The 72,089-nt window shown below is 44.5% G+C and overlaps 1 protein-coding gene across 1 annotated transcript; it reads left to right on the forward strand.

Annotated features, from left to right (window-relative positions):
- The first annotated feature begins 650 nt into the window (after positions 1-650).
- Positions 651-40,943, forward strand: LOC139826324 (syncytin-A-like). Its single transcript, XM_071801621.1, is given in 6 exon segments — positions 651-709; positions 22,096-22,102; positions 22,706-22,802; positions 23,068-23,699; positions 38,369-38,646; positions 40,751-40,943. Coding segments are annotated over 6 exon segments (1,266 nt in total).
- The last annotated feature ends 31,146 nt before the right edge of the window (positions 40,944-72,089 follow it).

Genomic DNA, 72,089 nt, shown 5'->3' on the forward strand with positions numbered 1-72,089 from the left:
TGGGAGCGTTCAATCAGGGATTGACCTGTAGGGGAATGAGGGATGCCATTAGTGTGGGTCACACCCCAGGAATCAAGAAAGGTTTTTATAGTGGCTGAGACATATGCAGGGCCATTGTCTGTTTTTATTTGAGAGGGTATACCCAAGGTGGCAAAAGCACGCATCAAATGTTTTTGAACATCACATGTCTTCTCCCCTGTGTGACAAGAAGCGAACAAAGCACCTGAAAAGGTGTCAATAGAGAAATGGACATATTTCAATTTACCAAACTCCGGATAATGCATAACGTCCATTTGCCATAACTGTAAGCTCTGCAGTCCTCTGGGATTAACTCCTCCTACTATTGACGGAAAAGAGTGTTTCTGACAGTCGGGGCATACAGCGATAATATTAGCCGCTTGTTGGGAAGTAAGGCCAAACTATCGTTTGAGACCTCCAGCATGCTGGTGAAAAAAGGAATGGCTAAGCTTAGCCTGTGCTACGTGATCCGGTAATACTTGCACTGGTAATGTCAGCAAATCAGCTCGTCGGTTCCCTTCTGCAATAAAGCCAGGTAGAGAAGTATGTGATCTGACATGCATAACAAAGTAAGGATGAGGACGTGAGTCTAAGAGAAAAATAAGCTCCTGCAATAAAACAAATAAGTCAGAATGCATTACATCACGTACTACAGATGCTTCAGCTCGTTCAACAATTCCTGCAACATAAGGTGAATCAGTGATACTATTAAGTGGTGCAGACCACCTCCAAAAGGCTCGAACAACTGCGGTCAACTCTACTATCTGGGGAGAGCCAGGAACGGTTTGTTCGTCTGAGTCCCATCGCCCTTGCTGATCATCCCACCACAGGATGACCGATTTATGTGATTTCCCAGATCCATCTGTAAACACAGTAAGGGCTTGTAACGGCTGGTAGCTTCTTTTTGGTATAGAGATGAGGTGGAAGTCAACATTAAACAGTTTATGTGAAGGTGGGTGGGACGTGAGTTAACCCGTGTAATTAGCTAACGGCAGTGCAAAAGGCATCTGACTGTCGATAAAGCCACTGCAAATATAAAGTGGTTACAGGTAAGCAGATACAAGCAAAATCTGTTCCTGATAAAGTTAACAAATGTTGTCTGGCTCTAATTGTTAAAGAAGCAAACATCTCATGTTGTGTAAAAATAGTTTTTGTAGATTGATTTGGTAGAAAAACCCATTCAATGATTAATAAGGGATCTAATTTCTGTGAGTCCCATTGGAATATCAGTGTGTGGAGTTGTCGGGTACACGGCTGTCTAGCAGGATTCAGAATGATAAGATAAAAAGACAACTCAGGTGCCCAACGATGTACTTGCCTATGAGTGATTGCTGTGGCAACTTTCTGTAAGGAGTCAATAGCTTCTGGTCCAAGGCTACAAGGGGCACACAAGTCGGTGCTTCCTTTTAGCAGTTCAAATAAAGGCTTTAAGTCTGTATTAGTAATTCCTAACAGCGGTCGGACCCAATTAATTGTTCCCAACAATCTCTGTACATCATGTAAGTTTCTTATGTCTGTCTGTATTTGTAAGGGCTGAGGAACTATAGTTTGAGCCCTTATGTGTCAGCCTAGGTACTTCCATGGCAGTATTTTTTGAATTTTCTCTGGCGTAATACAGAGGCCTGCTGAGTTAACAGCAGCCGTGACAAGGGCCACAGCTTTCTCCATGACCTCGTGATGTTGTGCGGCCACTAGGATATCATCCATATAATGATACAATAAGACACCAGGCATTGCGATCCTAACCGGACTAAGTACTTTAGCTACATACCACTGACATATCGTGGGGCTATTCTTCATTCCTTGTGGCAGCACAACCCACTGGTATCTTTGCAACGGAGCTTGCATGTTGACGCTTGGAACCAAAAAGGCGAATTTAGGGGCATCGTCTGGGTGCAGCGGGATATTAAAAAAACAGTCTTTAAGGTCAATAACCATGAGCCAGCACTGTGCCCTTGTGGCCAGGAAGGCTAATGGCATCCTTGGGTGTATTACAAGGGGGTGGTCAGTAGATCGAGAGAGGTCCTCCTTCCCCTCTACTCCGCTCTGGTGAGACCCCATCTGGAATATTGTGTCCAGTTCTGGGCCCCTCAGTTCAAGAAGGACAGGGAACTGCTGGAGAGGGTCCAGCGTAGGGCAACAAAGATGATTAAGGGAGTGGAGCATCTCCCTTATGAAGAAAGGCTGAGGGAGCTGGGGCTCTTTAGTTTGGAGAAGAGGAGACTGAGGGGTGGCCTTATTAATGTTTATAAATATATAAAGGGTGAGTGCCACGAGGATGGAGTCAGGCTCTTCTCAGTGGCAAACTTGCAGACCACTCTGCTAGATACTTTTCCTTATTAACCTGTTTTCTTTTTAGGCATCTGTTTAAGCATACTACAGTTTAATAAGTCTTTGCCTGTTATATGGTACAGTAAGTTCACAGACTGCTAAATCATGAGAATCCGTTGACTCAAAATGTACATTTTCTGATTATACAGAAGACCGTAATTCAGTTCTTTATTGTGTGAATGTGATGATAAGATTTTGTGTCTAACAGCTGTTACTTTTCTTTCTAGCATGCTAGCTTTATTCCAACATTCAGACTTGCGCTACTCTGTGATAGGCTGTGTCTCATCTCGGTGTACTAAATTTGACTCTTTTGTATGCACACCAAGTAAAGAATCCTGGTTTTGGGATAACAGTTATAGCACCCCAGATGAGATGCTAATAAAAGCCTTGCCCAGTCCAGCTTGCTAGGGCAATGGGGGTGCCGATTGGGCTCCAGTGCACACTGACCTGTTTTGTCAGGGAGACCCAGCGGCACCTCCACTTAGCTGAGCAGTAAGTGGTTCAAAAGTGCAATGCTAAAATCGAGATATTGTCTTGAATTAGTGTAATTGTGATCCATCTGCATATTTGAACTTGGTGTTTGGTTTTCATATCTGAGCTCAGTATTTTAGTTTGCATATTTATATTCGGTACCAAAAGAATTTTGTTTGGGGAGATAATTACAAAATGGGAACTGGTTCCACTACTAACATACCACCTTGCTCCTCCTTAGGATGCATCCTTATACATTAGAGTAATTGCTCTTATTGTTATATAATAATTTTCAGACCAGAAAAGACTTGTTAAAAAAAGTTGTTAAACTCTGATTTGCTTTGAATTTATGTGCTAGCTGGAGCTATGGGAACTAGAACTAAATGCTATGATGTATGTGAACTTGGAAGAAGTTGTATTTCAAAGCTGGTAGAATGTGAACTGATTTGATCTAGGAAAATAAAAGTAATGAATTGGTGGTTAATATGATGGTTTTTGACATCTTTAAGAAATTGCAAAAGGTACATGGGGCTGAGGAATGTAACTATTGCTCAGCTAATTAGAATTGCATATAGAGTGTATTATGGCTGGAATGAAATGGGAAAATAAAAAAGCAAAATATCCCCTGCCTGTGCTGTTTGAACATAAATTCCAGGCCTGTATCAAGCTGCAAGATAAACTTAGCTCCCTGGCAGCTCCTAAGCAGCTCCCACTTAGCACCAGCAATTAATGCCACCTGCGTGGCCTTGCCTGGAACTAAACTGCAGTAAGAAGACAAACAAAAAAAAAAAAAACAAAAAACAAAAAACTGGATGCCTGCTTTTAAAGTGGTGAAAGGGGGGCTTTCTCCCCCCCCACTGCAGCAATGTTGTAATACTGAATGGAGAAGTCTGAGGGTGAAATTTAAAGGCATCCCCAGCAGATCCATCGTTCTAATGAAACTGGGAAATTAAACCAAAAATTTGTTAATAGACTTATTCTGTGGCAACTAGTTGTAAGAGACTTCTTAGTAAATTCACTGTGATAGTTTTTGAGATTGTGGGAAGGAAAAAACAGACCATTTTTTGAAACCAGTGGAATGCCAAATTTGGAAAAAAGTTTTAACCAATGAATTCTTGTGTTTGCCAGAAAGCCCTATACCTCTCTTGGGTCAAGATTTGTTAAGTAAATTGTAAGCTCAAATAACATTTTCTGAGAATTCTGTTCAGTTGCATGTCCCATAAGAAGATGCTTGGATGGTGCAGATCAGCTTGCTGCAAGCAAGAAATCTCCAAGGAAATTTTGGATGCTGTATTTCCACTAGTATGGGCAGCCAAAGTATCGGTAAAGCCAACAATACACTGATAGAACTGAAACAGGACTTAGATTTGGTAAGGAAAACCAATATCCAATAAATATGAAAACCAAAATGGAGTTAGAAACTTTGATGAACAACTCTATGACAACCTTACAGGCTGACTGTATTCAATTGGACTTGCATATTTGTCTATTTATAGTTACAACACAAAACCTGTGGCTATTGTAGGACAATATGATGAGAAAGCTAACAGACTAATATACTTGGAATGGATCATTTTCCCCAGTTTTTTCCATAAAACTATTACTCAGCTTCTAGAACTGATTGTTATTCTGATCTAAAAAACACAGAGAGTGGATTCAGGTCTTAATAGGCCATGACCCATCTTTTATATATGTGCCACAACAGATTAAAACTGACAACAGTCCTGGATACACTGCTAGATCCACGGAATATTTTTTATAGCAATGGAGTGGTTTGCATGTCACAGGTATTCCACATTCTCCCACTGGACAGGCTATCACTGATCGAGCACATTCCACACTGAAACAGATGTTATTAAAACAAAAAAGGGAGAATATGACGCCTCAAGAACAATTAGACAATGCAGCATATACTTTAAATTTTTTGAATTGTACCATGCCTCCCTCCTCTATCACAGCAGTGGAAAAACACTTCCGTGTTCCAGATTCACTACCTCAGAGACCAAAGGTTTTGAACCAGGATCTCCATCTCTGTCTGCGTCCCAGTGTGCATTGTTTCTAATCGCCACACTGGGGATCATCCTCCATAAGCGCTCCAACGACTGGATGCTCTTTCGTTTCTTATATTCACATAATTATTACATATGCATTACAATTTTTGAAAATTTTGACATACAGTACATCTATACCAAGAAATAATTGATGATGTTAGTAATAATTGTTTAGTTTCTTACTTACAATGCATCTATTAATTATGAGTTAAATATAAACCCTCTGCTTCTAAACAATGTATTACTCAATCTTCTGTCTCCTTCCTGAAGGATCTAAAACTTGAAAAATATCCCCTCATTTTGCGGGTGGTCAGAAAGCATTTATCTCATGTCAATTGGTTAATGATGAGTACATCTTTTATAACTTAATCATAGCATTTTTTACATGAGAGAGCAACTACAGTGTACTGAGTACTGTGCAGGGGCGGATGAGGAGCGAGTTGAGAGTCTGTGGGTGAGTCTTAAGGGGCAGGGGTGATACTGTTGTGGGTGTCTATTACAGGCCACCAGATCAGGATGCGGAAGTTGACAAGGCCTTTTACTGGCAGCTGAGAGCAACCTCGCAATTACAGGCCCTATTCGTCGTGGGGGATTTTAACTACCCTGATGTTTCCTGGAAGGACTACTCAGCCAGCCATCCACAGTCCAGGAGTGTTGGAATGAATAAAGGACCCTGCACTCCGATTCAATGTGAATCACTCTAGAGCCATTTATTACAGAAACAAGCCTCCCTATATATGCAACTATTTTCTGATCACACGTCCATGCTCCAAATATGCATTCACTGACTGGATATCATCTATGTTCATGAGCTGTCCACGCGCTGGAGTATCACTGCTGATAAGTCCGTCAATTTACATCATGTTGAGGCCCTGTTATTGTAGAACTGCCTCACCCACACAGCAGGTCCTGTTTTCAGCTTTCCGAGGTGGCCTTGAAATTCCTTTGGGCCTGGCTAGTTCAATAACAAATCTCCATCCAACAGAAACCCCTCTACACAGGAGGTTCCTCCAGTCCATTGATGATAACTTCGTGATGCAAATGGTGGATGAGACAACTAGGAGAGGAGTGCTGCTGCATGTCATTCTCACTAACAAGGAGGGTCTGGTTGAAGCCGTAAAGGTTGAGGACTGCCTTGGTTGCAGCGACCATGAGATGGTGGAGATCAGGATCTCACGTGGCAGGAACAAAACACGAAGTAGAATTGCAATCCTGGACTTCAGTAGGGTCAACTTTGGCTTTTTCAAACAACAGATAGGGGAAATCCCGTGGGACAGAGTACTTGAAGGAAAAGAGGCCAAAGATAGCTGGTTAGCATTCAGGGACTGCTTCTACCTAGCTCAAGATCAGAGCATCCCGACACGTAGGAAGTCAAGGAAGGGAACCAGGAGACAGGCTTGGTTAAACAGGTATCTGCTGGGCAAGCTCAAGTGGAAGAGGAGAGTGTACACTTCATGGAAAGAGGGGCTGGCCACTTGGGAAGACTGTAAGGCTGTTGTCAGAGGATGTAGGGAGGCAACTAGGAAAGCTAAGGCCTCCTTAGAATTAAACCTGGCGAGAGGGGTCAAGGACAACAGAAAGAGCTTCTTCAAATACATTGCAGATAAAACTAACACTAGAGGCAATGTAGGCCCACTAATGAACGAGGTGGGTGCCCTGGTGACAAAAGATACAGAGAATGCAGAGTAACTGAATGCCTTCTTTGTCTCTGTCTACACTGCAGGAGGCTGTCCTGAGGAGTCCCGTACCCCTGAGGCCCCAGAGGAAGGCAGGACAATGGAGGAGTTTGCCTTGTTTGATGAGGACTGGGTTAAGGACCAATTAAGCAATCTGGACATCTATAAATCTATGGGTCCAGATGGGATGCACCCGCAGGTGCTGAAGCAGCTGACTGAAGTCATTGCTAGGCCACTCTCCATCATCAGTCGTGGGAAACAGGAGAGGTGCCTGAGGACTGGAGGAAAGCAAATGTCACTCCAGTCTTCAAAAGAAGAGGAGAAGGAAAGCAAGGAGGAGAACTCGGGTAACTATAGACCAGTCAACCTCACCTCCATCCCTGGGAAGGTGATGGAACAACTTATCCTTGGTGCCATCTCAAGGCATATCAAGGATAAGAGGGTCATTAAGGGCAGTCAACATGGCTTCGCCAAGGAGAAGTCATGCTTAACCAGTGTCATAGCCTTTTATGAGGACATAAAGAGGTGGATAGATGATGGCAAAGCAGTGGATGTGATCCTTCTTGATTTCAGTAAAGCATTTGACACCGACTCCCACAGCATCCTTTCTGCTAAACTGAGGAAGTGTGGTCTGGACAATTGGGTAGTGAGGTGGACTGTGAATTGGCTGAAGGAAAGAAGACAGAGAGTTTTGGTCAATGGGATGCAGTCTAATTGGAGGCCTGTACCTAGTGGAGTCCCTAAAGGGTCGGTACTGGGACCAGTACTATTCAATATGTTCATCAATGACTTGGATGAGGGAATAGAGTGCACTGTCAGCAAGTTTGCTGATGACACCAAACTGGGAGGAGTGGCTGACACACCAGAAGGCTGTGCTGCCATCCAGCAAGACCTAGACAGACTGGAGAGTTGGGTGGGGAAAAATTTAATGAAATATAACAAGGGCAAGTGCAGAGTCTTACATCTGGGTAGGAACAACCCCAGGTTCCAGTATAAATTAGGGAATGACCTGTTAGATAGCAGTGTAGGGGAAAGGGACTTAGGGGTCCTGGTTGACAGCAGGATGACCATGAGCCGGCACAGTGCTCTTGTGGCCAAGAAGGCCAATGGCATCCTGGGGTGTATTAGAGGGGGTGTGGTTAGTAGGTCAGGAGAGGTTCTCCTCCCCCCCCACTCTTCTCTGATGAGACCACATCTGGAGTATTGCATCCAGTTCTGGACCCCTCAGTTCAAGAAGGACAGGGAACTGCTTGAGAGAGTCCAGCGCAGAGCCACAAAGATGATTAAGGGAGTGGAGCATCTCCCTTGTAAGGAAAGGCTGAGGGAGCTGGGTCTCTTTAGCTTGGAGGAGACTGAGGGGTGACCTCATTAATGTTTATAAATATGTAAACTGTGAGTGTTGCGAGGATGGAACCAGGCTCTTCTGAGTGACAACCAACAATAAAACAAGGGGCAATGGAACATAGGAGGTTCCACTTAAATATGAGAAGAAACTTCTTCTCAGTGAGGGTGACAGAACACTGGAACAGACTGCCCAGGGAGTTTGTGGATTCTCCTTCTCTGGAGACATTCAAAACCAGCCTCAGCATATTCCTGTGTAACCTCATCTAGGTGTTCCTGCTCCAGCAGGGGAATTGGACTAGATGATCTTTTGAGGTCCCTTCCAATCCCTAACATTCTGTGATTCTGTGATTCCATTTTAACTGGGGTCTAGGTTGGGATTCCTCACTCTTCCTAAGAAGCCCTTTGTCATGTCCCACACAGAGGTATGAGTGGGGGTGAGAAGAGACTCAGGTTCGTGGGTCCCCTTTGGTTGGAAAACAGTACACGCAGTACTTAAGGTCCACAGACAAAAGGCTTTTATTTTGCAGCTTGGTCCAAATGTCATATGATTTGGTGGCAGAAGGATTTACATTATTGTAGGTTCAATTGGTAAACATAAAAATTTTGTGGCATATGTGGGGCTGTAAATCTTATGTTACTGTGTTATTTATAAAAAGGAAAGCAAGAAAAGTAGAAGTATGGGAAAGAAAGAAAAGAGAGAAAAAGATTTCACCATTCTTATGGCTCCCCTTTATGTGTGATGGAGTTCGCAGTCTCGGATCCAGCGATGTGTGGCATCCTCCAGTGTCTTGTTCAATTCATGTGGTGAGACTGGTGAGCAGAGCGGTCCTCAGGATGGTGGGTGGGTGCTGCCAGTGCTTGCACAAGGTGGGTCTTTATATATTGTGAAAGACAGAAAACTCGGGGAGGGGTTTGGGGGGGGGGACTGCGAAAGATTTGCAAGTCCTGAAGGGTCTCAGTTTTTCCCTTTGTGCCATGCCATGCTGGGCGTATCAGAAGGTAGAGCTATATGCCCTCCAGCACATCCCTCACCACGTCAGCCAGCTGGCCTTGTCTGTGGCTCTTTATCTTGTCTTTGATATGTAAATCTCAATTCACCTTATACTGAATGTAACATCTCCTGTGGCTGGATGAACTGGTCTTGCCACAATGTTTGAGCCGTGTCATGGTTTTGTTAAAAACAAGTTTCTCTTTTAGTGAATTTGCCTGTCAGCTAAAGCCTTCTTATTAGCTTCTTTCTTGAAAGCCAGATACATGTTTTGCTAGACATAGCAATGGTATGCAAGGTTGCTGGACTAATAAGGATGGATGTACATCTCGCGAGAGGGGCAATGAGAAACAGGTGACAAAAAACTGACCAACTGAAGTATTCCATCCCATTCACATCTGTGAGAGTCAGTCCGAAGATGGAGCAGTATTTGCCTGAACATCGCCATCAAGAACTTAGAGAACTGAGGCCCTGACAGAAAGAACGCATGGACAATGACTTGGAGAGAAGCCCATTGTGTTGCACTGTTTCTCCAATTTGAGGGGGCTGCTACTAACAATGGCTGCTGTGTGGACTTCACCTGCTGCTTCAGCCAAATGAACCCCAGCCTCCTGAAAGCTATTGTTATGAGGGTTGTTGCTTTTCCATGCGAGAGATGGAACCTGACACACCAATGTGATGTTCACAGAGTTCACTTTATTGTGGGACCGGGCTAACTTTATACCAAAGCTGCCCTGTCCACGCACCTTGCAACAATGTGATTGGTTGTAACACGTGCTATACAATAACGTGATAGGCTGCATGTACTGTCCACGTGCTCTGCAATTGCTCATTCATTGCTACCTTTTAATAGGACTCCTTTCGTTTCTTTTGTCTCTGGCTTCACCTCTCAGCCAGGCTGGCGACAACCCATCCCCCCGGGGAGCGGGGGGGGGGGTCCTGCCGCTACATCTCCCCCTCTTTTATTTAATATAATATTAACAATACTCCATATCATGCTTTGAAGACAGTGCAAAATACGGGGTAAGAACATTAAGGCTAATACAATTACAATTAACACGAACAGACCTGTTTTCAATATTCCTTTTAACCAAACAAGGCATCCAACCCAAAAAACCCAACATCTTCTTGTTCTGCAAATCTTCTATCTTTTTATCTTTTAAGTTCAAACAACACATACAATCAAACTCTTCATAACTGTGACCATGGCCAATAACAAAAAATTAATCACTGCTCTGTTTTACAAAGTGGTATTCTCAACATTGGCTACATTCGTTGCTTAAAGCGATAACACCTCTGAGGTTAAGGGTTGTCATCATTGCAATCGGTTTCTTCTTCGTTAGCTAGCCAAGGTCTCACCCACTTTCCTGGGATCCATGAATTTTTATGGTTATCTGTAGAAACACAAGCATATCCCCTTTCCCAGGTTATTAATGACATAGAACCTTCCCATTGTTGTGTTGTCAGATTAAACACACTAACCTTAGGTATATTTTCAGAAAAATCTTTGACATTTTTGATATGGTGCATAACAACAGGTTCCATTTCAGTTTCACTTTTAGGATTAAGCCAGTTCAGCACATACAATGCCTTCATCAAAACCTCTTCCAGACTCACACCAATTCCTCCTTGTTTTTTCAAAACAGACAAAAGATTTTTCAATGTGCGGTGTGCACACTCAGTAATTGCCTGGCCAGTAGAATTATAAGGGACTCCAAACAGGTGTTGTACCTTCCACTGGACGAGGAAAGTTGCAAGTGTATCAGAACGGTATGCAGGACCATTATCTGTTTTGATCTGTGTAGGAACACCCATGACAGCAAAAGCTTGTAATAAATGACACTTTACTGCTTTTGCATTTGCTGAGGTCAAAGCTGTAGCCCACAGCAGTCCTGAACAGGTATCTACGGACACATGAATGTACTTTTGTCAGGCAAACGGTGCAAATTCAGTAATATCAGTTTGCCATAACTGACCTGGCTGCAAGCCCCGAGGATTTACTCCCTTTTGTTGCAGAGGCACTATGTGAGCACAATCAGGACAAGCTGTGATAATGGATCGAGCTTGTTCCTTGGTAAGTGCAAACTGTTTTTGGAGTGATGCTGAGGACTGATGGAAGAACTCGTGAGCTTGTCTGGCTTGTTCAAAAGGACATATATCTGTCACTGCCACAAGTTTGTCTATAATGTTGTTTCCCTCAACTAGACCACTTGGTAGGTTAGAGTGGCTTTTTATATGCATTATAAATACTGGCGCTGTCCTATAATCTAACATGTTCCACAAATCTAATAATGCTTCAAACAACAAGGAATTGGAAAATCGCTGCAAAAGTGCTCTATGTATTCTTTGTACAACTCCCACAACATAAAGAGAATCTGCTACCAGATTAATTGGGCAGTTATGCCATTTTTGTAATGCTGCTATCACCACTTGCAACTCTAAAATTTGAACCGATCCTTCAGCTACAACAATCTGTGAATGGCACTGACAATTCTCAAACCATACAAAACCTCCTTTGCGTGAGTGACTACTCGCATCTGTGAAAATGGTTATGGCATCTAATGGACGCTCACTAACAATTGGCATAGGCTCCAAGGGCAGGTTGGTTTTAAATATGGGATGTGGTGGATAATGATTGTCCACCTGCACCGGAATCCAGGCAAGAGCTAAGGCAAGATTGTCATGTTTGAGAAGGATCTGTTCAAACAAATTGAGAGAAATAGGGATCACAATTTTAGCAACATACAATCCAGACAAGGTCAGATATCGGCTTAGTCCTTTCACTATCGCTTGGGCAATGGCTTCCCACCTTTGAATGATGTTTTTTGGTTTTAACTGTTTAAAAATATCCATTCTAATACTATCAACGGATCCTTTTCTTCCTTGCTCCACTGGGCCAAAAGTCCTGCCACTTCCTTATTGGTATTATAGACATAAAGAGTAACAGGCAATTCTGATCTTATCCGCTGAGCAGTATTCTGTGAAATTTTCCTTGCAATCTGCTCAAGCGCTTTTTGTGCTTCTGGTATAAGGCACCGTGGTTCTTGGGGGTCTCGTCCCCCACGAAGGAGACTAAACAACGGTTGCAAATCTGTATTTGTAATTCCCACAACATTTCTTATCCACTGCAAGTCCCCTACCAACTTCATTGCATCGTAAAGGGTTGCTGCCTTTGCTTTCACAGTAAGCTTCTGAGGTCTAATCATGGCCTGGGTTAGTTCATATCCTAAATATTTCCATGGCGCAGTTTGCTGTACCTTTTCTGGTGCCACAACCAGACCCCACTGACCTAATTGCTTTGTCAACTGAATTATTGTATCCTCACTAATTTCCTTTTCATTGCACAAAAGGATATCATCCATATGATGATAGATGATCATCTGAGGGTGTTGTTGCCTAAATGACTTTAAAGCCAAATCTGCATACCATTGGCAAATAGTAGGAGAATTTTTCATTCCCTGAGGTAACACTATCCAATGATATCTTTTCATGGGAGCTTGATGATTAAGCACTGGAACAGTAAAGGCAAACTTTTCACAATCCTCTGGGTGTAATGGGAGCGTGAAAAAACAATCCTTCAAATCAATGACAATTATATCCCAATCTTTTGGAAGCATGGTTGGGGTAGGAAGACCTGGTTGCAGTGCCCCCATATCGTTCATTACTGCATTAATTGCATGAGGTCCTGTAACAAACGCCACTTCTCTGATTTCTTCTGGATAGTAAAAACAGGTGTATTCCACGGGCTGGTGGAAGGGATCAAATGTCCGAGACGGAGTTGCTCTTCAACCAACTACTCTAAATGCGTGAGCTTTTCTTTTGGTAATGGTCATTGATCCACCCAGACAGGATCATTTGTTTCCCAACTCAGCTTCATACACGGTCGGATGTTGCTCGCTGCAATGGCCATCATCAAAAAGGTGACTGCATGACTATTCCCCACTGAGACATCACATCCCTTCCTAATAATGCTATTGTCATGTTCAGAACATAAGGTCGTACCCATGCCTCTAAGCCCTCGACCTCTTCTCTTATCTTAACCATATGTGTGCTGATGTCGGTAGGAGTGGCCCCCCCAATCCCCACTACCATGGTGTTTACTGCTTCTAAAGGCCAACACAGAGGCCAATCAGTGCGAGGGATAATCATCACATCTGCGCCTGAATCTAAAAGCATTCTTTTTCTTCTAATCTCACTTCCAGGCCCATATATGGAAACTACCCTAGATGGTTTGTCCAAAGTCAGTTTTTCCCTGAAAGCAACCACAGGGGCTCCGGTAGGGCCAAAACCTTTCTGACCTCTTTCCGCATCTAAAGCCTTTGGGACACATGCTCTGAAGGGTACCAATTGCGCTATACGGGTTCCCTGTTTAATAGTCACAGGGGGTGTTAGGACTTGCAACATAATACCTATGGGTCCAACATGATCAGAGTCTATTAATCCTGGCAAAACAAACAATCCCTGTCTTGAAGCAGAAGAATGACCTATTAAAAGTGCACTCAATCCATACCCTAGGGGCCCCGTTACTGTAGATGGAACTACATGTGCAGACCGGTCTGTTATTGTGACGTCTGTTCCCATGGCCAGATCGATGCCTGCGCTTCCTGAGGTTGCTGCCCTGAGCTCGGACAAGCAACCATGGCTGTTCCCCCTCTCGGCTGGTATTGTGGTGTCATCGCGCCCCAGCCCCTGGCGCTGGCCCTCCCGTTTCCCGCTAGCGGTGTCCCATCTTTTTTAAATTTTGATCGACACTCCACTGCTCGGTGTCCATACTTATCACACCGACTGCACGTGCCATCGAAGCGCGAATAATTGAGGGAAGCTAGCGACTGACTAGTGCCATTACTAGGTCCCCCTCTCCGACTGTACTGAGGGCAATTTCTTTTAATATGTCCTGTCTGTCCACAAGTAAAACATGCTAGGCCGCGAGAAGAAGGGCTTCGGCCTTTCATTGCAGGCTTAAGTGCTGCAGCCAAGGCCGTGGCATAGGCTTGAGCATGTATTTTTGCCTTTTCTACCTCCTGTTGCATGATCGGTACCCGTGTACACGCTTCCATCGTCTCCGCCAGAGAAGCAGTTTTTCCCAAGCCGGCTAATATCTGTTGGCATTGGGTGTTTGCATTCATCATGGCCAAATCTTTCCCCACAGCAGCTTTTGCCTCTGGAGTCAGGTTAGGAGAAGCATCTATAGCTTCTTTTAAACGGTCCACAAACTTCATATATGGTTCCCCAGGATCCTGCTTTATTGTAGAATAGGGTGGCACAGGGTTACCTGTATTTGGCAATTCTTTCACTGCCGCCAGAGCAAGCCCTTGCGTTTGCTGCAAAATCCTTGGATGAAGCGCTGCCTGAGTGGCACCATCTGCATATTGCCCACGACCCAGTAACTGGTCCGTGCTAGCTAATCGCAATGGATCATCAGCTGGTAAATGAACATTTTCTAATACTGCCAATTCCACCTTCCCCTGCCACTTTTCCAAGAACAGCAAATACCCTGTTGGGGGAAGCAATAACTCCATCAATGCCTTAATATCTGTCGGAGTAGTACTTGCCCCTTGAAAAATGAATTGATTAGCTGCATCACGTGCTTATTATCCATACCATATTGCATAACTGCACTTTGCAATTGCTTGACCGTTTTCCAATCAAAGGGCGAGCACTGCCTTTGTCCTCTGTTATCTATGTGCACTGGCATTGCTGTAATACTATCAGGTAACATGATCCCTTCAATGGTTGCATCTCTGATTACCCCTTGCCAGCGTTGCCCTGCATTATAAGAATGATCTCGAGGAATATCTCTACCCTGATGCACAGGGGCAGCACCCAAATTATCATTACTGTCACTGCTATGCAATTCCCTTGTGTTTCCCTGTGGATCAGTGAGTCGACGCATATTTGCAAACCGATCTGCTGACCCAGTCTCCAGCCCTTTTCCATATCGCGCTCTCAAATAGCCAGCTAGTTTTAACAGCAGAACCTGTAGGCAGTTTCTACTTGGTACTGGCAGTTATGCCACCCGTGAGGCCTTGTCTTTATCTAGAAGTATCACAGTATGTTTGGGATTGGAAGGGACCTCAAAAGATCATCTAGTCCAATCTTCCTGCTGGAGCAGGAACGCCTAGGTGAGGTCGCACAGGAATGTGTCCAGGCAGGCTTTGAATGTCTCCAGGGAAGGAGACTCCACAACCTCCCTGGGCAGCCTGTTCCAGTGCTCTGTCACCCTCACTGAGAAAAAGTTTCTTCTCAAATTTAAGTGGAACCTCTTGTGTTCCAGCTTGATCCCATTACCCCTTGTCCTATCATTGTTTGCCACTGAGAAGAGCCTGGCTCCATCCTCGTGGCACTCACCCTTTATATATTTATAAACATTAATAAGGTCACCCCTCAGTCTCCTCTTCTCCAAACTAAAGAGACCCAGCTCCCTCAGCCTTTCTTCATAAGGGAGGTGTTCCACTCCCTTAATCATCTTTGTTGCCCTACGCTGGACCCTCTCCAGCAGTTCCCTGTCCTTCTTGAACTGAGGGACCCAGAACTGGACGCAATATTCTAGATGGGGTCTCACCAGGGGAGAGTAGAGGGGAAGGAGGACCTCTCTCAATCTACTAACCACCCCCCTTATAATACACTCGAGGATGCCATTGGCCTTCCTGGCCACAAGGGCACAGTGCTGGCTCATGGTCATCCTGTTGTCCACCAGGATCCCCAGGTCCCTTTCCCCTACACTGCTCTCTAATATGTAATTTCCCAACCTATAATGGAACCTGGGGTTGTTCCTGCCCAGATGCAGGACTGTACACTTTCCCTTGTTAAATTTCATCAGTACAGCAACAAGTACTCATGTGAGCATGAGAGAATCACAATGGATGGCTATAGGTTGTTTTGTAAGGACAGGCAGGGAAGAAGAGGAGGAGGAGTGATACAGGGAATTGACAATTAACTAATTAACACTTAAAGAACTAACACTTGACACTTAAAGAACTAACTCTACCTCACATCACTAAAGACACTTAGAGAGCTAACCCTTTAACCCACATAGCCTTGCTTAGCTTTGTGTAACTTATTGTACGAGAAACAGGACTTCACTGATGCCTTGCAAAGATAATAATCCTTGGGTGCATCCTTGGGTGAACTAGATAACAGAAACTTGGGCACAGGACAGGAGATATGCCAGTTTTAACCAACTTAGCAGTCTGAGTCCCAACAACTCATCACACTGGACCAAAGGTGACCGTGTACAGAGAAAGAGGACCTGGGTTCACGATCACTACGCAGCTGCAACCAGGAGGAACCGGAGGTGGAGACTATGTAAATGGTCTTTTGTAACTCATTGTAATAAGAACTGCCTTCTCGGGGACAGGTTATGAACATGTATAGGCTTCCTAAAACTTTAATGAATATCTAACCCTTTACTGCATTTAACCAAGCTCACAGCTACCGGAAATTTACACATGTGTTAGGTGAAATGATTCCCCGTGTGTCTGGCATTGTAAATAAATAGGTAAATATATACCTTCTTTACAATCTCAAGGGTTGTAAAGTCATTTCCGTTCCTCATTTTGGTGAGCCAGCCAGGAGGGCATTCTGTTTGGCTGCTTGAACAACTGAGGAGGACATCTTAGACGCACCCCGAAGTTTTTTTTTTTTTTGAAAGATCTCTATCTCCGTTGTTCATTGCAGGAGCAGACAAAAGATCTCCGGCCACGACAGCAGATAAGGTATGTTGTAATAAAATTGCATTTAATTGCAATTTGTGGGGAGCCAGTAAGCTGTGGAGAGACGTCTCACGCGTGGCCAGAGTTTCCGCAGTGGAAAAGGTACCTGGGAAGTGAGTGGGAGTTGCTGTCTATTTGTGGATCAGCCGCTAGTGATCTTGGGCGTAGATCGAGCAAGTCCGAGGTTTCTGTGTCTCAATTTCAAAAGCCAGGATGGACTTTTGCTAATGACTAATCTTAGCAAGAGTGAAGGGTAATGCATAAATCTCTCTTTTTGCAGCTTCTGAAAAAGGTAATAGTGAAAAAGGAATAATTGGTCTATAACTGCGTGTTATCTTTTGTAAGTGCCCGGGCATTCCATGCATTCCATTCTAAATCATAAAGTAACTTGTAAATTGTAAAACCAACCAGCCGCATCTGTGTGAGCTGTGTGAGTGTGTGCTAATTACAGTAATTACTGTTTATAGCGGTATGCTTTAGCCTGTGATCTGTATAAAGCAGAAGATGAGCTTAAACCACCTTGATTTAAGTCACATGACATATAAGTTAAAATTACGGTGCACGTGGTATAACTAAATATATGCTGATATGTTTTTCACCCTCTGAAATCAGGGACATAATAACAAAATGGGAACCGGTTCCATTAGAAAACTGAAGTACCATCTTGCTCTCCTTAGGATGCATCTTTACACATTAGAGTAAGGTTTGAAACAATATTGTATTCAGTTGTGGTTTGAATGTGGGGTTATATCAATTAGTGGAAATTAAATGTTGTTCTGCAGGACTTGGAAAATAGGATGAGATACAATACTTTAAGTTAATTTACTTTTATTATTATCTAATAATTTTGAGACCAGGAAAGGATTTAAGTTGTTAAACTCTGATCCATATTGAATTTAAGTGCTAGTTTGAGATATGGAAAAAGAACAAACTAAATGTTATGATGGATGTGAGCTTGGGAGATTGTATTTAAAAGTGGTTTCAAAGTGGCTAGAATATGAATTGAATTGGATCTAGGAAAATAGAAATAATGGGCTTATGTTTAATATGTTGTTTTTCTGACATCTGCAAAAGGTAAACGGGACTGAGTAATGTAACTATCGCTGAGCTAACTGGAATTGCATATTAAGTGTATTATGACTGGAATTAAATGGAAAAACAAGAAAGCAAAATATCCCAGGCCTGTGTTGTAATATAAATTACAGGCCTGTGCCAAGCTGTAAGATAAACTCAACCTCCCCTGTCCGCATGGCCTCGCCTGTGTCTAAACTGCAGCAAAGAGAGAAAGGAAAAAAAAATATAAAAACGCTGCTAGAAGTGGCAGAGGAGGAAGGAGGGAGGGGGAGAACAAGCCATATGCCTCTCAGGTTAGCCTGACACCCAAAATAGTGCGAGCTCCCCTAGAGAAGTTATAGAAACTGAGAGCAACAGAAAGTAGAAATTTGGAAATGCTGTTAGATGAAGCTTGGAGAGTATTCAGTAACAGGGAAAAGGAAGATTGTTGAAAGGATAAGAAAGTATGGAACTGAAGAGGTTGGAAGGCTTTGAAAGCCTTTAGAGAGAGATCAATTTATGTGAGGAAAATGAATGTTGGGGAAGGTACAGAAGAAGAAGGCAGAGAGAGAAATGGACAGTAGCAAGTTTTGAAAAAGACTGATGGGAACCTGGAATGAACAGAAACAAGTGGAATTTTTGGTGGATTGTCAATAAGTAACAATTACATAGTAGGTAAAGGGAGTCACTGGCCAAAGTGAAAGGGCGTATTTTTGTGAACCTTTGAAATACAAATTGGGTAAACAAGTAGGCATTGATAAATTTCTATATATGTCCCCAAAACCTTTTGGGAGAAATTTGTTGGAACAAACGGATGTAGTAATCATATTTTAAAAAGGAGAAATTACTCTGGAGGTAAATGATCAGCAATATAGGAAAATAATGGGCTTGCTTTTAGCAAATGTTCCTACAGAAGGCAAGATTAATGAAGAAGTTGTGAGTCAAGTGTATCCCAGGATACAGACTACTGATGTACCTGGAAGGGCAAAATGCTCCACCTGTCGAGGTAAAAATCAAAGAAGGAGAAAAGCCGGTAAGGATAAAACAATGCCCTTAGAAAAGGGAGGACAGGGAAGGAATTCGACCGGTAACAGAAAAATTCATACAAATCGGGTTATAAACAGAATAACAGAGGACCTCTACCCAGTGGTAGCAAACCCATACACCTTTCTGACTGTATTAACTCTAATTTGATTTGGTTTACTGTTTTAGATTTAAAAGATGCCTTTTTGCCTCTCTCTCCATGAAGCCAACCAGACAATATTTACGTAAAACCCAGCTCACATGGATGGTGTTGCCACAAGGATTTAAGAACAGCCCGACAATATTTGGAAATCAGCTTGCTAAAGATCTTGAATCTTGAGAAGCCCCATCTGATGAAGGACAGATGCAACAATATATGGATGACATTTTGATTGCTACCAGAATAAAGGAGACATGCATAACCTGAACTGTAAGTTTATTGAACTTTTTGGGGCTCCAAGGATACCGGGTATCCCAGAAGAAAGCCCAGATGATATATCAACAAGTAACTTATTTGGGCTATGAAATCAGTGCAGAGCAGAGGACTCTGGGACAGGCTCGAAAGGAGGTTATATGCCAAACTCCAAAGCCGCAAACTGCAAAAGAATTATGGACCCTTTTTGGGCATGACAGGGTGGTGCCGGCTGTGGATTTATAATTATGTATTGTTTGTCAAGCCATTTTATGTACTAGCAGCCACAGATCAGAAACACCTGCAATGGAATAAAGGAACTACATGAGCCTTTGAAGAACTTGGTAAGGCTTTGATGACAGCCTCTGCTTTAGGACTCCCAGATGTGAGTAAACCATATTTTCTATTCTCTCAGGAGAAGCAGGGAATAGCCTTGGGTATACTGGCACAGGATCTTGGCCCGTACCAATGAGCAGCAGCCTGTTTTATCAAGCAATTAGATGCAACTACAAAGGGGTGGCCTGGATGCCTGCGGGCAGTTGCAACAGTGGTACTGAACATACAGGAGGCCTGGAAATTTACCATGGGTCAGAAAATGACTGTGCTAGTATCCCACACGGTGATACAGGGAATTGACAATTAACTAATGAACACTTAAAGAACTAACAATTATCACTCACACTTAAAGAACTAACCCTACCCCACATCACTAAACCTAACCCTTTAACCCACATCACTATTGCCTAGCCTTGCTTAGTTCCGTGTAACTTCTTGTACGAGAAACAGGACTTCACTGATGCCTTGCAAAGATAATAATCCTTGGGTGAACTAGTTAACACAAATTTGGGCACAAGACAGGAGATACGCCAGTTTTAACCAACTCAGCAGTCTGAGACCTAACCAACTCATCACACTGGACCAAATGTGACTGTGTACAGAGAAGAGGACCCGGGTTCACGATCACTGCGCAGCTGCAACCAGGAGGAGCCAGAGGTGGAAACTATGGAAATGGTCTCCTGGAACTCATTGTAATAAGAACCACCTTCTCGGGGACAGGTTATGAATATGTATAGGCGTTCCTAAAACTTTCATGAATATCTAACCCTTTACTGCATTTAACCAAGCTCACAGCTACTGGAAATTTACACATGTATTAGGTGAAATGATTCCCCATGTGTCCGGTGTCGTAAATAAAAACGTACCTTCCTTATAACGTCAAGGGTTGTAAGGTCATTCTGTGCCTCAACGATGTCTACAGTTCTAGAAGAAAAAGGGGGACATTGGCTTTCCCCACAAAGATTTCTCAAATATCAGGCTAAATCATCGTCACTAACATTGTCAATCCAGCTTCTTTCCTCAGTGGTAACATTGGAAAAGCAGTTCATCATAATTGCCTGGAAACCATCGAAGCAACATACTCCAGCCGACCAGATCTAAAGGACAGTTCTATGGAGAACACTAACTGCTTTATGGACGAAAGCAGCAATATCCTGAATGGTGAAAGGCATGCTGGTTATGCTATAACTACTAGCCATGAAGTGATGGAATCTGGACCTCTGCCTAACAGTATTTCAGCACAAAAGGCAGAAATAATCACCCTTGTGCTCTGGAGCTAGCTGAAGGTAAAACTGTGAACTTTTATACAGACTCTAAGTATGCTTTCAGAGTCGCATGGAAAAATTTGGAAAGGAAAAGGACTCTTGAACTCTCAAGGCAAACATATCAAACATGCAGAAGAAATATTGGCAGCTCAGCTTCCTAAGAAGGTGGCAATCATGCATATCAAGGCACACCAGAAAGTGAACTCGGAATTGGAAAAAAGAAATGAGCTGGTGGACAGAGAGGCAAAACTGGTGCCTAAGCAAGAGGTAAAAGTAGAAAATGCCCTAGTCCCTGACGAGCAGGTTATTTTAGAAGGTAAGCCAGAATATACTAAGGTGTTGGAAAGTAAAATGTGGGAAAGCAAGATGTGCGGTTCCAGCCATCTGGATGATAAAGGAAGATCAATACTAACATGACCATCTGGATAGTCAAAGACATAATACTAACATAGTAATATATAAGGACCTTGGAGAGATTACTTTGAAGTACGTTTCTTGTAATTGTAAAAAGTTATAGTCCAGACTCGTGAGAATGGTATCTCGGGCCGGATAACCGCCCCCAAGTGCATGGGATGTGTGAATGTCCTTGGACCTGGTCTGTGAATGAGTGGAAAAACAAGTGAGACAAATATCACATGAGTTCAGTGTGTTCTTAACAACAATTAGTAGAAAAACACCTTTTTGTAAACATCTTAGTCCAGGCCTGTACCTGTAAATCCTATAAATTGTCAATGGTGAATAAAGAAGGCAGCCTAAGCCTAGGCCTAGGTCAGCTCTCGGCTTGGCCAGGCTCTGTGCTCCTTCCTGAACAAGATCTCTGCCTCTGCGTGAATTTCTGTCTGCGTCCTGGTATGCGTCATTCCTAATCGCTGCACTAAGGAAGACCGGAAACATTATAGATTTAGACGAATCATATAGTGAGGAAGGGTGGGCTCACACCCCACAAGGGAAAACCTGTTGTTACCTCCTATTTAGTTTGGCCTTTAGTAGCAGAAGCATTATATAAACATTTGATCAAAAAGAGTGGCTAGAAATTTGTATACTACTCTAAGACAGGTGACACAGCAATGCGATCTTTGCCTCCAGACTAATCCCAGGAATATACCTAAGCCAGAAATGGGTCATATTGGGAAAGGAAATGGACCTGGGCAATAATGGCAAAGAAAAGTGGGGTGCTGATATTTGTTGGTACTAACTGATACGTTTTCAGGTTGGGCAGAATCACTCCCTACCAGAACAACAAAAGCTCGGGAGGTGACTAAAACATTAGTACAAGAAATAATACCAAGGTTTGGAGTTCCAGCTGATATATCCTCTGATAAAGGACCACATTTTAAATCAAAAATTGTACAGCAAATCAGTCAGCACTTGGGAATAGACTGGCAACTACATACCCCTTATTGTTCTTAATCCAGTGGCAAGGTAGGAAAAAAAAAAAAGAAATGAATCATCTAATTAAAGAACAAATTGCAAAATTGGGGCAGGAGGCAAATTTGGCTTGGTCTCAATCTTTGCCTTTGGCCCTCTTGCATATGAACAAGACCAAGGGCAAAGGAAGGGTTAAATCCTTTTGAAATCCTGTATGGGAGACCCTATAGTGTACAGAAGGGGATGTCTGCACAAGAAGGGGATGAAATTATGACTTCTTATATAGTAGTATTGGGTAAGCAACAAAATTGGGAAACGTGTTTGGAACTTGGAGTAGGGGTTTGGATGGGCCAGTACATAACATCCAATTGGAAGATTATGTGTATGTGAAGTCTCTTGCAGAAAAGACTGGAACCACAATGGGAAGGTCCATTTCAAGTCCTCCTGACATACTTCGCTGCTATTAAGATTAAAGAACAGAACACCTGGATCCATCATTCTAGAGTGAAGAAAACCTGGAAAACACCATGGAGGGTAAGCCAGGTGCAGCCTGGAAAATTGTGTTTTTCACAATCATAGCTTTAGGACATGGTTGGCATGCAAAAAATTGGCATGTAAAGCTCACTCAAATGATTGGGAACAATTTGAACCTTTCAGACTGTTGGATATGCACGGTCCTCCCAAGAGGAATGGAATTTCCACTATTGGGAGTACCCCATCCAGACTGGAGTAGAGAAGGGGGTGGAGGGGGAAAGTTGGATGCAAACCAGAAGCAAACCTGTCTTTATGGGTAGGACCTGAGTAAAACAATAGGAAGACATTTCAAATTGGTACCTTGGAATCAAACTGAAATTACGATTTATTCTAGATGTATGAACTCCATAGATAAAAGTTTCAAAATGGCAGTGAATGTAGTCAGTCACAGGGTGTTGGAATCTTTGATATAACCAAGCTGAAAGAACTGGGGTTTAATTGCAGCATACAAAACATTGAAAACTTAAACTTCCCTTCCAACATAGCAACAAATTGTAATCTAGCTCCTGGGTGGTGGTGGCTTTGCAGAGACAGACAAGCCAGGAAAAGCCTACCTGAGAATTGGCAAGGTCGTTGTACAGGCAGATACATAGTACCTCAAGAAATGGTGTTTAACCATTCATACCCACTCACGGGTATTGTTAGGACATTATAGAGAAAAATGCATTCAGTGCCGAATAACCCTCTTGTAAAGAGACCTTCTGGATTTCATAGTTTTGCTAGATGGTTTATTCCTCAGCTAGGAGTTAGTGAGCCAGAAAAAGCCATAGTAAATATATCAGCCACAATCGAGAAAATAAAAAATGCCACTATGGATGCTTTTCAGGGGCTGCAGGAAGAGATACCATCACTAAGCAAGATAGTCCTACAAAATCGCATGGTCCTAGACCTCCTGACTGCAAAAGGAGGAGTGTGTGTGGTGATAAACCAAAGTTGTTGTTCATATATTAATCAAGAGAAATGGGTAGAAACAGATATTCAAAAGATATGGGAACAATCTCAGATCCTCCATCTAGTTACTAGAGACAATACATCATGGGGATTCTCTAATTTATGGGAAGGCCTCACTTCCTGGCTTCCCAACTTAACCTGGTTGCGATCCTTATTTGTAGCTTTAGTGGGAATATTAGCTTTAGGGATACTGGTCTGTATAATGACGAGGTGTTTCTTGTGGTGTTGCCAGAATACCGGAAATACTTATAGCAACTGGAAGAAACATCAACTAAGACAGGAGCTAGAATCTAATAGGTATTTTGTGAAGACATTAGATAAAGAATCATCATATTAGTAAAAGAATTTACTAACCTCTTAGAAAAGGGGGGAATGATACAGGGAATTGACAATTAACTAATTAACACTTAAAGAACTAACCCTACCCCACATCACTAAAGACACTTAGAGATCTAACCCTTTAACCCACATAGCCTTGCTTAGCTTTGTGTAACTTATTGTACGAGAAACAGGACTTCACTGATGCCTTGCAAAGATAATAATCCTTGGGTGCATCCTTGGGTGAACTAGATGACAGAAACTTGGGCACAGGACAGGAGATATGCCAGTATTAACCAACTCAGCAGTCTGAGTCCCAACAACTCATCACACTGGACCAAAGGTGACCGTGTACAGAGAAAGAGGACCTGGGTTCACGATCACTGCGCAACTGCAACCAGGAGGAGATGGAGGTGGAGACTATGGAAATGGTCTTCTGTAACTCACTGTAATAAGAACTGCCTTCTCGGGGACAGGTTATGAACATGTATAGGCGTTCCTAAAACTTTAATGAATATCTAACCCTTTACTGCATTTAACCAAGCTCACAGCTACTGGAAATTTACACATGTATTAGGTGAAATGATTCCCTGTGTGTGGGACAGGATTTGGCTGGCCTCAGCAAAACTCCCAGCACTTATCAATTGATAAAAGGAAACGTGCTGGAGCTTGTTGGTCACAGACCCTGGTGACGAAAATCAGAAACAGTACTTAAAGACAGGATGTGCTAAATCCTTTGTGTAGATAAGAATTACGAGTTACTAAGGTTGTCAAGAAGGAATTGCTGCTGCTGCTACACTAAGGAGAGTGCATTAATCAAGATAGCAACTGCCTAAACAAACAGCCAATCAGTAGGTATCTAGCAAGAATAACAAACCAATCAGCGTGTGATGTGGTGTTTAGGATAGGTATAAAATATGTTAGAAATTCCAATAAAGTTGACATTTTGCTTGCATCGAGCTGTGTCCCGTCTCTGCATCGCGGCAAATTGGTGACCCTGACGTGATCGCGTGACGTGATTCCAGGGCTGAAGAACCACCTATCTGCGTGGCGTGATGTGAGTCCCACAGAATGTTGAATGAGCTGCTGAAAGGAAGCAGGAGCCAGCCGGCCTGAAATCCCTCCGGAGTAGAGAGGTGAGCTGTGGGAAACATGGGAAATCAAGCGTCTTCCCCAGAGAGAGACGTATATGAGCTTACGAAAGCTCTCCTTCAAAAGCATGGAAAGAATGTTTCTGGGCACGATCTTAAAGCGATGCTTAAATGGATGCAAGCTAAAATACCCCGTGTAACTGCATCTACTATTTTTATGCGGGAACTTTGGGATGACGTGGGGGTGAAACTGTGGGATGTGGCAACAACAGGGAACACCAAAGCACAGCGCATGCTGCTGTGGTGGAGAAGTACTTTTTAAACTTTGAAAGCCCAGGAAAAGGGACCAAAAGACAAAAACGAGGGGGAAGGAGGTTCTTCCGTGGGACCCACTGCGCTGCCTCTGGAAGTGAGTGCTGCAGGGTACCCCCCTGAGGAGGACCCCTTTGACCTGAGACCGGTGGATCCTGAAAAAGAGCCAGACTTGTACCCTCCTGACCCGCATGATGTTTGGGCAAATATAAGGTGACAAACCTTGAAGGAGGGGGATTTGGACATTGCTAAGACTATTGTGGCCCCCATCATATATCAGGGCCGAGGAGGGCAGCAACCACAGTGGGAGGCTATATCTTTTCCGGTGGTTCAGGAATTGCGCCGTACTGTTACTGAGCATGGACTTTCTTCCCCGTATTTTGCAAGTTTATTATCCTCTGTTTTTGATACTTACGTTATGACTCTGCATGATTTAAAATCATTAGCACAACTCTTGTTGACCCCAACACCGTATACCTTATGGAAAACACACTGGAGGGGGGGGCTTCAAATGGTTCTTGGAGGTTATGCACACCACAATAATGTGGCTATAGCTGCGCTGACTATAGAACATCTCACAGGAACGGGTCATCACTCTGATCCAGTAGCCCAAGCCAGGCGCATTCCCTGGGAAGCTCTTGAGGCTACTCGTGAAGAAGCGAAAAAAAAGCTTTTTTTAAGGTTCCTGATTTACAAAAGCCGCAGAAAGACTTCACTACGATAACCCAGGAACCCCGTGTCGAGGGTTAAGATTGCGGGGTGACAATCAAACCCTGGCAGATGTATTGTTAACCTCCTCGCCACCCACTTCCCCCTTTTGCCCCTCCCTCTCCCCCCTTCCCACTCAGGACAGGTGATCGGGAGGGAAAGAAGGACAGAGAGAAGAGAGTTGGAAAAATTAAAGATGTTTTACTAATGCTACTAATAAGAATAGAGAAAATAATACAAAATATACAAAATCAACCTTGAAAGTCTCAGCAACTGCAGAGCCAGCACCCAAAGTCCTGGATTAGACTCTGCAGCCAACCGGAGCTGGATTCAGTCTGTCACTAGGCCTCAGTTCGCAGGGACGACTAGCAAGGTCCTCTCCTAATGTCGACCATAAGTAGAAGGGAAGGAAAAAGGGAAAAAAAGGGACAAGATCCTCGTGATCTCCCACTTTTATATGAAGTATTCATGTGAATGGAATGTTATACACCATTGGTCAGTCTCTCGGTCACCAGTCTCGTTGCCCCTCTCGTGAGATGTCCATCCATACTTATGAATAAGTTTGCGTTCCATTGCTAGATTTACCAAAACATGTATCTAGTTCTCCAGGAAAATGCAGCTAATATGAAGGCATTAGCTGACAGGCAAAATTCACTAAAAGAGAAACTTGTTTTTTAACAAAACCAGGACATTCCACCCCTTATAATATGACATTCACTGAATACTGAAACCTTATCAATACAATCTATTTATACAATCTAATTAATCACTATTACTATATATATATATACATATGTACATATATACACAGGAGTAATTAATCTTAATCAGTGGACCATCCTTTGAAAAGGTTCATTAAGTTCATTTTGTCACAACAGTCTCCCAGAGCAGGAAAAAATGGTACAAGTGCATCTCTTGACCAATGTTTGTGGGTTAAAGACATCAACTTCAAAGAAGTTGTCAGGCGCCACTCAAAGAAGCTAGCTCTGGTTTCATCATCACTGTCTTGATCTGAAAAACACTTATTAAACACCGTTAGTATGGCAATTCACATAATGCAGTTCAGTATTGCATATTTTCACCTACAATCAAATCCCCTTGAGGTACACACCGAACTTCTCCATCCTTAAGCATCACCAACCAGGTGCTGCCAGGTCCCTGAGCAAAAACAATCCCACGAATGGGCTTGCCTTTGCCTGTGGCAGGAGTAACCCAGACTGCCTTTCCTAACATATTTTTCATGTGTACTACAGGGACTTTATCTCCTTCTACAGTCCGTAGAATTTCTGATTGGGCAGGCCCGGCTCGATTGGTTGATCCCCTGGTGTTGGCCAACCAAGTGGCTTTTGCTAAATGTGAATCCCAGTTTTTAAAGGTTCCACCACCAAGTGCCTTTAGTGTAGTTTTTTAACAAACCATTGTACCTTTCAATTTTCCCAGAGGCTGGTGCATGATGTGGAATATGATATACCCACCCAATACCATGTTCTTTGGCCCAATTATCTATAAGACTGTTTTTGAAATGAGTACCATTGTCTGATTTAATTCTTTCTGGCGTACCGTGTCGCCAAAGGACTTGCTTTTCGAGGCCCAAGATGGTATTTCGGGCTGTACCATGAGATACGGCATATGTTTCCAAGCATCCAGTGGTTGCTTCCACCATTGTAAATACATAACGCTTACCTTGACGTGTTTGTGGAAGTGTAATATAATCAATCTGCCAAGCTTCTCCATACTTATACTTTAACCATCGCCCCCCATACCATACAGACTTTAACCGTTTCGCTTGTTTGATTTCGGCGCAAGTTTCACATTCATGAATATCCTGTGAAATAGTGTCCGTAGTTGAATCCACCCCTCGATCGTGAGCCCATTTATATGTTGCATCTCTACCTTGATGCCCTGAAGCATCATGGGCCCACCGAGCTAGGAAAAGTTCACCTTTATGTTGCCAGTCCAAGTCCACCTCAGCTACTTTAATCTTAGCAGCTTGATCTGCTTGTTGGTTGTTTAGATGTTCCTTGGTGGCTCGACTTTTAGGCACATGAGCATCTACATGACAAACTTTCACAGGCAGGCTCTCTAGCCGAGCAGCAATGTCTTGCCACAGTGTGGCAGCCCAAATGGGTTTACCTCTGCGCTGCCAGTTGCTTTTCTTCCACTGCTGTAGCCACCCCCACAAGGCATTTGCTACCATCCATGAGTCAGTATAGAGATAAAGTATTGGCCACTTTTCTCGTTCAGCAATGTCCAAAGCCAGCTGGATGGCTTTCACTTCTGCAAACTGACTGGATTCACCTTGTCCTTCAGTGGCTTCTGTAACTTGTCGTGTGGGACTCCACACAGCACCTTTCCACCTTCGATGTTTTCCTACAAGACGACAGGATCCATCTGTGAACAGTGCATACTGCTTATCAGTCTCTGAAAGCGTATTATATGGTGGTGCTTCTTCAGCACGTTTTACTTCCTCCTCATCTGGAGACATCCCAAAGTCTTTGCTTTCTGGCCAGTCTGTAATCACTTCTAAGATCCCTGGACGATTGGGACTTCCAATTCCAGCTCGTCACGTGATCAGTGCAATCCATTTACTCCATGTAACTTCGGTTGCATGATGTGGAGAGGGAACTGTCCCTTTGAACATCCAGCTCAGCACCGGCAGTCGAGGTGCCAGGAGGAACTGTGCTTCAGTGCCGATCACTTCTGAAGCAGCTCGAACTCCTTCATATGCTGCTAGTATCTCCTTTTCAGTTGGAGTATAGTTGGCCTCAGATCCTTTGTATCTTCGACTCCAAAAACCTAAGGGTCAACCTCCGGTTTCTCCTGGTGCTTTCTGCCAGAGGCTCCAGGTAAGTCCATTATCTCCGGCTGCAGTGTAGAGCACATTTTTAACATCTAGTCCGGTCCGAACTGGTCCAAGGGCCACCGCATGAGTTATCTCACGCTTAATTTGTTCAAAGGCTTGTCGATGTTCAGGGCCCCAGTCAAACTGGTTCTTTTTATGAGTCACTCGCTAGAGAGGGCTCACAATGTGGCTGTAGTCAGGAATGTGCATTCTCCAAAAACCTACAACGCCCAAGAAAGTCTGTGTCTCCTTTTTATTAGTAGGTGGAGACATTGCTGTAATTTTGTTGATCACATCCATTGGGATCTGACGACGGCCATCTTGCCATTTTATTCCTAAAAACTGGATCTCTCGTGCAGGTCCCTTGACCTTACTTCGTTTTATGGCAAAACTAGCATCCAAAAGAATCTGAATTATTTTCTCATCTTTCTTGAAGACTTCTTTCGCTGTGTCACCCCATACGATGATGTCGTCAATATATTGCAAGTGTTCTGGAGCTTCACCTTGCTCCAGCGTGGTCTGGATCAGTCCATGGCAGATGGTAGGACTGTGTTTCCACCCCTGGGGCAAGCGATTCCACGTGTACTGGATGCCCCTCCAGGTGAAAGCAAATTGCGGCCTGCACTCTGCTGCTACAGGAATAGAGAAAAATGCATTAGCAATGTCAGTTGTAGCATACTACTTGACTGCCTTTGACTCCAGTTCAAATTGCAGTTCTAGCATGTCAGGCACAGCAGCACTCAGTCTTTTCGCAGATCTCTCAACTCACCTGGAGAAAAGGACCGAGTGGTGGTCACTTCATCTCCTCCCTGTCCTGATGATGCGTCTTGGGTTGATGTTGGCCCTGTGCCATCACCTGCTGCACGGGTAGTCTTTCTAGTGACTTTCTTACAACCGGCAACTGATGCTGATATGGGTTCACCATAATTTGATTCATTTTCAGAGTCTGAATGACTGTCACAGTGATTGCTGTGGTTACAGCAGCAACAGTGAGCAGTGTATGAAGACGGGGGGGGCTGCCTTGTTAGCCTTTGAGGCTGGAGAAGTAACGTTATCTGCAGCGACCTTGGCAGAGGAGCTCAGCGTAGGAGCTGTAGCTTCAGCCTGTGAAGCCGCGGTTGGGGGGGCAGTGGCTGCAGCAGCAGCTTTGGCTGTTTTGCCTTTTCTCGAGCGGCTCGGAGTGCTTTTTGCTAAAGCTTCCGAAGACGCACTGCAAATCTTGGGACTAAAAAGAGACGCAAACCTCCTATTGAACCTCATTTCTCTTAACAGTAACACAAACTGACACACATTCAGCAAACCAGATAACACCATCACAGTTCTATCAAAGCTCCAAGGATATTCAAAGTTCTCTAAAACATTTGCAAACTGTCCTAGCGAAAACACAAAAGTATTGTTAGTCAGCCTTTCTAAAGATTCACTTGACCAGTTAGCAAATATAGAGCCATTCTGCTCTTTAATCTCTCCTGGAGGTTTTTCAAGGTAAAGCAAAAACGAGTAAAAATACATTAGCGGCTGCAGTATAATGAAATAACCCAGTGCCAAGCCACACAGGATCGTCATCACGACTAAATAATATCCGAATCAAACAGACGCGCAAGTATCACGACTCTATGAGTTGGCACCGTGCCAAGAAAATTGAAAGGTACGTCAGAGCAGTAGAAAAGCCAAAAATCTCCAAATTTACCCCTTTCTTTTGCCCCACGTTGGGCGCCAATTATCTGTCGAGGGTTAAGATTGCGGGGTGACAATCAAACCCTGGCAGATGTATTGTTAACCTTCTCTCCCCCCCCACTTCCCCCTTTTGCCCCTCCCTCTCCCCCCTTCCCACTCAGGACAGGCGATCGGGAGGGAAAGAAGGACAGAGAGAAGAGAGTTGGAAAAGTTAAAGATGTTTTACTAATGCTACTAATAAGAATAGAGAAAATAATACAAAATATACAAAACCAATCTTGTAAGTCTCAGCAACTGCAGAGCCAGCACCCAAAGTCCTGGATTAGACTCTGTAGCCAACCGGAGCTGGATTCAGTCTCTCACTAGGCCTCAGTTCGCAGGGATGACTAGCAAGGTCCTCTCCTAATGTCAGCCATGAGGAAGAAAAAGTGAAAAGGGCAAAGGGCCGAGATCCTCGTGATTTCCCACTTGTATATGAAGTATTCACGTGAATGGAATGTTATACACCATTGATCAGTCTCTCGGTCATCAGTTTCTTGTTGCCCCTCTCGCGAGATGTCCATCCGTGCTTATCAATAAGTTTGCATTCCATTGCTAGGTTTAACCAAAACATGTGTTGGGTTCTCCAGGAAAATGCAGCTAATATGAAGGCTTTAGCTGACAGGCAAAAATTCACTAAAAGAGAAACTTGTTTTTAACAAAACCAGGACACAGTGATAATATTAAGTGGTGCAGACCACCTCCGAAAGGCTCGAACAACTGTGGTCAACTCTGCTATCTGGGGAGAGCCAGGAACGGATTGTACGTCTGAGTCCCATCGCCCTTGCTGATCGTCCCACCACAGGATAACTGATTTGTGTGACTTCCCAGACCCCTCTGTAAACACAGTAAGGGCTTGTAACGGCTGGTAGCTTCTTTTCGGTATAGAGATGAGGTGGAAGTCAACATTAAACAGTTTATGTGAAGGTGGGTGAGACATGAGTCGACCCGTGTAATCAGCCAACGCAATGGAAAAGGCATCTGACTGTTGATAAAGCCATTGTAATTACTAAGTGTTTACAGGCAAGCAGATACAAGCAAAATCTGTTCCCGATAAGGTTAACAAACGTTGTCTAATTATTACAGAAGCAAACATCTCATGTTGTGTGAGGCTAGTTTTTGTAGATTGATTCGGTAGAAAAACCCATTCAATGATTAATAAGGGATCTGATTTCTGTGAGTCCCATTGGAATATCAGCGCGAAGGGTTGTCGGGTACACAGTTGTCTAGCAGGATTCAGAATGATAAGATAAAAAGACAACTCGGGTGCCCAACGATGTGCTTGCCTATGAGTAATTGCTGTAGCAACTTTCTGCAAGGAATCAATAGCTTCTGGTCCGAGGCTGCGAGGGGCACACAAGTCGGTGCTTCCTTTTGGCAGTTCAAATAGAGGCTTTAAGTCCATATTAGTAATCCCTAACAGCGGTCGGACCAAATTCATTGTTCCCAACAATTTCTGTACATCAGGCAAATTTCTTATATCTGTCTGTATCTGCAATGGTTGGGGAACTATGGTTTGAGCCCTTATGCACCAGCCTAGGTACTTCCATGGTGGCATTTTCTGAATTTTTTCTGGCGCAATACAGAGGCCTGCCGAATTAACAGCAGCCGTGACAAGGGCCACAGCTTTCTCCATGACCTCGTGATGTTGTGTGGCCCCTAGGATATCATCCATATAATGATACAATAAGACACCAGGCATTGCGGTCCTAACCGGACTAAGTACTTTACCTACATACCACTGACATACCGTGGACCTATTCTTCATTCCTTGTGGCAGCACAACTCATTGGTATCTTTGTAACGGAGCTTGCATGTTGACGCTTGGAACCGAAAAAGCGAATTTAGGGGCATCATCTGGGTGCAGCAGGATATTAAAAAAACAGTCTTTAAGGTCAATAACAGTTAAATGCCAGTTTCGAGGAATCATAGTAGGGGATGGGAGTCCAGGTGGGAGGGCTCCCATGTCTTCCATAGCGTCATTAATTTTCCTAAGGTCATGGAGCAAGCGCCACTTGCCAGTTTGTTTCTTTATAACAAAAACAGGTGAGTTCCAAGGGCTGGTAGAAGGTACGATATGCCCTTTCGTTAACTGTTCCGCAACTAATTCTTGGAGGGCGCGAAGCTTTTCCAGTGGTAGGGGCCATTGATCTACCCAAATAGGAGCATCAATTTTCCACGTCAATTTTAGGGTGTCGTGCACCTCAATGGCCCCACCTAAAAATGGGTCGAAATGGACATTCCCCACTGAGACAACACATCACGCCCCCATAGAATCATAGGAACTGGCAACACAAAAGGTTTAACAGAGGCTATATGTCCCTCCGGACCTTGAATTTGGATTTTCTCCAAGCTCTGGTGACTACTACCAGTCCCTCCAATTCCCGCTAAGGTATGGGAAGCATTAGCTAAAGGCCATTGTGGGAGCCATTTAGCTTGCGATATCACAGTAACATCAGTTCCCGTGTCAGTAATTCCACTTAACACAACTTGTTGGTCCCCACGAGTAAGAATGCATTGATATACAGGTCACTTCTGAGAAATAGCCTGTACCCAAAAAATTTGTGGGCTCCCTGTAGATCCAAACTCTCCCTGTCTGTGTTGAGGTTGACTAGAAATTGGGGAGTCCATCCCTGTGGGGATCAATATCAATTGCGCTATACGGTTACCTTTCGATACTGTGCAGGGGGGAAATGGGGTCCATGCCATAATCTTAATTTCATCAGTACTATCAGAGTCAATGACCCCCGGTAGTACAAAAAGTCCTGACAATGTTGTAGATGATCTTCCTAACAATAGCGCTTGTGTTTTAGGGGGTAAGGGTCCCGTAATGTTTGTTGACAATAAATGGACTGAGGGATCGAGTAACGTTCCTGTGTGAGAGGTTGCCAGGTCCAGTCCGGCACTGCCTGCTGTTGCTGGGCAAAGACTTGAGGCACCGTTGCCTCCCTCCGCGGGGGCTGGAAGGTCTGAGACGGCGCCTGTACCAGCGCCGTTGGCTGCGGCACTTGTGTCTGCGCGCGCCGCTGCCCCGCGCTCCGTGATCGGTTTCCCTGTATTGGCTGGCCTTGAAAATCATATCTGGACTGACATCGATTAGCATAATGACGCCCTTTTCGGCATCTAGGGCAAATCCCAGGAGCCTGAGGTCTGGTACTAGCATTGGTGGTTAAGCAATTCCTTTTTAAATGACCAGGTTTGCCACAATCAAAATAGGTACCTGCCCCTTCCGAGCCGTGCATGGTTGCAAAAGCAGCAGCCATGGCTTCAAATTTATGATCCACAGTACCAATTCTGTTGCAAGCTTCTACCATTTCAACCAATGTGGGGTTTGGGTTAGAGAGAGATATCAAAGTTTTTTACAGGCCATATTAGCATTTTCAACACCTGGTTTCAATAATAAAATTTCTCGCGCATCTGCATTATCTATCTGTCGGTCTAAAGCCTGTTTCAGTCTATCAATGAACTGCATATAAGGCTCTCCTGAGAGAACTAGCTGTGCGAGAGATCATCTATTTTGGATCAGACAACCAAGAGGGGACAGACCCAGATAGAATCAATTGTACACGATCTATGTGGCGCAGATTTGTACAAAGTGCACCACCTGCATATGCTAAGTCATTGGCAGGAATGGTCTGGTCAACTAGAGGTGTACAAGAAATTAATGAAGTGATTGAGCAGCTCCGGAACTTGGAGGACAGCCTTGCTGGTTGTCTACGAGCTTGTGTCTCTGCTGTGGAGAAACTGTGTGAAAAATCTGATGACCGGTTTGAAAACCTGTTGCAGGAAATCAAAGAACTCAGAGAAGACACATAGCATTCACGACCTGCACAAACCTATGTTTCAGCTGTTAGGAGAAGGCGTTTCCAATCTCGAGAGAGAGGGCAGAGGCAGCCCACAAAAAGAGGTTCCCTGTGGTTCTTCCTACATGAGGAGGGAGAAAACATGAACAGGTGGCATGGAAGACCTACCCCAGAACTTCAAGAACGAGTACGTGAGATAAAAGGAAAAACTCCTAGGAAGGTGGCTGCTCCAGTTTACAAAAGGAGCAGAAGAGATTCTGATGCTGTTGAAGCAACCTCTAATTCACACCCAGAGACTGTGCAAAACAGAAATTAGAGGTGCCCTGCCTCCAACCAGGTAGAGGAAAGGGATAACAGAGTTTATTGGACTGTACAAATACTATGGCCTGGTACACCCCCAGGAGTACAAAGCTTTCGTGGACACTGGTGCACAGTGCACAATAATTCCTTCTAATTATAAAGGAACTCAATCCATCAATATTGTTGGAGTGACTGGGGGATCCCAGGAGCTGACTGTTGTAGAGGTTGAAATGAGCCTAACTGGAAAAAACTGGCAAAAGCATCCCATTGTGACCGGTCCAGATGCTCCATGCATCCTTGGCATAGACTACCTCAGGAGAGGGTATTTTAAGGACCCAAAAGGGTATAGGTGGGCATTTGGTATAGCAGCTGTGGACACTGAGAAAATTGAACAGCTGTCTGATTTGCTTGGTCTTTCAGAAGACCCTTCTGTTGTAGGACTGCTGATGGTTGACGATCAGCAGGTGCCAACTGCTACCACGACGGTGCATCGCCGGCAATATCGCACCAATCGAGACTCTTTGATTCCTATCCAGAAGCTGATCCGTCAATTAGAAAGCCAGGGTGTGATCAGTAAGACTCGCTCACCTTTTAACAGCCCAATCTGGCCAGTGCGTAAGTCTAGTGACGAGTGGAGACTAACTGTAGACTATCGTGGCCTGAATGAAGTTACACCAGCACTGAGTGCTGCTGTGCCTGACATGCTAGAACTGCAATTTGAACTGGAGTCAAAGGCAGCCAAGTGGTATGCTACAATTGACATTGCTAATGCATTTTTCTCTATTCCTGTAGCAGCAGAGTGCAGGCCGCAGTTTGCTTTCACCTGGAGGGGCATCCAGTATACATGGAATCGCTTGCCCCAGGGGTGGAAACACAGTCCTACCATCTGCCATGGACTGATCCAGACCACGCTGGAGCAAGGTGAAGCTCCAGAACACTTGCAATATATTGATGGCATCATCGTATGGGGCGACACAGCGAAAGAAGTCTTCGAGAAAGGTGAGAGAATAATTCAGATTCTTTTGGATGCTGGTTTTGCCATAAAACGAAGTAAGGTCAAGGGACCTGCACGAGAGATCCAGTTTTTAGGAATAAAATGGCAAGATGGCCGTCGTCAGATCCCACTGGATGTGATCAACAAAATTACAGCAATGTCTCCACCTACTAATAAAAAGGAGACACAGACTTTCTTGGGCGTTGTAGGTTTTTGGAGAATGCATATTCCTGACTACAGCCACATTGTGAACCCTCTCTATCGAGTGACTCATAAAAAGAACCAATTTGAGTGGGACCACGAACAACGACAAGCTTTTCAACAAATTAAGCGTGAGATAACTCATGCGGTGGCCCTTGGACCAGTCCGAACTGGACTAGATGTTAAAAATGTGCTCTACACCGCAGCCGGAGATAATGGACTTACCTGGAGCCTCTGGCAGAAAGCACCAGGAGAAACCCGAGGTCGACCCTTAGGTTTTTGGAGTCGAGGATACAAAGGATCTGAGGCCAACTATACTCCAACTGAAAAGGAGATACTAGCAGCATATGAAGGAGTTCGAGCTGCTTCAGAAGTGATCGGCACTGAAGCACAGCTTCTCCTGGCACCTCGACTGCCGGTGCTGAGCTGGATGTTCAAAGGGACGGTTCCCTCTCCACATCATGCAACCGAAGTTACATGGAGTAAATGGATTGCACTGATCACGCAACGAGCTCGAACTGGAAGTCCCAACCATCCAGGGATATTAGAAGTGATTACAGACTGGCCGGAAAGCAAAGACTTTGGGATGTCTCCAGATGAGGAGGAAGTAAAACGTGCTGAAGAAGCACCACCATATAATACGCTTTCAGAGACTGATAAGCAGTATGCACTGTTCACAGATGGATCCTGTCGTCTTGTAGAAAAACATCGAAGGTGGAAAGGTGCTGTGTGGAGTCCCACACGACAAGTTACAGAAGCCACTGAAGGACAAGGTGAATCCAGTCAGTTTGCAGAAGTGAAAGCCATCCAGCTGGCTTTGGACATTGGTGAACGAGAAAAGTGGCCAATACTTTATCTCTATACTGACTCATGGATGGTAGCAAATGCCTTGTGGGGGCGGCTACAGCAATGGAAGAAAAGCAACTGGCAGCGCAGAGGTAAACCCATTTGGGCTGCCACACTGTGGCAAGACATTGCTGCTCGGCTAGAGAGATTGCCTGTGAAAGTTCGTCATGTAGATGCCCATGTGCATAAAAGTCGAGCCACCGAGGAACATCTAAACAACCAACAAGCAGATCATGCTGCTAAGATTAAAGTAGCTGAGGTAGACAACATTCCATTCACGTGAATACTTCATATAAAAGTGGGAGATCACGAGGATCTCGGCCCTTTGCCCTTTTCACTTTTTCTTCCTCATGGCTGACATTAGGAGAGGACCTTGCTAGTCGTCCCTGCGAACTGAGGCCTAGTGAGAGACTGAATCCAGCTCCGATTGGGTACAGAGTCTAATCCAGGACTTTGGGTGCTGGCTCTGCAGTTGCTGAGACTTACAAGATTGGTTTTGTATATTTTGTATTATTTTCTCTATTCTTATTAGTAGCATTAGTAAAACATCTTTAACTTTTCCAACTCTCTTCTCTCTGTCCTTCTTTCCCTCCCGATCGCCTGTCCTGAGTGGGAAGCGGGGAGAGGGAGGGGCAAAAAGGGGGAAGTGGGGGGGGAGAGGAGGTTAACAATACATCTGCCAGGGTTTGATTGTCACCCTGCAATCTTAACCCTCAACACACTGATTCAACTTATGTTGCAGGAATTGTTGAATGAGCCGAGGCATCTGTACTACGTGATGTTGTGCATTCTGACTTGTTTGTTTTATTGCAGGAACTCATTTTTCTCTTGGACACACGCCTGCATCCTTATTTTGTTATGCATGTCCGATCCCATACTTCCCTCCCTGGCTTTATTGTGGAAGGAAACCGACAAGTGGATCTGCTGACATTATCAGTACAAATTTTACCAGATTGTATAGCACAAGCTAAATTGAGCCACTCTTTCACCAAAATGCAGGAGGTCTCAAATGCCAGTTTGGTCTCACCTCCCAACAAGCAGCCAATATTATTGCTGTTTGCCCTGACTGCCAGAAGCACACTTTCCTGTCAGCAGTGGGAGGAGTTAACCCTAGGGGATTACAAAGCTTACAATTGTGGCAAATGGAGGTCACGCATTACGCAGAGTTTGGAAAACTTAAATATGTTCACTCCTCTATTGACACCTTTTCAGGCGCCTTGTTTGCCTCTTGTCATGCTGGGGAAAAGACGCGTGATGTTCAACGACACTTGATGCGTGCTTTCGCCACCTTAGGTATACCCTCTCAAATCAAAATGGACAATGGTCCTGCGTATACCTCTGCAGCTACAAAGGCTTTTTTGGACGCCTGGGGTGTGACTCACATTACTGGCATTCCTCATTCCCCTACAGGTCAATCCCTGATTGAACGCTCTCATCAATCTTTGAAACGTTTATTACAACAACAAAAAGGGGAAGTAGGGACTGCCACCCCTGAGGAACATCTACAGAAAACTTTGTATGTTTTTAACTTTTTAAATTGCTCTTTATTAGATAATAACCCTCCAGTAGTTCGGCATTTTAACACGAATGCTTCACTCGAAGTACAGATCAAGGCTCCGGTATTAGTCAGCGACCCAGAAACAGGTAAGGTAATGGGACCCTATCTCCTTATCACATGGGGCAGAGGTTATGCTTGTCTCTCCACAGAAAAGGGCCCTCGATGGATCCCGGCAAAGAGTATGCAACCTTTCCGTGAATCTTTACTGCAACCATCTGAAGACGGCTCGGCTCACCCTCCAGATCAGTCTTTCAAACAGCAACCTGCTGACGCTGCTCAGAGCGGAGAAAATTAACCCTCACGAGAGGAAAAAGGACTATATGAACCAGTGCAAAGAAATGCCACTTACAGAGATTGTTTGTGCAACACCTGCGAACCTTGGGTTCTATGTGCATGTTATGCTTGCGGGAAAGAATGGTGGCACCGGGTGATGCTCGCTAGACAATGGTGTGATAGTTGCTTAGACAAGGAAGTTGAAGTAGCAAAAGTTTTGCTTATTACAGGGCACGAACCTTCGGGAAGTGATCACTATTTACATGACCGCGGAGATTGGGCCTATTTAGTTTGTAGAAGAGCTGAGGAAGTGTTAGTCTGTGACCATAGTGTAGTAAGACTAATCTAGTGCCCGCTATACGTGCCATCCTTAAACAGGACTAGGATCAAACAAAAGAGAGATGCTACAAATGATTTGCATGGAAATGGGAAAGGGGCGAAAAATTGTTTTTGAAATGATCCTCTCCTGTCTGATAATATTAGGATTTAATATAGGTATAGGAACACTTGCACATCCAGGGATCCAAATTAGCCCTTGACAAAATGTATGGGTCACAATAGCTAATTTAACAAATCAAGATTCCATGTGCTCGAGCATGACTACACCTGGGGATCCGTTTAGAACTTGCTTAATTGGGGTTCCCACATGGTGGCCAGATCAGTTTCGAGGCTTTGTAAAGAATGAGACTCTTCTATCACTGCGAACCATCCCTCAGATTAATCAAACTTTACAAAGTAAAGGAATAATCACAGAAGGGATGAAACCAGCACTTTTTGATGGAGTCTGGCAAGCAGAAATAATTCTAGCTCTTAATAATACAATGAAAAATGATCCAGAGGAATTAGATTTGCTGGGGTGCTTAAATACTACTAATGTAACAAGAAACAGAGGGTGGTTCACGTTTAAGCCTCGATCTATGCAACAAATGAATGTCCCTATGACAGAATAAGGCACCGTCAACCCGCGTCCTCCCCTTTTTCCAGATTTAAAAAAATGCTGTTGGCAGTTATACATACTTGAGGTTAAATTGTACTGACTTCCCTGCTAAACGTCTCCCCCCAGGACTATTTTTAATTTGTGGGGATCGAGCATGGGCGGGGATACCCAGGGACCCCCATGGAGGACCTTGCTGTTTAGGTCAATTAACACTTTTCCACTCCTCATTACATAAATTATTTAATGCGAGCTCTCACATCTGAAATAAGCGATCCACACATGAATTAGATTGCAAAGAATTAGGGGACCCCATATTGTGGGACTGCACTGTCACCGTCCTTGCCTCTATCTTTGTGCCAGGCGCTACCGCAGCAAGGGCCATGACCTCACTCAAACAGCTTGCGTGCTGGACAAAAAAGGAGCTTAACTTGACTAGCCAGATTTTAGGAGACTTAACAAAAGATGTGGTTAGTGTTAGACATGCTGTACTTCAAAATAGCGCAGCTATTGATTTTTTACTTTTAGCACAAGGGCATGGCTGCGAGGACTTTGAAGGTATGTGCTGTATGAATCTCTCCGACCACTCGGAGTCTATTCATAAGAAATTGACCCAATTAAAGGACAACTTGCATAAGTTAAAAGAAATCGATGACCCACTTGGAGATTGACTGTCACACTTTGGAATTACTGGATGGTTAAAAGTGTTCCTATTAGAAGGATTACATTTTATTATTATTGTTATCGTAGCTTTGCTTATTTTAGGTTGTATTCTAAGTTGTGTAAATAAAAGTTTAGAAAAACTAACGCATGCTACTTGGGTGGTACAAAAGGAAGGGGGAGATGTGGGACAGGATTTGGCTGGCCTCATCAAAACTCCCAGCACTTATCAATTGATAAAAGGAAACGTGCTGGAGCTTGTTGGTCACAGACCCTGGTGACGAAAATCAGAAACAGTACTTAAAGACAGGATGTGCTAAATCCTTTGTGTAGATAAGAATTACGAGTTACTAAGGTTGTCAAGAAGGAATTGCTGCTACTGCTACACTAAGGAGAGTGCATTAATCAAGATAGCAACTGTCTAAACAAACATTAACCAATCAGTAGGTATCTAGCAAGAATAACAAACCAATCAGCGTGTGATGTGGTGTTTAGGATAGGTATAAAATATGTTAGAAATTCCAATAAAGTTGACATTTTGCTTGCATCAAGCTGTGTCCCGTCTCTCCATCGTGGCACCTGTGTGTCCAGTTTCGTAAATAAATAGGTAAATACATACCTTCTTTACAATCTCAATGGTTTTAAAGTCATTTCCGTGCCTCAGAGTTGCATTCTATGTTAAGGAGAACCTTGAATGTATCGAAGACAACTATGGCGATTGTGGAAGCCCTCTCGAATGCCTCTGGGTCAAGATCACAGGGGTCATCTTCAAGGGGGATCTTACAGTAGGAATCTGCTACCAACCTCCAAACCAAGACGATAAGGCCGATGAAGCAGTATTTGAGTCACTTAAGTAAGCTTCGAGACAACAGATGGGTGACTTGAACTACCCAGACATTTGTTGGAAGAACAATATAGCAACTCACATGTCATCCATCAAGTTGTTGGAATGCATCGAGGACTGCTTCCTCATACAAATGTTAGATGTGCCGAGCAGGAATGAGGCACTGCTAGACTTGCTACTCACAAACCAAGAAAACCTACTTGGTAATATCTCGGTTAGTGATAGCCTTGACTGCAGTGATCACAATATCTGCACTCATGACACTTAAGAGTGTGGGGTGCAAAGGTAAGGGAAGTAGGCAAAGCAAGAGACCCCCTTGGCTTAACCGCAAGCTTCTGAGTCTGCTCAAAACTAAAAGAGAAGCATACCGGAGGTGGAAAAGCGGACAAATAACTGTTGAGAACTACAAGGGCATTGCCAGGGCACGCAGAGATAGATACAGTTAGAAAAGCAAAAGCTCAGCTCAAATTGAATTTGGCCAGAGATGTCAAAAACCACAATACTGTAGAGTTTGGAATCCTGCTAAGCATGCTGAAGGTTAGTACTAAGACAAAGGTTTTAGATTTTTAAAAGAGCAAGCTTCTGCTTACTCAGAGCTCAGTTGGGAGGGATAAAGAAGCTAGTGAGTGCTGGGAGTTTTTCAAGAAAACTCTCCTGGAAGCACATTGCTTGTGAACATCCGAGCTCTCACAAACCAGCTTCCATGATGCCACTACAGCAGAGCAACGCTGGTTGCTTGGCCCTAGATGGGTAGAGAAAGAAAATGCATTTCAGTTGGGGTTATTTATATGAAAAAATTAAATGGCTTTCTCATAGGAGTGTGTCCTGATTTTAAGTTGTCATTTCCTTTTCAGAAGAGAGCCCCCATGGCAAGAAACAGCAAATGTCCAACAGCAGCTCCATCACCCAGTTCCTCCTCCTGGCGTTCACAGACACACGAGAGCTGCAGCTCTTACACTTCTGGCTCTTCCTGGGCATCTACCTGGCTACCCTGCTGGGCAACAGCCTCATCATCACCACCATAGCCTGTGACCAGCACCTCCACACCCCCATGTACTTCTTCCTCCTCAACCTCTCCCTCCTTGACCTGGGCTCCATCCCCACTATTGTCCCCAAATCCATGGCCAGTTCCCTCTGGGACACCAGGACCATCTCATACTCAGGATGTCCTGCACAGCTCTTTGCATTTGTCTTCTTGATAGTAGCAGAGTATTCTATGCTTACCATCATGACCTCTGACTGCTATGCTGCCGTCTGCAAACCCCTGGACTACAGGACCCTCCTGGGCAGCAGAGCTTGTGTCCTCATGGCAGCAGCTGCCTGGGCCACTGGGTTTCTCAATGCTCTGCTGCACACGGCCAATACATTTTCATTGCCACTGTGCAAGGGCAATGCCCTGGACCAGTTCTTCTGTGAAATCCCACAGATTCTCAAGCTCTCCTGCTCACACTCCTACCTCGGGGATTTTGGTCTACCTGTGGTTACTGTCTGTTTTGGTTTGGGATGTTTTGCTTTCATTGTGGCGTCCTATGTGCAGATGTTCAGGGTCGTGCTGAGGATCCCCTCTGAGCAGGGACGGCACAAAGCCTTTTCCACCTGCCTCCCTCACCTGGCCATATGTGGAGGGGTTTCGTTAGATGGAGATATGTTGTTGAATTAGTCAGGCCCAAAGGAATCTCAAGGCCACTTTGAGAAGCTGAGAACAGAATCTGCTGTGAGAAAGAGGGGCGTTTCTTCATTAACAGGGCCTTAGCATGGCGTGAGTCGTTGGACCTATCATCGGTGGGGCTCCAGCGTGTGGACTGCCCATGATACTCATTTAGCGAATCCATGCTTGGAGCGTGGACGCGTGATTAGAGAATAGTTGCGTATATAAGGAGGCTTGCTTCTGTAATAAATGACTTTGCGTGATTCACATTGAATTGGAATGCTGAGTCCTTTATTTGTTCCAACAAATGGTGACCCCAATGTGATATTCTGAACGGTGTCTCACTAAAATCGGGGAAAAGTCTGGAGCGGCCCAGCCGGAGACGGATCAGCTGGACTGAGAACCAGGTGGAGGCGTACAGACATTCCGCAGACAAATTTGTTGAAGAAATCACCGGAAAAGGTGAGCGGCTGGGGCAGGAGGAGGGAAGAGTGAAGCTCCTCCTGATATTCTCTCCGTGAGAGGACTTAAATATTAAGAAAGTAACATACATAGACTGTTGGCTTGGTGTAGAACTAACGGCTGCCCGACAGAAGCTGAGAAGGTTTTTAAAATTGAACTTTGGGACGATATAGGGCAGAAATTACGGGATAAGGTCAACAATGGAGATAAAGAAGCTAAATCATTAGCGACTACATGGAAGCTTATAATTTCCACCTTAAAAGACTTTAAGGCTGAACGGACTGCAGTTGCCGGAGTTTTTGTAGCGTTGCAGCCTGATAAGAATCCTGAAAGTCGCTGTGAAGTTTACCCGGTTCGTGTCTTTGATACCCTCCCTCTTCCATCCCCTGCTGTGCTTTCGGCACCCTTGATAGCTCAGCAGTCCAGGGCAGGGGGAGGAAAAATGCCGAGTGGGTGTCCTCCTACACTATTACCCAACCCTGGTGAGAACAGCAAGTCCAAAGGATTGGAGTCAGACAACTTACCCAAGGAACCTGTGAAAGCTGAGAACGCTAAGGTCGTAAACAAGTGTACTATCAGTCCTTTTACCAATTTGCATCTGCCTTTACTGCCTTTTAACTCTCCAACTTCCATGAGAGAGCAGAAGGAGTCGCCGGATAAGAACTGGGCAAAAGAAATGTGTGAAAGATCAGATCAGCTAATAGCGAGTGAATCCAACAGTCAGCAATATCAAGCTATGAGAGAGGTGCCTGAAACCAACAAAGCAGCCAAATCATTTGCAACTATTAATCAGGGTCCCAATGAGAATTACATGCAATTTATTGACCACCCTCAAGAGGACATCAATAAACAGGTTGAAAACTTAGAAGTTAAGGAAGCACTGGTGTTGAAATTAGCAGTAGAGAATGCTAATGTTTGCTATCAGCATGTTATTTGCGAGTTTTACAGTACATATTATGTGCTCCTGTGTACTGCCTCTCTGAAAATCAAGCAACTTGTCAGGAATGTGAGTTAATTGTTTTACTAGTTGTTTTTAAGTGCACCGTAAAACTTTCTCCCCGCTTTTCCCACTCACGCTGCAAGCAGCCCTGTGCTTCCCGCCCTCCCTCCCTCTTCTCAAAGTTTTTACTTGCAAGATGGGGTCAAGAATGATCGTTTTCAGTTGTGTTCCTAAAAAATCGGTATTGGGAGGTGTTTTAAAACACAGGAAAGCACTCAGACAAGAAATCATTAAATCATTTCAGGCAGTTTTACAGGCGGGGCGGTTTGAACTTCAACAAGCTGAGAGAGATTTAACTGATAACACACAGGTCAGAAAACTTGTTAAAGTCTGCAAGATGCTTTCCTTACTAACCTGTTTTCTTTGTATCTGTTTAAGAATATTACAGTTTAATAGGTCTTTGTTATATGGTACAGTAAGTTCACAGACTGTTAAATCATGAGAATCCATTGACTCAAAATGTGCATTTTGTGATAATACAGAAGATCATGAGCAATTCAGTTCTTTACTGTGTGAATGTGATTGCGAGGGTGAAAACTCATGGACTCCACACAATTCAATATGAATTCAAGCGAAGCCATTTATTACAGAGTCAAGCCTCCTTATATATGCAGTTATTTCTTGATCACGTGTCCACGTTCCAAACACGCATTGGCTGATTGGATATAGTCCATGTTCAGGTCTTGTTATTATAGAATTACCTCACTCTCATAGCAGGTGTTGTTTTTCAGCCTTCGCGCCGGCCTTGGAGTTGCTTTGTCTAGTTCAGAAATAAATCTCTATCTAACAGAAACCCATCCACACAACAACCTTAAGAAAATCCCTTAAATCTTCCACAATTCCCCCTTTTTGTTTTTGAACCAGCCAGGCCTCGTTTACAACGCGCGGAATCATCTTTGAAATACACTGAAGCATACAACATATGATTAACAACAATTATTACAGTTACATACAATGTAACTAAGCCTTACATAATAAGATCAAACAACTACCCACCTATTTCCAATCTTTTAAATCGTTCGTCAAACCTTAATTCTACTATGACAATCTTATTAGCGTGATGTTTTAGTTTGTCTAAAGTACTATGAATAGATCCAGAATGATTAAACATGTTAATACAACATCTTTCTCTTAAATTCATCACAACCATGTCCTTACGATAACAACAAAAATCTATAGCAATATGATTTTCAAGTGTAACATGCCTAATACCATCAACATCTACTATTAATTGAATTAATATCTCAGAAGTTAGATTAGCCTGTTTAAAAGACAAATAGCTTAACTTTGATATGTCTCTTAAAGCTTTATCAGCCGCTAGACTAGGGAGAATACTAGATACTAGAGATACTATGGTAGGAATGTCTCATAATTTTACCTCATTTTTGCATCAACTATCTAAGTGTAATATCACCCTTTTGACTTTCCTGCTGTTTGCTCAAATTGCCATTCTCCACAGAAGGTACATCACCTGCTTGCTAATAGGGTTCTAGACCACCAGGTCTGTGAGCATCTATAACACTGAATTAGGATCCATGGTTTACATCTGAAACAGTCCTCACAAATTATCTCTCTCCTGTCCGTCTGCATCCACTGAATCTTTGTTGAATCCACTTCAATCCTCGACCACAAGCATAACCTCTTCCCCAGGTTATCAATTGATGTGACCTTTTCCATTGACCATTAACTAGTGATTTGACCATAACTAATGTAGGTTCTCTCTGATTTAGCATGGTTTTGGGTCATACTTGCAAAGTGTTCTATCACAGGGCAAATTTAGGTTGCACCACTTAGATATAAGTGATTCATCACATACAATGTTTTTGACAATTGGTTTTGTGGTGTTTCCCCTACTTCCCCCCCCTTTTTGTTTAAAAAAACAACAAAAGCAAAACCAAAACCAAACCAGTTCAGAATCAGATACGTGCGTTGGACCTTGACTACGTACTCAGAATCACAAATCAAATTTAGAGGTTCCTCCTTAAAAAGCTCTAAGTAATTTAAAACTGTGCAAAGTTCTACTAATTGGGTTGAACCTTCAATAGTTTTTACAGAATGATGCCAATCGTTATCTTCACACCAAACCACTACAGCTTTATGAGACTTCCCAGAACCATCAACAAAACTGTGCAAGCATGTAGGATCAGGCCAAATACAAGTATGGCCTATGACCTGATGTTAAAGACTTGCAGGTTCTGCAGCAATTTACATTTAGGCATGCCAAAAGCTGTGCTGTTAAGAAAACCAGCTAGTGCAATTTACAAAGACATAGATTACAAATAAAAAAAGAATCAGAATTAAATTTCACAAATGGTACATATATGACAAAAGGATCATGGCCTATTGAGACTTAAATTCATTCCCTGCATTTTCTTGATCAGAGTGACAATTGATATATCAGTCTGTTAGCAATCTCATCATACTGTCTCATACTAGCCACAGGCTGTTTCTATGTTGTAGCTATAAATAGACAAATCTGCAAGTCCAATAGAATGCAGTCAGCCTGTAAGGTTTTCATAAATTTATTCCTCAAAGTTTCTAACTCCATTTTGACTGTCATATTTATTGGATATTGTTTTCCCTTACCGGATCGAAGTCCTGTTTCAGATCTATCAGTGTAGTATTTGCTTTATCGAAACATTGGCTGTTAATATTAGTGGAAATACAGCATTTGAAATTTCCTTGGAGATTTCTCACTTGCAGCAAGCAGATCTGCACCATCCAAGCAGCTTCTTGTAAGACATGCAACTAAACAGAATTATCAGAAAACGTTATTTGAGCTTACAATTTACTTAACAAATCGTGACCCAAGAGAGGTATAGGGCTTTCTGGCAACTACAAGAATTCATATATTAAAACTTTATTCCAAATTTGGCATTAATTGGTCTCAAAAAATGGCCTTTCTTTCATTCTCTCCCATGACCTCAAAAACTAGCACGGTGAATTTACTAAGAAGTGTCTTACAACTAGTTACCACAGAATAAGTCTATTAAAAAAAATTTTTTTTGTTTAATTTCCCAGCTTCATTAGAACTATGGACCAACTGTCAATGCCTTTAAATTTCAACCCTCAGATTCCTTCATGCAGTATTACAGTTCTCTAGCAGTAACATTGCTGGGGGGGCATAAAACCTCCTTCTCGCCCCCATCTGGGATGGCAGGATCTCCAACCTAGCATGAAAACAAATCAGTTCGAACTCCACATCAAACCAGCCTGGCTGCACTCCACACCCAAATCAGTACCAGTCTGACCCAGAGAAGCACTGAGCACTCTGACCCCCAAAAGCTGACTAGTGTGAAAAGACTGACTTAAGCAGGGAGGTAAAATTATGAGCTCTTTCCCCAGATGTGCCAAAACCTAGGAAACAAGACAGAAGCAAAAAGAAACATCACCAACAACCCCTGATTCAAAGCCAAGAAGCAACACAGTGCCGCAACAAGGATGGATGACAATACTCCAGAGAAAAAAACAGAGTGGGGATAGTAAAACCCCCCTTTCTCTGCTTAGCAGCGGGAAAACAGTTTTTTTCCTTTTTTTTTTTTTTCTCTTCTTGCTGAGTTTAACAATTTAAATTCTTTTCTGGTCTCAGAATTACTAGATAACAATATAAGCAATTACTCTAATGTGCAAGGATGCATCCTAAGGGGGAACAAGGTGGAATTTTAGCAGTGGAACCGGTTCCCATTTTGTAATTATCTCCCCAAACAAAATTCTCTTGGTACCTGTCCTGGTTTTGTTAAAAACAAGTTTCTCTTTTAGTGAATTTGCCTGTCAGCTAAAGCCTTCATGTTAGCTGCATTTTCCTGGAGAACCAGATACATGTTTTGGTAAACCTATCAATGGAATGCAAAGTTATTGATAAGCACGGATGGACATCTCGCGAGAGGGGCAAGAAATATGAGAAATAAGAAATATGCCTATGTATCATGACACAACTGGGACAAGCGATTAGCACAAGCTGTCTTCCTTGTCAGCAACTGCTGGGGAAGCTATGGGAGCCCCAAAATCAGGGCGTTCTGTCCTGAAAAGCCATTGACAGACAGCAACTTGACAACCAACACAGAGGAAGAACATTCCCCAAAAATACAAGTGGGCCAGCCTGTCATGGTGAAATTACCGTCTATTGGTATTGTGCCCATGACTCTAGCAAAACCCAGAGGGTTATATGCCTGGGAAGCCCTTGATGAGAATGGGAAAACCCACCATATTAGTGCTCGGTGGATAGTTCCAGACTACTAACCCTGAAAGCCCGGTTCCTCCCCTGGGACCGAGGTCTGTTCTTGTGTTTTCTTGCAGGGCAAAGGACAATGACGGGGTGGAAGAGGATCCAACTAACACCAGCAAGGGGTGGAAGAGGATCCAGATGCCTTGGAAACGAAACGACACCAGCAATGACGGGGTGGAAAGGGATCCAGCTATCACCAGCAAGGGATGGAAGAGAATCCAGATGCAAGCCATTCAGAAGGAAGGCAGTCACAGGAATGGAAACACTAACGAACTGTGACTGATGTTTGGGACTCAATAATTACCTTGGGCAATTGTTGATTGTTCTAATTATTTCAGTTCTATTGTTGATTGTTATTAATAACTGTGTTGCAGGGGTAAGTCAACCCATGAGATATGGTGATCCACAGTGGACATTAAGGCTCACCGGCAGAAGTGTCCCCTTTTTACTTTGGAGGCAAGAGGTGACTGCACCACCACTCCAAAGTATCAGACCATGACTGTAGTCACAGGGTGGATTGTGGCAGAATGCAAACCCCCCTCTCTCCCCCCACCTCCTTCAGTATGGAGGGAGTAGGCACATCTCCCTCTCTCTGCTACTTGAGGCTAACAGCTTCTTTTGTTTGGCCCAGAGCACCCTGGCCAGGGCCATTAGGAGAAGGGATTGCCAAGGCGCCAGTGAGCCGCTGGGCACCTGTGACCAGTGTGGGGGATGTTTGGAGGCTTCAGGGGCACCCCACACACGGTGTGGGGGTGCAGAGAAGCTTCTAGAATGCCTACAGTCAGGTCTGATCAGCCAGTATAAAAACGGGACTCTCTCGCCGAGACTGGGCCCATTGTCGCCGGTCTCTCGGAGCTGCGAGCTGAAGATGCTGCCGCCGAGAGCCCCCCCTCCCCGGGATGGAGACCCCGCTTGCCTTGCCACCACGGGTGTGAGTAAAACCCCTCGCAGGATTGCGAGTATATCCTTTCCGTGCACATATGCACATGTGACTTCCCGTGCTTAGTACAAGCACGTATAACTTTATTTCCTCGCACAATCGCGACTGTATTTATATTCCGTGCACATTTGCACGCGTACTTTAAATTATTTCCTCGCACAATCGCTAGTGTAACTTTATTTCCTCGCACAATTGCGAGTGTATTATAAATTTACCCTTGCGGAATCACGAGCGCACGCTTTATCTTTATCTCTTTAAGAATAATTCCGCACCGTGTTCGGGCAAGTGTGTACTCCTCTGGGACTCGGGGGTGGTTCCGGCATTGTTTTGGGTGAAGCCACGTGCATGCACACTGTGGACCTCCTGTTGTACTAGTTGCTGCCCCTTAATAACTTTCCTCAACTGATACCCGAACCTATATTTAAGTCACTTTTGGAGTGCTAAAACCCTGTTTCTCACCGGTTTAATAAAAGTTGTTTTGGACCCTGTTGTCCCTTAAACTAGCCTCGGGGTGCCTCCGTGACAGTCATATTATAAGGGGTGGAATGTCCTGGTTTTGTTAAAAACAAGTTTCTCTTTTAGTGAATTTGCCTGTCAGCTAAAGCCTTCATGTTAGCTGCATTTTCCTGGAGAACCCAACACATGTTTTGGTTAAACCTAGCAGTGGAATGCAAACTTATTGATAAGCACGGATGGACATCTCGTGAGAGGGGCAACGAGAAACTGATGACCGAGAGACTGACCAATGGTGTATAACATTCCATTCACGTGAATACTTCATATAAAAGTGGGACATCACGAGGATCTCGGCCCTTTTTTTCCCTTTTCCCTCTTTTCCTCATGGCTGACATTAGGAGAGGACCTTGCTAGTCGTCCCTGTGAACGGAGGCCTAGTGACAGACTGAATCCAGCTCCTGTTGGCTACAGAGTCTAATCCAGGAATTTGGGTGCTGGTTCTGCAGTTGTTGAGACTTGCAAGATTGGTTTTGTATATTTTGTATTATTTTCTGTATTCTTATTAGTAGCATTAGTAAAACATCTTTAACTTTTCCAACTCTCTTCTCTCTGTCCTTCTTTCCCTCCCGATCGCCTGTCCTGAGTGGGAAGTGGGGAGAGGGAGAGCCAAAAGGGGGAAGTTTGGGGGGAGAGGAGGTTAACAATACATCTGCCAGGGTTTGATTGTCACCCCGCAATCTTAACCCTCGACAGTACCAAATAGAAATATGCAAATTAAAATACTGAGCTCAGATATGAAAACCAAATACCAAGTTCAAATATGTAGATAGATCAGAGTTACACTTATTCAAGACAATATCTCAATTTTTGCTTTGCGCCTTTGAGACGCTTACTTCTCAGTCAGGTAGAGCTACCTCTGGGTCTCCCTGAAAAAACAGGTCAGTGCGCGCTGGAGCCCCATCGGCACCCGCACCCCCGTCACCGCAGCGAGCTGGACTGGGCAAGGCTTTTATTAGTGTCTCATTTGGGGTGCTACAACTGTTATCCTAAAACCAGGATTCCTTACTTGCTGTGCATACAAAAGAGCCAAATCCAGCACATCGAGATGAGACACAGGCTATCACAGGAAAAACCTGTTTGCCCGCTGCTAAGCGGAGAAAGGGGGGTTTTACTCCCCCCCGCTCTGTCTTTTTTTTTCCTGGAGTATTGTCATCCATCCTTGTTGTGGCACTGTGTTGCTTCTTGACTTTGAATCAGGGGTTGTTGGTGACGTTTCTTTTTGCTTCTGTCTTGTTTCCTAGGTTTTGACACATCTGGGGAAAGAGCTCATAATTTTACCTCCCTGCTTAAGTCAGTCTTTTCACACTAGTCAGCTTTTGGGGGTCAGAGTGCTCAGTGCTTCTCTGGGTCAAAGTGGTACTAATTTGGTGTGGAGTGCAGCCAGGTTGGTTTGATGTGGAGTTCGAACTGATTTGTTTTCATGCTGGGCTAGAGATTCTGCTGTCTCAGATGGGGGTGAGAGGGGGCTTTTATTCCTCCCCCCCCAGCAATGCTACTGCTAGAGAACTGTAATACTGCATGAAGGAGTCTGAGGGCTGGAGGTTTGTTTCTGTAATAAATGACTTTGCATGATTCACATTGAATCGGAATGCTGAGTCCTTTATTTGTTCCAACAGTCATGGTCTCTCTGTTCATCAGCACTGGTTCATTTACCTGCCTGAAGCCCCCCTCCATCTCTTCCCTATCCCTGGACCTGGTGATGGTAGTTCTGTACTCAGTGTTTCCTCCAGCAGTGAATCCCCTCATCTACAGCATGAGGAACCAGGAGCTCAAGGATTCCATTAGGAAAGTGATTTCTTGGGTGTTTTTCAATACTCATAAACTTTCCAATCCTTTCCACAAATGAAATCTAGTGCAGCCCAATGCAGATCTGTACCCTATTTATTGTTATTTCTTTTTTACTTTATTAGCATTAACTGTTTGTATTGTTACTTATGGTTATTATGTTCTTACATAACTGTTTGTGTTTTGCTCACTCTCCTGAGTAATGAAACCAGTATAAATGTTTTTCAAACACGTGAAACCTGTATAACTTCTTCTAGCACTGTTTCAGAGCTGACTCTTGCATAGTATCTCTGTAATACAATGACATCTCCCCCATGCAGTTCCTCGGGATTTGACTGGTCTTCCAAAGCTTATCTCAACAACAGGTCCAGGAATTACACCCCAGAAGAGCCTGAGTAAAAAGCTTGTTGTCATGCTGGCAGCTGTCAGAGAGCAAGGGGTGGATTTAGGACACATCCCTTGTTGTCTGTTGACAATGGAGATGGTGAATGTTCACTGAGATATGCACTGTCCCAGTGCATGGTGAGGCAGAGGACAATCCTCCAGGAGAGGAATCATGAGCTGCCCAGAGAACCAGTGAGATACAGATGGACCATGTGTGCCTGAGGTGGGCAGTGACTGGAGCCAACAGACTGAGACATGGTCCAAGGTGGAGTCAAGCAAAGGGAAAGCACTAAATGCTGATAACTGCAGGGAAACGAAGATGGACACAGACAATCTGATACAGACCAGCTCCAACAGGCAACAGCACCTTCACAGCCACCACACTAACAGCAGCACTTATACAATCACGACCAACATTACTGACCCTGTCCTGTTTGGTCTCTCAGACTGATCTGGTGTGAAGGTTGAACAAGTGGTCCATACATCCCAGGCAGAACTTGCCCACACTCTCACATGCTCCTCTGTTCCCCCAGCTGTGGACCTGGGCTTTGTGTTTGCCCAGACTCAGAGATACTACCCACTTGGACGTTCCAACCCCGGGCCTCTTCATATCCTGGTGTCTCCTTTTCCTTGTTAACCTCACTTAAAACTGACCAAGAAAGCATGTGCATACATTTACACCCAAACACACACACAACAGTGAACCCACTCATACGGTAAATAGCCAGGAACAGAGTTTAAGAAATATTGTAGTTTAACCCTGATCATCAACTCAACACCACACAGTCGATCACTCACTCCCCCACAGCAGGATGGTGAGGAGGATCAGAAAAGTAAAAGAAAACTCGTGGATTGAGATAATGACAGTTTAATAAGTAAAGCAATTCATCCGCTGCTTTGCAGTGGCAGTTGAGTGTTCAACCATCTCCAGAAAATCAGGGCTCCATCACATTTAGCAGTTACTTGGGAAGATAAATGCCATCACTCTGAGTGTTCTCCCCTCGCTTCTCCTCCCAGATTTTATTGCTGAGCATGACTTCATATGGTACAGAAGATTCACTATATCCTTCCTACAAGGCCTTTTGGAGCTGCAGGGACAGTTCCTGTGCATGAGTGGAAGGGAAAAGAGACCAGTATGGCAGCCCTGCCAGGGAGCACCAGCACTTGGTCTTCCAGAGCTGTTCTCGTTCCACTCCCACACTCTCCTTCTCATCCCTTGTGTTGGTGCAAGGCCTGAGTGCTCTGGCAGCTTGGTCACTGTCCTGCTGTGTGTCAGTCCTGTGAGCGCAGGCAGGGACAGGCAATGGGCACTTGTGTGACACAGCTGGCCTCAGAACAGCCTTTCCAGATAGAAAGGTGATCTCCTCATGGCAGTGCATGATGATTTATATCTTCTTGAAAAGTTTCTCTCAAGCATATTCTTACAAAAGTCACCCTCAGATGAAACACCAGTGTACAGCTGAACAGTGTGTGTGTGTTCAGGGCTGGCACACAGCAGTGTCCTCTCACAGCTAGGCCTCCTCCCAGAAACCTGCAGGACCAGCAGAGCAGGGGCTGGGCTGTGCCCATGTGCACTGGACACGCCCTGGAAGGAACCTCAGGTCAATCGTCATGGACTGGTCCCTCACAACCACCATTTCCAGCACTGGCCTCTCACCCCAGCTCACAGAGGTTTTTCTTCCCTCCATGGAGGGACACTGAATGAGCAGTTCAGCAGTCCAAGTTTGCATTATTCAGATGATATGTGAGTCTGCACATCATGTATGTGAGGTGACATGAACCTGAGTGAGCACAAACACCATCAGTTATTCCAGGGGGTTCCATAAAGGTCTGTGGGACAGGCAGTGTCTTGAGGTCACATCATGTTGGGAGGAACATCCCATGGCAAAACATGTGAATGCAGCACTGGGATGAGCTTCCTTGAAATGAGATCCTTTGAGCGGTAGAGGAACACGCAGGTCGACTCAATATGAGTGATAAAGCATAGTTCGATTTATTAGCCCAAACAGCATATACTTATACAGTTCACGATAATTATGCATTCCTGTCACCTACTAATTGGCTTAAACTCTAACAGTCACATTTGCATGGTCCTCCTACTTGCAGTTACTAGCTATGCTTGTTCTACGTTCCTGTGCTCTTGCTTCTTGTCCTGGTTTTGTTAAAAACAAGTTTCTCTTTTAGTGAATTTGCCTGTCAGTTAAAGCCTTCATGTTAGCTGCATTTTCCTGGAGAACCCAACACATGTTTTGGTTAAACCTAGCAATGGAATGCAAACTTATTGATAAGCACGGATGGACATCTCGCAAGAGGGACAACGAGAAACTGATGACCGAGAGACTGACCAATGGTGTACAACATTCCATTCACGTGAATACTTCATATAAAAGTGGGAGATCACGAGGATCTCGGCCCTTTTCCTTCCCTTCTGCTTATGGCCAACATTAGGAGAGGACCTTGCTAGTCGTCCCTGCGAACTGAGGCCTAGTGACAGACTGAATCCAGCTCCGGTTGGCTACAGAGTCTAATCCAGGACTTTGGGTACTGGCTCTGCAGTTACTGAGACTTACAAGATTGGTTTTGTATATTTTGTATTACTTTCTCTATTCTTATTAGTAGCATTAGTAAAACATCTTTAACTTTTCCAACTCTCTTCTCTCTGTCCTTCTTTCCCTCCCGATCGCCTGTCCTGAGTGGGAAGGGGGGAGAGGGAGGGGCAAAAGGGGGAAGTGGCGGGGAGAGGAGGTTAACAATACATCTGCCAGGGTTTGATTGTCTCCCCACAATCTTAACCCTCGACACTTCTCCAAAGCTGTTTATGAGACTCTGCCAAGGTCACAGTGACCTTGCTGATTTTACTGAAACAGTCAGTGGTTCCCACTGCGGCCTAGTCTTGCTACTTATCCTAAGGTCTTCAGAACAGTCTATGCTCGTACAACTGCTCTGCAGACCCATGTCCCTTATTTTTAAGCCATTCTCCAACAAGATCACTGTGTCCATTCCACATGACATGGGAAATCTGAGACAAATACCGAACAGGGGGACACACCGTAGGGCTGAGGTACCTCCCATCCCTTGGGAGTGGCAACAGGAGGTTTTCATTGAACAGATGAGATGTGAGCATGCACATAATGTACGTGAAGTGAGAGGAACCTGAGGTGAGATGAGCCCAAGTGAAACCAAATAGTAATTCCTTGAGGTTACATGAAGGCCTATGGCGCAGACAGTGTCTGGAGATCACTTCATGTTGGATGTTACGTACCAGAGAAATCTGCCTGGATGCAGCACTGGGATGTTTTCCCATTAAAATCATTAGTAGGAAATATATTTGATAACTCTGAGAAAACAAGCATACATTCATCTTCTCAGACCCTGGGCCATATGAAATTTATGGATGACTATGGTGTGTTATGACATCAGTTGTGTCTCAATATCTCATAATCCAGAAAGAAGCATGTGGCTGTGAAGGGGACAGTGGGATCAGTTCTGTCTCTGGAGGTGGCAGCCCAGCAGCAGGGACATGGTTGGGAAAGAATCTCTGCCAAAGTACCCACAGGCCCTACACAGGAAGAGGCCTTGGAGACGGGTTGTTGTGTACATTCTGCTTGAGAACATGACAGGAGCAGGAACATGGTCGTGTCTATCAGAGAAGCTGAAAGGCCAGCAGCAGTCGGGGATTTAGAAGATCATGGTGAGGTTATTTCTCTCTGGTCAACTGGAAGACCACAAGAAGATTAACCGGTTGGTTTCCATGTTTGACAGGCAGTTTCTGAGGTGGTAAAGCTTTCCCAAGTAGTGGGAAGAACTGGGAGGGAAAAAAAAAGTGACCAACTGCAGATTGGGAAGTGGAGACTGGATATCAGGAGAAAGAAATGTCACTGGAAGGGCAGTGCTGTGGTGCAAGAGGTCACCCAGAGGGAGCTGGATCAGCCCATGGTTTGTGTTCCAAATTGCAGCCAGTGAGGGTGCAGACACATCAGTGAAGGTGCAGACATGCTGGGGTGAGAGCAGGTGGGAAAGCGAGATGGGTGTCTGCAGCCTGCAGGGAAAGAGGGGCAAGTGTAGGACCGTGTAGAACAGCCTGTGGTGGAGATGGCAAAGGGCACTGGCAAGGCTGGAAGGCACCCACAGAACCCAGGTCTCTGTCCCCTTGGCCATGGCAGTTGTCTCTGCCACTGAGGCCTAGGAGAAGACATGTTGTCCTCATGGCACTGGGGCCTCATTGCCTCCTTGCAGCCCCATGGGGAAGCTGGAAGTTGTTTGTACCAGTGTTGTCCTTCCCTCAGCCTTGCACACCCACATCCCACGGTCCCAGGAATTGCCCTGAGCCGTGTATGAAGTACAGGATCCCCCTTCCCATTGCCTCGAGGTCATGGCTTCTCATTTCTGCTTTAGAAAGCAAACCAAGGGGTTTCTCACTATCAGAGCTGAAGAAAAGACTAAAAGGAGACCTCATGGTGGCTACAGCTTCCTCACAAGGGGAGAAGGAAGGGAAGGTACTAATCTCTTCTCTCTGGTGACCAGTGACAGAACCCAAGGGAATGGCAGGAGCATGTGCCAGGGGAGGGTCAGTTGGACATGAGGAAAAGATTCTTCACCCAGAGGGTGCTGGACACTGGAACAGGCTCCCCAGATAGGTGTCACAGCCCCAACCTGACAGTGATCAAGAAGAGACTGGACAACGTCCTCAGACACATGGTGTGAACTGTGGGGTGTCCTGTGCAGGGACAGGAGTTCGACTCGATGATCCTTGTGCGCCCCTTCTCACTCAGGACATTATATGATTCTATGAAATACTAGGTAAAAAGTCCATTTTTTCATTGTACAGATGAGATGTAAACACAGACGTCCTGTGCATGTCCACTGTGTGCATGTGGTGAGATGAACCCAAGTGAGCAGAAATGCTGTCAACTATTCCTTGGGGTACCATAAAGGTCAGTGGGACAGAGATGGTGTTCAGGGGTCTCTTCCAACCTGTTTTATTCTAGGATTCCATTAATCTTTTCCTTGGAGAGCTCTTTCACGTCAGAAGAAAGAAGAAAAAAAAAAAAAAGAGGCAGAAGCAGAGATATAAAATGCCCCAGAGTAAATACAGCAGCTCCTCTGAGGAACGTTTCTCCACTCAAACACTTGATAGGATAGGGGGATAGGCCAACAGCAGGAACATGGCTGGGAAAGGACTGTGAGGTCACACATACAAGACGAGCAATCGGGCCCAATCAACATGATTTTAGGAAAGGCAGGTCCTGCTTTTCCACCCTGATCTCCTTCTATGACAAGGTGACTGGCTGAGCAGATGAGGGAAAGTCTGTCATGGGGAGTGAATCTGCCACACAGGCTGTGGATGTTGTGCACTTAGACTTCAGTAAAGCCTTTGACAGCGTATCCCACAGCATCTCCTGGAGAAGCTGCAGCTCATGGCCTGGATGGTGTATCTGCGATGGATAAAGAACTGGTTGGAAGGTATTTTTTCCCCTGGAGCCATTTGTTCCCTTCCTGTTCACATGGGCATTCCATGAATGCACCACAGGCACAAGGTTTCTCCACCTGGACCTCTCACCTCACCTGTGCCACTGTTTTCCACAGCACCCTCATCCTTGTCTGTGGGATGCCCAGAACAGCCCTCCTGAGTCAGTTTGACAAAACCTTTTTTCTACACCTTTCCCACATCCCTGCTCAATCCCCTCATGTACAGCTTAAGGACCAGAAAGGTTGGAGACAAGTGGGGCACTGAGAAAAATGGTCAGGAAAGCTTTGAGGTGCACAGAGAGCCCATCAACATGGTGACCTGCTGTTCTCTTCTGAACAGGCCCATAGGACCTGGACAGCATTTGCTGTGTCCCAGAAACTCGCCTGGAAGGTTGGGTTATGGAGAAAAGGTTTGGTCTGGGAAGGGACAGACAGGAGCTGGTGGAACTGACTGGTGTGACCGTGACACATCTCTCAAACACCTCAGAAATGTCCTGGCTCTCAGGGAGGTTGCATGGTCCTCTAAGAAAGAAAATATAAAAAATTACTTATCATGGAATCATAGAGTAATTGTGGTTGGAAGAGACCCTTAAGATCATTGAGTCCAACCAAAACCTAAATCTGGCAGTAAACCATGTCCCTAAGAGCCTCATCTGTATGTCTTTTAAACACCTTCAGTGATGGTGACTCCACAACCTCACTGAGCAGTCTGTTCCGTTGCTTCAAAACCCTTTCTCTGAAGAATTTTTTCCAGTCCAATCTAAACCTCCTGGTGTGCAACTTGAGGCCATTTCCTCTTGTCCTATCACTTGCTGCTTGGCAGAAAAGACCAACACTCACCATGATAAAACCTCCTTTCAGGTAGTTGTAGACAGTGACAAGGTCTTCCTTCAGTGTCCTCAAGGCTAAACAGCCCCAGCTCCCTCAACCGCTCCTCATAAGACTGGTGCTCCAGACCCTTCACCAGCCTTGTCACCCTCCTCTGAACTCTCTCCAGCACCTCAATGTCTTCCTTGCCACGAGGGCCTAAAACTGATCCCAGGATTCAAGGTGCAGCCTCACCAGTGCCAAGTACAAAGGGATGATCACTTCTCTAGTCCTGCTAAAACTCTGACTGAATCAAGGCTTGAACACCTTGGTGTGACCCAGTTTGTGACAGGTTGGACTGCAGACTCCTGAGGTCCCTTCAACTTCAGTTCTCTTATCATCCCATTGTGATGTTGGGCTCTGTTTCTACCTGGAGCAGAGCAGACAATGATAGGGCAGGATCCACCTGTGCTGTAGGTGACCATCTAAATCAACATCTCAACCAGTGAACCAGCCAACACCTCAGTGTGACTCGCTCTGGGCAAAGTGTGAGGAGGCCTGGGCAGGGAAGGTTTAGAGGGCATGGGGTGCTATGCAAGACACAAAATGATCTTGGCTTCATGCTTGTAGGGCCATCATATGTCAGCTAATGCAAATGAAAATTAAAATAAGAAGAACTGAAGACAAAGATCCAAAGCAAAGGAAGGTGTCAACATACTTTATTTTTCTTTTTTCTTTTGGGGGGTTTCTTTTCTTTGAAAAGAAAAGAGTTTTCCAGAACTGGGGATGGATTTAGGACACAAATATATTCTGCTACAGGGACACAAACACCTGGTGCCAGTGTAGATGCCCCAGGAACCCCTGCCCAGGCTCCATCTGCATTGCAAGGTGCTCTGGTCTCCCCAGGTCCTTTGGGATAGATGCCAATCCCAGGCCAGCACCTCAGGTACACTGGGGCCCCTAAAATGGCACTGGCTGTTTATGGTGAGGCAGCTGATGACTGACGTCTGCCTGGAAAGGTGCACTTTTTTGTTGTTTTTGTTTGGTTTGCGAGTATTATTTGTTTGTGTGGGTTTGGTTGTGTTTTTTTTTTTTTTTTAACATATTAACTAAAAAAAATAAAAGACCAAAAAGTGAATTACTGGGAAGTGTACTAAGAGCAGGAGAAGAAATATCAGTCTTCCCCTGTACTTCTATTATCAACAGTATTATTTCATCTCCCTCGTCATTCAGGAGTTTCCACCTCTCCTGATTAAATGTCCCTGTCAAAGGACAACTTTCCAGCAGACTGTCTGGACGTTTGCCCTTCCCAGTGCTCTCAGGTTTCTCCTCCACTTGCTCTTTGATCATTCAGTTGCCTCTCAACTGTCTGGTTTCTGCTTTGAGCTTCAGGGAGTTACAAACTTGCCCCATTCTTCAGAGCTCTAATTAACATGACAGTCAACACGTTAATTGTGTTTATTTCTATCCTTTCCTATCTTTCTGTCTAAAACAGTTCTTGTGTGGATGACCCTTGTGGATGGTGGACCTCATTAGATCTAGCTTACACACACAGTTGAGGAAAGTGTTTTACTGTTTATTAAACTGTGCAGTGTTTACACAGGAGAGCAGGTGGAGCTGGTGTACAGGAGCTGCAGCATCCACCTCAGAGCTCAGTGGAGAAGTCTGATGTGAGGAAAAGTGATGCAAGTCTCTGGTGGCCAATGAGGGAACCAGCAGACTGGGGGTGGGTCGAGAGGAGTGACATTGTCCATACAGTGTCCAGCCTCAAGGGACTGTTCTCCTGCCTGTCCAGGTGTCGTCAGGAGACCCTCTGGATCAATGTCCATTGTAGAATGCTGCTGTCACTTCTTCCATACACTGAAAAATGACAGAAAACACCCTTGAAAGAAAAAACCCTCCTTTATGAAATCTTCTTTGAAATCTTCATCACTAAGTGTCCCATTGAAACCTCTCCAGTTAGTTCTACAAGTCTGGAAGATTTGAAGACAATTAGGGAAAGAAACATTGCTCGTTAGGGCTTTCTGTGTTTTAATGAGCCCCATGGTGTATTTGGTGCTGAGTCCATGAACCTCAGATACCAAGGACAGACTGAAGAATCTGCTCAAGAAGTCCAAGTCAGAAGCAAACTCCAAAGTACCTTGAAGCATTAATGGACCCCACTGAGGGCTGTTACTGACAGAGCCTCCCCAGGGACTCGTTAGAGCAGATAATTGGAGGCAGTGATTGCATCAGGTAAAGGCAAAGTGCAGCAGCTCTGATGCTGAGAAAATCCTTGGTTTGTTTGATGAAGGACAATGGCCAAGCCTTGACCCCCTGCCCCTAGGAAGAGAGATCCTGTCCCTCACGTGTGGCTCAGGGCTCTTCCTGGGGATGTGGGGAATGGGATGCCCAGTGCAGGACAATCGTGTGACACTCCCTGGGGGGTGCAAGGAGGCAATGAGTGCCGTGGCCATGACAACCATGTGTCTCCTCTTAGGCCTTGCTGTCAGGGACATCAGCCATAGCCAAGGGGACAAAGACCTTGGCTCTTTCAGGGACATCCAGCCTTGCCAGCGCCCTCGGCCACTGCCACCATGATCCATCCTACACTGTCCCAGGCCTATGGCTGTTTCCCTGCAGGCTGCAGACACCCCATGCACTTCCCCACCTTGTTCTCAACCCAGTGTGTCCCCACCTGTGCTGCTGTCTCTCCATCCTCACCAGCTGTTCCTGGAAACACAAAGTCATTGCTGATCCAGAGTCCTTCTGAATGACCACAACACTGTGCTCAGAATGACTTTTCTTTATCCTGAGGTCCACTCTGGACCTCCAGAGCTGCAGTTTCTGACAGTTGTCCTTTCTCATACTGTTTCCCTCTACCAAAAAGAAAAAAAAGAAATTGCCATCATCTTGGAAAGTGATTTTCAAGTTTTCTGAAGCTACTCCTGCCCTTTCTTGTCATGATTTTACCACAACCACCAACTAAGACCATGACAGCTGCTCACATCCTGCTCCCAGTCCCCAAGTGGAATAAGGGAGAGAACTAAAAGGGAAGGGAGAAACTTGTGGGTTTAGGAAAAAAAAAAAAAAAGACAATAAAAATAATACACTACTACTAATAATATACTAAAATATACATACTAAATTATACATAAAGTAAAATATATGATATTCAGTACAATCCCCCACATAACTCCAGTTGTGCTGAACTGACAGCCCAAAAGAAGAGAGCACCCTGGTCCTGAATGGCTGATCCCAATAACAGAAATTAAAAGTGAAAAAGGCAGGGAGGCCCAAGGGCCAACTGAAAACAAGCAAAACGTCATAAAACTGAACTAACACTGAACTGCCAATAGAATGGAACTTCCGAACAGAGCTAACCAATATAACCGGAAAACCAAAACTAACTGACTGGAAAAGGCATCTCCAGCTTTATACTGAGCATGATGCTAATGGTAGAGAATAGCTCATTGATTGACCTGGATGTCAATCAAAGTGCTGTCCTGTCTGTGTCCCCTCCTGTCAATTTGCACCTGCAGCTAGACTCCAGAGAAGTCCTTGGTTTCACTGACAATAGTCAAGGTAAATTAAATAGAAATACATAAATTAAATTAAGAAATTATACTTGGTGCAATGCCTCATGTAACTCCAGTCACAAGGAACAGCCAGTCCTGCAGAAGGGAGCACCTTGGTCCTGAACAGCCCATCCCAGCAAGAGAGAGCAAAAGGGCAACAGGCAGAAAGGCCCAAAGGCCAACTGCAAAATGGCAGAAAGGTAAAAGGCCGAACTAACATCGAACTCCTGACAGAATGAAACTTCTGAATGGAACTAACCAAACCAGCTGGAAAACCCAATGTAACGCATGTAACAAGCCCTAAAAGCCGGCTCCAGCTTTAGACTGAGCATGACGCTAATCATAGGGAATATTTCATTGATCAGCCTGCATATCAATCCAGGTGCTGTCCTGTCTGTGTCCCCTCCTGCCAATTTGCATCTGCAGCTGGATGGCCAAAGAAGTCCTTGGTTTCCCTGACAACAGCCAAGATCTCAGTGAATTCTGACATTCCTTTCATACCAAGTGGCAAACACACTGTAAAGCTGCTAAAAGACAAAATTAACTCTATCCCAGGGAAGAATCAGTGTTATCTCATTATTCTCATAGCAAATATAAACAAAAGACTGTACTAGCTGTGAGGGAGAGAGGTTCAAAATGCATGAAGACAATTAACTCAATTTCAGTAAAAACAGCACGTTTCCTCAGCCTCCTCTTCACCAGGCTAAAGAAGTTTGGGTCTCTCAGCATCTCCACACATGACCCAGACTTTCTCTGACCACACAATAGCTCCTCCCTGTTCCTCCAGAATGGGGAACCTCACACTGGGACACACGGCTCCAGATGTGACCACACCAGTGCTGAGTCAAGATGGACAATAAGTGCCCTTGTTTGGGTGGCCATACTCCTCCCAGTGCAGCCCAATGTGCTCATGGGCATATTCTTGTTTAGCACCACTGAGAACCGGCTGAACATCCAGGCTCAGAGGGTTGTGACCAGCGGCACAAAGCCCAGCAAGAGGTACCATGAGGAGCACTGAAGGACACCATATCCCCACCCAACATCTCCTCCCCACAGGTGTCTCTTGGGTCCCTGGAACCACCTCAGTGACAAGGGGGAGAGCACTACCTGTATGGGGTGGAGGAGATGGGGACTGGAATGAGGGTCCTGGGGCAGTTTCTCCTGGTTGTTCATGCAGCAACAAGCTGGGCTGGATATTTGGAGAGAGGAACTCTTCCTAAGGGCCTCCAGTGGGCATGGGGATGGTCTCCAGTTTCCTGCATGCGCTCTTCTCTGGTGGAGATGACAGAGGTTGCCAGCCCTTTAGAGGACCCAGGACAGGCCTTGTCCTTCCCCAGTTCTGCAGCTCGCCCCCAGCTCAGGAGCCTTGTCTAGGGGTGACTTTTGGGGTAAGGTTGGAAAGAGGGGTGGGTAAGTTTGTCTTAAGGACATGTGATGAGCACCAGGACTGAAGTTCCAGAGCAAAATGATGTGGCTTCTGGGTGAATACTTTCTTCAGTGCAAGTCCGGACACAGCGTCTCTTACTTGCTTTCCATGCCACCTTTCATGAGGAATGATGCACTAAGACATGGCAAGTGGGGGACACCAATCCTCCTTCAGGTACTTCCCAGGCCTGGTGAAGCACCAGGACAGCAAGGACTTCAGGCCCTGCACCCTAAACTCTGGGTATAATCTTGGGGCAGCTGAACACCAGCATTTTTCTCTCCAGGGACATTACCAGCCCAGGTCAGCTCCTGTCTGATCTCCCCCATCCCTCCTCTGATCTGCTCTGGTGCTCCTGGCCCCTTCCCTGTTCTCCCCACAGGGCCCCACTTGGCACTGATGCTCTGCAGAACAGGTTTGATGCTGGACCATAGGGTGACTCCACATCACTTGCGTTGCTCAGTGATGGACACAGATGCAACTGAATGGGCACACTGTCACTGAGCTCTTTCCTGGGGGTCTAAAGCTCTGGAGTGGGTTCAGAGCATTTCTTATGACTCACAGGGTTTTCTGCTCATTTTGACAAGCAATCCCTTCCTTGTCCTTCAGTTGCCTGGAGATTGGTACAGGAAGATGTGACCTATCCCCTTCCCAGGGACAGAGGTAGGTTGATCAGCCTGTAATTCTTGAAATTCTCCTTTGGGCCCTTCTTGAAGATGGGTTTAGCATCTTCCTTTCCCAGGGACCTCAGAACTTCTCTGATTCTTCTGTCTGTTTTGAAAGCACAATCTAGAATAACGGGCAAGTGTGATGTAGCAGACAGGAACATTTGCAATGAGCCTGTCCCAGCAGCTGAGATGAATCTCACTGGGCCACTGAGGTTTGTTCCTGGAGTCACACACAAAAATGCCAGGGTTCCATCAGGCATCCATATCCGAGCTGGTCTCAGGACTCCTTATGCACCCAGGGATGTTCAGAGACATAGTCTGTCCCTTTTACACAGAGGCAGGAGTCACAGTGTCCCTCTGGCCTTCTGTTGCCACTCCCAAAGGATGGGAGGCATCTCAGACCTGTGGTGTGTCACCTCGCTCTGCACTCATCTGAGATGTCCCATGTCATGAGGAATGGACATGGGGACCTCAGTTCAAGGAAGCACAACCCAGTGCTGCATTCAGGTGATTTCCCATGGGGTGTTACTTCCAACATGAAGTGACCTCAAGACCTTGTGTGTGCCACAGATCTTCATGGAACCCCAAGGAATAGTTGATGGTGTTTGTGCTCACTCATGTTCATGTCACCTCACGTACATGATGTGCATGCTCGCATCTCATCTGTACAAAGCAAACACAAACTGCTGAATACTCATTCAGTGTCCCTCCATGGAGGGAAGAACAGCTTCTGTGGGTGAGAGGCCAGTACTGGAAATGGTGGTTGTGAGGGGACACTGCATGATGATTGACCTAAGGCTCCTTCTGGAGGGGTGTCCAGTGCACATGGACACAGCCCAGACCCTGTTCTACTGGTCCTGCAGGTCTCTGGCAGGAGGCCTGGCTGTGAGAGGACACTGCTGTGTGCCAGCCCTGCACACACACACTGTTAAGCTGTACAGTGGTGTTTCATCTGTGGGCAACTTTTGTAGGAATATGCTTGAGAGAAACTTTGCAAGAAGATATAAACCATCATGCCCTGCCCTGAGAAGATCACCTTTCTTTCTGGAAAGGTTGTTCTGAGGCTAGCTGTGTCACACAAGTGCCCATTGCCTGTCCCTACCTGTGCTCACAGGACTGACACAGCAGGACGGTGACCAAGCTGCCAGAGCAATCAGGTCTTGCAGCTTCACAAGGGATGAGAAGGAGAGTGTGGAGTGGAACAAGAACAGCTCTGGAAGGCCAAGCACTGGTGTTCCCTGGCAGTGTTGCCATGATGGACTCTGTTCCCCTCCACCAATGCAGACAGAAACTGTTCCTCTAGCTCCAAAAAGGCCTTAAAATAAGACCTCAGGTGAAAAAGAAAACAAAACAAAACAGTGTAGGGTCCTTTAATTTGTTTAAAAACACAGAGAAAATGGCTCCTCATTTACAAAGACACTTGGTCATAAGAAAATGGCAGACAGTTAATTAGTAAAGGGATGATAACATTATCAGAAAACACCACAACAACAACAAAGTAAGAATGGCTGAGTCTGCAATGAGCTCAATATAACTGCTATGCCATAGATGAGAGTTTTTTTCTGTTTGTTACTGAAAACGTCCAGTTATCAGTTTCCAAACTGAATTCTGGAGCTCCTGGTTCCTCATGCTGTAGATGAGGGGGTTCACTGCTGGAGGAACTACCGAATACAGAACAGTGACCATCACGTCCAGCCATGGAGAAGAGGTGGAGGGGGGCTTCAGGTAGGCAAACATGGCAGTGGTGATGAACAGAGAGACCATGGCCAAGTGAGGGAGGCAGGTGGAAAAGGCTTTGTGCCGTCCTTGCTCAGAGGGGATCCTCAGCACAGCCCTGAAGATCTGCACATAAGACAGCACAATGAACACAAAACACCCAAATGCTACCAAGACGCCTATCACAATAAGCCAAGCTTTCCTGGGGTAGGAGTGTGAGCAGGAGAGCTTGAGGATCTGTGGGATTTCACAGAAGAAATGGTCCAGGGCATTGCCCTTGCACAGGGGCAGTGAAAATGTATTGGTCGTGTGCAGCAGAGCATGGAGAAACCCACTGGTCCAGGCAGCTGCCGCCACGTGTACACAATCTCTGCTGCCCAGGAGGGTCCCATAGTGCAGGGGTTTGCAGATGGCAACGTAGCAGTCGTAGGCTATGATGGTGAGAAGAGAATACTCTGCTTCTGCCAAGAAGGCAAACAAAAAGATCTGTGCAGCACATACTGCATAGGAAATGGCCCTGGTGTCCCAGAAGAAACTGGCCATGGATTTAGGGACAGTGGTGGAGATGCAGCCCAGGTTGAGGAGGGAGAGGTTGAGGAGGAAGAAGTACATGGGGATGTGGAGGTGCTTGTCACAGGTTATGGTGGTGATGACGAGACCATTGCCCAGGAGGGCAGCCAGGTAGATGCCCAGGAAGAGCCAGAAGTGCAAGAGCTGCAGCTCCCATGTGTCTGTGAACACAAGGAGGAGGAACTGGGTGATGGAGCTGCTGTTGGACATTTTTTGTTTCTTGCCATGGGGCCTCTCTTCTAAAAAGGAAATGACAACTTAAAATCAGGACACACTCCTCTGAGAAAGCAACTCAATTTTTCGTATAAATAACCCCAACTGAAATGCATTTTCTTTCTCTGGTCTTTGCTGCCTGAGTGTGCTGTGAGGAGCAGGACGTCTGCCCGTGTGCTGCCAAGTAGCCAGCTTCGCTCTGCTGCAGTGGCATCATGGGAGCTGGTTTGCAACAGCTTTGACATTCACAAACAATGTCAGATTTTATGCCCCATTAATGGAAAAGTTCAATATCAGCCCTCGTGACACTTAAAAGTGTGGGTTGCAAAGTAGAGGCTTAGCATGTCATTATTATGATTTTGTCTGTTTTTAATTTTCCATCATCACATCTCATGACTGGATTTTTGTAGGGGTTGAAATCCTAATATATATGACTGAAAATGTGAACAGTCTTAAGAGAGGACTGGCAAAAGGGCTCATCTCTCTGCAGCTCAGTGCAGAGTTAGGAGAGCAGCTTTTACCCGTTTGCCCTGTGCTTTCACTTGTGCTGCCTTGAAAATACTGCCTCTGGTATTAGTTTTATCTGCTATGTATTTGAAAAAGTTCTTCTTGCTGTCCTTGACCCCTCTTGCCAGCTGTAATTCTAAGGAGGCCTTGGCTATCCTAGCTGCCTTCCTACATCCTCTAACAGCAGCCTTATATTCCTCCCAAGTGGCCAGCCCCTGCTTCCATGACCTGTAAACTCGCCTCTTCTGCTTGAGCATACCCAACAGATCCCTATTCAACCACACAGGTCTCCTGGCTCCCTTCCTTGTTATGACATGTTCTGTTTCGTTGCTCCTGTAGACTGATTGCTAAGCGTCTTTCCTCGGGTGACTGTGAAGCATTTGCCATGGATGAGAAGTACCATGGCTCAGCATTCAGTTCTGCCTATTTCTCTCTCGCTGATTCTTTACTAGCAGAGCTCCCTTGGGTCTGTCCACATAAGAAATGCAGGACTTTGCAACTGGATAGACGCAGAAGCGTTCCAACAAACACCACAGCTGTACACTCATTCAAGCTTAAACATGAATGGAACCCACAACAAGGCACACGCATGTGGACAGACAAGCATTTATAAGCACAACTTCTTTCACACACAGTTTCATCCCAAAACAGGAGCATATCCGTGGGTACCCTCCAAATGTGAAGCCATGTGTACGCGTGTGCAGTGTCTCAATCTTAAACAGACGTGTTTACCCTCAAGCATGAAAGTGCATTTGTCGTACGTCCTCCTGTAAGTAGAAGTGAGAGGGCGTGCTTGCAGAAGTGTGCATGCGTGGTGCCATGCGTTGTCTTATAGTGTCAGTGTGTGAAAAGGTAGGTGCTTTTCTCTAGCTGCGTATGCGTGCACGTTGTGGTGGGTGCATATACCTAGATGCTTGTGGAAAGGTTTCTGCGTGTTTTTTGGTGAGGAATCCTATGTGTGCACGTGGAAAAAGAGAAGGGATAGCAACCAGGTTCCAACACTGAAGAAGGCAGACGGTAAATTTTCCTGCACTATCTCTGTCTTTCAGTATACCTAGTAGGACAGAGAAAACAGAACATGTCATAACAAGAAAGTGCAGCAGAGCATCTCTTCACAAGCTTGTCCCTGATATATAGCTGAAGGCAAACACTTGTGTGCTTGTGTGAGAGGCAGTGTCTTTCCTGTCACTGTCTGGTAGTTTTGCACAGTGACAGGTGGTGGCACAACTATCAATGTCTAGGATACCTGCAGACTTGACCCAGTGCTCATGGAGACAGTGTCCCTGAAAGTCTGTGTGCCTTAGCGCCTGCTGAATCAATCTGTTTCTCCACCCGCATGTGAGTACGTCTTTCTCTCCACACGCATGGGTGTTTATTTCGTCTCCTATGTGCATCTGCACTGGTGTTGAGCTCAACTGAGTGTGTCTGTTGACACTCCATGTGTGTTGGTTGTGCCTGTGTGCAACAGACCAATCATGACACCTCAAGTGAACAGAGAAAACGGGAATCATCTAGGTAGAGGAGACAAAGGCAAAACAAGGCAGGATTGAAATGTGTTTGATGTAGATGCTTTCCCTGCGCTGACTTTTCACAGTTATACCAGAAAAAATCTGAGAGGGAGATCTACCCAAGAAACACTTCCAAAGAGGTCATTTAGCGAAAGAACAGCAGAGCCTGTGTGATACGGCTGCACATGGCTGGGTGGTCATTTATGGGGCGCTATGGGGCACTTATGGGGCACGAAGGGGGAACTTGTGAGTCGCTATGGGGCACTTGGGGGTCACTAAAAGGCACTTATGGGGCACTTATGGGGCTCCATGTGTCACTTGGGAGTCTCTATGGGTCACTTATGGGGCTCTATGAGCCATTTACAGGGCACCTGGGGGTGGCTAAGAGTCACTTATGGGGCACTATGAGTAACGTATGGGGCTCTATGGGGGTTCAGGGTTTGGAGTCCCTCCCTGAACTACCTTGGGAGTGCCCTAAGGGACCCAGGAGTTCAGGAGGGACAACCTGGAATTCTAAATGTAATGTTTTCTTTTTTCTGGGTAATAGACAATAAATATGGCTGTCGATCATCCTCTGTGATCCTTCATGCCTGTTTATCTACTTCAGTATTACTGGAAATTTTTCTGTTTTGAACTCTTTTTAATGACATTTTGCATTTGTTAGGATTCCGTACAAAACCGAGATGTTTCTGTTGACCCCACCTGTTGGATATTTGTGTGTTCTCATTACACAAGTCTTTTGTTGAATATTCATTCAGCCCTTATGCTTGGCAAAAGGAGAGGATTAAAAGCTTTTGCTAGTTAAAATCATCACTGAAATGTCATTTCAAGTGTGGTCTTCAGACGAGAGATGTCTGCATTTCTGTTCGTAACAGGACAAAACTTTTGAGCCTGTTCCCAGGATTAAAAAGAGCACAGGAATTCCCAGGAGTTTCCTGATGGAGCTGAAAGATCCCAGTACAAGGGACGCGATGCTGACAAACACCGGAAAATACGCAATACGCGTAAGTCCGGAATTAATTGGACTGACCCGAAAGGCAATGAGAGAAACCGCATGTGAGTGTGTGAGTGGCAACGCCAGCAAGTTGCACAGCACCTGTAGTTATGGGGGAAGAAGCATTGTCACTGTCTCGTAACCTGAAAATTCCATCTATTATCTCCCTTTGTTGAAACCCAAAGCTTGGAGAAGCTTTCCTTTGCCCATCTTCAACTTTTTGATTTTCCATCTCCCCCTCCAGGGAGAGGGAAGAACTAAAAACCTCCATTTTTACCAGAGGACCTGCCCTCCTCCTCCTCAAACCACGACCCTGTTCCCAAGGAGTTGTTATGTCTCATTCGTAAAAACATAACGATCGATGCCGTCATTATTCCCTGCTGTGGAAACAGTTATTGAGATGAATGTGTTTGTTAATGCCAAGCATCACACCTGCTCTTCTGAAAATAGAAATATAAGAAGGAAATATCATTTAAACTATCAGAAAAGAAATTTAAGAAATAAATATAATTTAATCCACATTCTTCTCCCTGAGAGGGTTGGTTCAGGCCTCCAGAACTCAAACCTACCTACTCATGGTTTTTGAGACGTGTTTTATTCGTTAACCTTGAGGTTGGTGACTTCTCACTGGATGAGAAGGTGGAAAAAAGACCAGTCAAAACATCCAGACACAGCCTCGTCTAATGAGACTAATTAGAACACCAGGACACAGCCCAGTCTACATCTTCAAATGTTGTGAGAACAAAATATCAAAACTCTATAGCTATTTGTTGCGTACAAGAAACTTTTTACACTATTGAACATTTAGAGCTTCATGCTCTTCGTTCCAGACCATATTTACCCATTAATCATCTAAGTGTTCTTATAATTGATTAGAACCCACAAAATGTCCTTAGTTTGGCTAAAAATACTTGGATGGCTCTAATTCTTCACAGGTATCAGGACAGCATTACTGGAATCTGAGGAACATAAATGCCCAACATGTCACCGGATGGATGTTTCTCCTGATGCTTTAGTTGCCAACAAGTTCCTACGCCAGGTAACACAGTGACTTTTACATAAGCTGTTTGTAAGAAAAGTCTGTTTGTAAAAAATATTGATTTACATCTCCTTAAGCAAGGCTGAATTGCTTAAGGCTGAATTTCCTGTTCAAACACATTATCTGTTGTTCCAGAAGGTCACAACTCTAAATTTAGAGACAATTTGTCCAATTTGGGTCACAGTTTTGTTTAGTGTGATCACCCCACATTCAAATTCAGCGTTAACACTGAAGGACTTTAAATACCAAAGTATTAAAGGATTGAATACCAATCCTTAACATCCATGTTTAATGTGACATGTTCCTATCTCTGTATGTTGATTTATTTTAGGTTTGATGGCATTTGCAGGAATGCACAAGTAATTTGACTCCGCAGAGGCTTTTGTGTGGAGATCTGCTGAATTTTCTGGAATATATTCTGTAACGTTACCTTTCTCTAAATGGTTTTTCTGCCTCTAGGCTGTGAACAATTTCAGAAATGGAACTGGCTACACAAAAAGGGTCCGTAAGCAGCTTTGGCAGCAGCCGCCACCACTCAAGACACCTTCTGCTGCTCTGGTGACAAACGCAGAACTTTCCAGATCTTCCTCTCTGCCCATCAGCAGTTTGTCAGAAGAGAAGGTAAGTTTTACTTCAATATACACCATGATTTTTGGATTTCAGTAGGGCTTATTTTCCATGTGTTTACATTTATTCCCCAGGACTATCAGGTTCCTGCTCCAAGACAAGTGTCTTGGAGGTAACTGATCATCTAAGGTGCATTTCAAAACATACCATATCCTGCTTTGGAACTTGCGCCAAAATGGAAAGTAGTTGTTCTGTATCCAAGAATTTTGAGATAACTGTAAAACAAAAGTAAACAGATCAGAAATTGAATGGAAATTGAACTTTTGCTAATCTTTTTCTTTTATTCTATCATCTTCACAAATTACTTACCAGGGAAAAAAACAGGTTAAAAATTGCTGCTATCTAAATTATGTTGTCATAACTATACAGGCTATACTGAAGCATCTAGTGATTATTTTACAGGTGGACATATATCAATTCAGCAATATTCTTTTAGTTTGATTGAATCATACATCTCTTGTGATAAAGATTAAGATTACATGATCCAGCTTCAGGTGCACTGACTCATACTCCGCTATTGTATTTTGTTTAGTTTGTCTGGACCACTATGAAGCAACAGGAAAAAATATCCATACACAATAAGTATAACATCAGTGATGCCTTTATTTGTTTTTAATGTATACATTATGTATACTCAAATACTTCCAACTAGTCATAGAGGTAGAGACAAACTCCAATTCTTTGAAAAAGGTATTGGCTGACTTCTACCCATTTAATCTCAGAAATTCACTTCTCTTAGCAAAATACTTGAGAAAAATATAACTATCATAATAAATATTACTTCCACTATGCATCACCTGACAAATCATTAAAAAAAATTCAAACATATTGAGTCACATTGCATACTTTCACAGATTAGAAAAAAATGTTTTAAAATAAATTTAATACGATGCATTAAATATAAACTACTACCTAGTTGAAGACCAAAAAAGAGCTCCCCGTCCTGGAGTAATTCCTGAACACAGTCCAGCCTCATGTTAATTTTTTCAGCATCAATTAGTGGCTCCAGGATACTGGATCTAAGTCTTTGACTTCTACCTGGAGTTTTAATGTAATTCAGGACACCAAAAAGTGTGTGACCATTCCTTTGGAAAAGAAAAA

This window comes from Patagioenas fasciata, chromosome W (genome assembly GCF_037038585.1).
Source record: "Patagioenas fasciata isolate bPatFas1 chromosome W, bPatFas1.hap1, whole genome shotgun sequence".
Classification (NCBI taxonomy): Eukaryota; Metazoa; Chordata; class Aves; order Columbiformes; family Columbidae; genus Patagioenas; species Patagioenas fasciata.